This window comes from Homarus americanus, unplaced genomic scaffold (genome assembly GCF_018991925.1).
Source record: "Homarus americanus isolate GMGI-L3 unplaced genomic scaffold, GMGI_Hamer_2.0 scaffold2770, whole genome shotgun sequence".
Lineage (NCBI taxonomy): Eukaryota > Metazoa > Arthropoda > Malacostraca > Decapoda > Nephropidae > Homarus > Homarus americanus.
Genome location: NW_024729688.1, coordinates 1 through 57,098, shown reverse-complemented (window position 1 = coordinate 57,098; position 57,098 = coordinate 1). Strand labels below are relative to the sequence as shown.

The 57,098-nt window shown below is 41.3% G+C and overlaps 1 protein-coding gene across 1 annotated transcript; it reads left to right on the top strand.

Moving 5' to 3' along the window:
* Positions 1-12,760: 12,760 nt before the first annotated feature.
* On the top strand, positions 12,761-45,745 carry LOC121866790 (multivesicular body subunit 12B-like). The gene is made up of 6 exons (XM_042366521.1): positions 12,761-12,851; positions 18,598-18,714; positions 22,922-23,114; positions 34,474-34,702; positions 40,973-41,196; positions 45,556-45,745. Exons 2-6 carry the CDS (start codon positions 18,610-18,612, stop codon positions 45,717-45,719), a joined length of 915 nt encoding a protein of 304 aa, XP_042222455.1. The 5' UTR covers positions 12,761-12,851; positions 18,598-18,609; the 3' UTR covers positions 45,720-45,745.
* Positions 45,746-57,098: the final 11,353 nt, after the last annotated feature.

Genomic DNA, 57,098 nt, shown 5'->3' with positions numbered 1-57,098 from the left:
TTGTCAACACTGCTGCTGATCAGCCGCAGGTACGAAGCCGTTGTCAACACTGGGCTGCTGGTGAGCCGCGAGTGTACGAAGTCATTGTCAACACTGCTGCTGATGAGCCGCGAGTGTCCGGAAGCCGGTTGTCAACACTGCTGCTGATGAGCCACAGTGTAATGAAATGTTGTCAACACTGCTGCTGATGAGCCACAGTGTACGGAAATATGCCCAACACTGGCTGCTGATGAGCCGGCCAGTGTAATGCTATTACCACTGCTGCTAATGAGCCACAGTGTACGAAGCCGGTTGTCAACACTGCTGCTGATGAGCCGCAGTGTACGAACAGTTGTCAACACTGCTACTGGTATCGCAGTGTACGAAGCCGTTGTCAACACTGCTGGCTGATGAGCCACAGTGTAATGAAGCCGAAAGAACAACACTGCTGCTGATGAGCCGCAGTGTACGAAGTTGAAAGTTGTCAACACTGCTGCTGGTGAGCCGCAGGTACGAGTTTGTTGTCAACACTCGCTGCTGATGAGCCACAGTGCACGAACAGTTGTCAACACTGCTGCTGATGAGCCGCAGTGCACGAAAGAGCTGAATACTGCGCTGATGAGCCGCAGGCGTAACGAAGCCGAAGTTAATAACACTGCTGATGAGCCGCAGGCACGATTCATGCTGTCACACTGCCGCTGATGAGCCAGCAGGCACGGAAGTCGTTAAGGTCAACACTCGCTGCTGATGAGCCGCTGCACGAAAGCCGTTGTCAACACCGCTGCTGATGAGCCTTCGCTGCGTACGAAATAAGCTACAATAATACCGCTGCTGATGAGCCACAGTGCACGAGTCAAGTTGTCAACACCGCTGCTGATGAGCCACAGTGTACGAAGTCAGTGTTGTCAACACTGCTGCTGATGAGCCGCAGTAATGGTGAAAGTCAAGTTGTCAACACTGCTGCTGATGAGCCGTGAGGTAATGAAGTCGTTGTCAACACGCTGCTGGTGGTCGAGTACGAAGTCATGTTATTTCAACACCGCTGATGAGCCGCAGGTACGAGTCAAGTTGTCACCACCGCTGCTGATGGTTTGCGTACGAAGTCAGTTGTCAACACTGCTGCTGATGAGCCACAGCACGAGTTGTCAACACTGCCAGGAGCCGTGCGCGAAGGCTTGTTGTCAACACTGCTGCTGATGGAGCCATGGTAAAATGAAGCCGAGTTGTCAACACTGCTGCGGCGAGCCGCAGTGTACGAAGCCAGCACAACACTGCTGCTGGTATATCGCAGTGTACGAGCCAAGGTCAACACTCGCTACAGAGCCGCAGTATACGAAGCCGAAAAGCAGTCAACACTGCTGCCAGAGCCGCAGTGTACGAAGTTGAGCATAACACTGCTGCTGGTGAGCCGCAGGTACGCAGCTGGTTGTCGGGCTACTGCTGCTGATGAGCCGCAGTGCACGAGTCAAGTTGTCAACACTGCTGCTGATGAGCCACAGTGTACGAAGCCGTTGTCAACACCGCTGCCACGGAGCCGCGAGTATACGAAGTCAGTTGTCAACACTGCCGCCAGATGAGCCGCAGTAGTACGAAACAGCAGTCAACACTGCTGCTATGAGCCGCAGTGTACGAAAGTCAGGTTGTCACCAATGCTGCTTACGGTTTGCGGTATGAGCTGGTGTTGTCAACACTGCTGCTGATGGCGTCAGAGGTAATGAAGCCGAAAGCTGTCAACACTGCTGCTGATAGCCGCGAGTATTACCAGCCGGTCGTCAACACTGCTACTGATTAGCCGCAGTATACGAAGTCGAAAGTTGTCAACACTCGCTGCTGCACGCAGGTAACGCAGCCGCTGGAGCCAACACTGCTGCTGATGAGCCGCAGGTACGAAACAGTTGTCAACACTGCTGCTGATGAGCCGAAAGAGTCAAGTTGTCAACACGCCATGATGAGCCGCACAGTGTACGGTGCTCGTTGCTCATCACTGCCAAGCAGATTGCGTACGAAAGTTAATAACACTCGCTGCTGGTGAGCCGCAGTGTACGTAGCCGGTTGTCAACACTGCTGCTGGTGAGCCGCAGGTTTTAGTCAAGTTGTCAACACTGCTGCTGGTGAGCCGAGTGTACGAAGCCGAAAGTTGTCAACACTGCCAGCGATACGCAGCATACGAGTCGAAAGGTCAACACCGCTGCCACAGAGCCGCAGTGGGTACGAGTCGTTGTCAACACTGCTGCTTTCGATGGTTTCTGGCAGGTACGAAAGTCAGTTGTCAACACCGCTGCTGATGAGCCGCGAGGGTAATGAAACAGCACAACACTCGCTGCTGATGAGCCGCAGGTGTACGGTGGCCTTCTGAAGTCAACACTGCCGCTGATGGCCGCGAAAGTGCACGAAGCCTGCTGTCAACACCGCTGCTGATGAGCCATAAGTAACGAGTCATCAACACTGCTGCTGATGAGCCGCAGGCGAAGCCTGGCGCTGTCAACACTCGCTGCTGATGAGCCGCAGTGTACGGAAGTCAGGTTGTCACACGGTTTACTATTTTGGCAAACAGCCGGTTGTCAATACCGCTGCCAGAGCCGCAGTGTAATGCAGTCAAGGTCAACACTGCTGATGAGCCAGAGTGCACGCAGCGTCAAGTTGGTCACATCGCTGCTGCGGTCGGTGCAGTACGCGAGTCGTTGTCAACACTGCTGTTGATGGTTTCGCAGGCACGAAGTCAAGTTGTCAACACTGCTGCTGATGGTCGCAGCAATGGTGTCATTGTCAACACCGCTGCTGATGGCTGGTGCACGAAACAAAGTTGTTAACACTGCTGGTGGTTTGCGTACTGTTGCTGTCAATACTGCCGCTGATGAGCCACAGTGTACGAAATAAGTTGTCAACACTCGCTGGGCAGAGCCGAGTGTACGCTGCCGGTCAACACACTCGCCGCCAGACGCAGTGCACGAAGCCGGTTATCGTAACACCGCTGCCAGTGGTCGGCAGTGTACGAAATAAGTTATCACCGCCGCTGGTGAGCCGAGTATACGAAATATTGTCAACACTGCTGCTGGTGAGCCTAGCGTGGCCTGCTTCCGGTTGTCAACACTGCTGCTGATGAGCCGCAGCATACGAAACTGTTGTCGCTGATTGCCGCCGGCGAGCCGCAGAAAGTGTAATGAAGCGCCGAGCATCAACACTCGCTGATGAGCCACAGTGTACGAGCTGGTTGTCAACACTGCTGCTGATGAGCCGCAGTGTACCAGCCGGTTGTCAACGACTGTTGGCTGATGACGCGAGGCACGCAGCCGGGCTGTCAACACTGCCGCTGATGATCGCAGTGTACCAGCCGGGTTGTCAACACTGCTGTTGATGAGCCGCAGGTAATGAAACAAGTTGTCAACACTGCTGCTGATGAGCCGCGAGCAGGCGAAGCCAGTTATCAACACTGCTGCTGATGAGCCGCGAGTGCACGAGCTTCGAAGTTGTCAAATTACCGCTGCTGATGGTCGCAGTACGCAGCCGTTGTCAATACTGGGCTGCTGGTGGTCGCGAAAATGAAGTCGCTGGTCAACACTGCTGCTGATGAGCCAGAGGTAATGAAGCCGTTGTCAACACTGCTGCTGGTGAGCCGCAGGCACGAGCTTGTTATCAACACTGCTGCTGATGAGCCGCAGTGTACGAACAGTTGTCAACACTGGGCTGCTGATGAGCCGCAGTGTACGAAGTCAAGTTGGTTTCAACACTGCTGCTGATGGTTTTCGCGTACGTAAATTGGTTAACACTAAGCGTTGGTGAGCCGCAGTATACGAAGTCAAGGTCAACACTGCCGCTGATGGCGCCACAGTGCACGAAATAAGTTGTCAACACTCGCTGCTGGTGAGCCGCAGGCACGGCTGGTTGTCAACACTGCCGCTGCTGTGTCGCAGGCACGAAGCCGTTGTCAACACCGCTGCTGGTGAGCCGCAGTATACGAGTCAAGTTGTCAACACTGCTGCTGGTGGAGAGTCGCAGTGTACGAAACAGTTGTCAACACTGCTGATGAGCCGCAGTATACGAAGTCGTTATCAACACTGCCGCTTGATGATACCGCAGTGTACGAAGCCATAACACTGCTGCTGGTGGTCGCGAGTAATGAAGTCAAGCATCAACACTGCTGCTACGGTCGCAGTGTAATGAGTCAAGTTGTCAACACTGCTGCTGATGAGCCGAGATATCGAACATATCAACACTGCTGCTGATGACGCAGTGCACGAAGTCACGTTGTCAGCCCGCTGCTGGTGACGCAGTGTACGGTCAGTTGTCAACACTGCTGCTGATGGCGCCGCAGTGCACGAAAGCTCGTTGTCAACACTGCTGCTGATGAGCCGCAGTATACGAAGCCGTTGTCAACACTAGCTGCTGATGAGCCGCAGAGCACGAACAAAGAGCCAACACTGCTGCTGGTGAGCCGCAGTGTAATGAAATATGCTGTCAACACCGCTGCTGATGAGCCGCAGTGTACGAAAGCCTGGTTGTCAACACTGCCGCTGATGGTCGCAGTGTAATGAAGCCGAGTTGTCAACACTGCCGTTGATGGAGCCACAGCACGAAGCCAGTTATGTCAACACACCGCTGCTGGTGAGCCGCGAGGTAATGAAGCCGGTTATTAACACCTGCTGGTGAGCCGCAGGTACGTAGCGTCAAGTTGTCACGATTGCTGCTGGTGAGCCGCAGTATACGAAGCCAGCACAACACTGCTAAGCAGTGAGCCGCAGTGTACGAAATATTGGTCAAGACGCTGATGAGCCGCAGTATACGAGTCAAGTTGTCAACACTCGCTGCCGCATGGTCGCAGTGTAATGAAGCCGCTGTCAACACTGCTGCCGGCGAGCCATGCACGAAACAGCAGGTCAACACTGCTGCTGATGAGCCGCAGGCACGAGTCGTTGTCAACACTGCTGCTGATGAGCCGCAGCAATGAAGCCGTTGTCAACACCGCTGCTGATGAGCCGCGAGGCGTACGAAAGTCATGCTGACAACACTGCCGATATTTCAGTGTAATGGTCGTTGTCAAACACCGCTGCCGATGAGCCGCAGTGTACGAAGCCGTTGTCAAACACTGCTGCTGATGAGCCGCAGTGTACTAATCCAGTTGTCAACACTGCTGCTGATGAGCCGCAGTGTGCGGAACAGTTGTCAACACTGCTGCCAGATGAGCCGGTGAGTGTAATGCAGTCATGTTATCAACACTGCTGCTGATGAGCCAGTAGTGCACGAGTCATATCAACACTGCTGCTGATGAGCCGCAGTGTACGTAGCTTGTTGGTCAACACTACAAGGGCGAGCCGTGAGTGTACGAGTCAAGTTGTCAACACTGCTGATGAGCCGCAGTGTAATGAAGCTTGCTGTCAACACTGCTGCTGATGAGCCACAGTGCACGAGCTGTTGTCAACACCAAGCTGGATGAGCCGCAGTACGAAGCCAGCCAACACCTGCTGGACGAGCTGCAGGCCAGAAGCCTGCTGGTCACCACTGCTGATGAGCCGCAGTGTACGAGTCAAGTTGTCAACACTGCTGCTGGTGAGCCGCAGTGTACGAGTCAAGTTGTCAACACTGCTGCTGGTGAGCCGCAGTGTACGAGTCAAGTTGTCAACACTGCTGCTGGTGAGCCGCAGTATACGAGTCAAGTTGTCAACACTGCTGCTGGTGAGCCGCAGTGTACGAGTCAAGTTGTCAACACTGCTGCTGATGAGCCGCAGTATACGAGTCAAGTTGTCAACACTGCTGCCGATGAGCCGCAGTGTACGAGTCAAGTTGTCAACACCGTCAACACGTCCGAGATGGTCAGTCTGCCCATGGCCGCAGTGCGGAGTGGTTGACTTTTTTGTTCTTGCTTCAATTTGGTTTGCAAATGCTGTTTCAGCCAGAGTACATATGAATATTCAATTCTTTCAGTTCTTTATTTATAGTGTGTGAATGCATGTATGAAATATATACAGTGCATTCCAAAAAAATTAAATTTAAGAAAAATTACCACAAAATAGCATTCATCACATTCTACTGTAGTGATATTTGACAAATCAACAATTCTTCTAAGTATATTTTGTATATTTTATACAACTTTTTAAATATTTTCAACTCGTCATTAAACATGCTTAATTTAGGTTAAAATATAGGTGTCGCAAAAAAAAAATAGAAAAAATGTCCTCCTTTTGGGAAATGGCCACCCTAGTACTGGCCCTAACACGGAGCATCCTACAGTGCTAAGAGAGTTGAGCAATGAGCTTGCCGAGCCCCTCAAGATCCTCTTTTGTAAATGGCTTATGTGAGTCCTATCTTCAAGAAGGGCGATCGTCACTCCACGAACATCTATAGACCGGTGAGCCTGACCAGCATAATATGCAAAGTACTTGAGAGTATTATCAGAGAAGCCACAATGGAACATCTATTACGAAACAACCTTGTAAAGGATTGCCAACACGGTTTTATGCCGGGGCGCTCCTACTTAACACAACTGCTCAAGGTATTGGATATTTGGACCCATATTCTGGAACGGGGTGGTAATATCAACAATATTTACCTAGATTTTGCCAAGGCTTTCGACAGTGTAACCCACGAAAGGCTGAAAATCAAACTGGAGGGTACGGAATTCGGGGAAATGTCCTAGCATGGATATTAGACTTTCTACATGACCGCAAGCAGTGTGTGTGGTGATTAATGGCACAAAATCATCATCCGTACCTATCACAAGTGGGGTACCACAGGGCAGTATATTGGGCCCGCTGTTGTTTGTTTGTTTCATAAATGACATGCCTGACGTTGTACACTCCTCCATACAAATGTTTGCCGATTACGCCAAGTTATTTCGGGAAATCAAGAACCAAGCGGACTGTGAAGAGCTGCAGAAGGATCTCTGTGGGCTCCAGCAATGGTCGAAGAAATGGCTGCTGAGATTCAATGTCACGAAGTGTAAGAGGATGCACCTGGGGCGTACCAACGGTAAGGAAGGCGTATCATATGTCCCAACGGGATGAAGAAACTGCACTATTTCAGCCTGAATGTGAGAAGGACCTAGGGGTGTATGTTGACAATGAGCTGAAGTTCTCGGGCCATTGCGAGAAGAAGGTAAATCAGGCAAATAAATTATTGGGTCTTATAAGAAGGTCATTCAGATATCTAGACTGTCCGTCCCTCGTAACGATCTTCAAGAGTGAAATGCTTCCCCATCTGGAGTATTGTCACCCCGTCTGGTCCCCGAGATATGCTACGGACTGTCAGTTGGTTGAAAATGTTCAAAGGAGGGCCACCAGACTGGTGCCTGCACTTCGGCACCTTAGCTTCCCTGAGAGATTGGAGAGCCTGAACTTGCCTAGCTTATACTACAGACGGGCAAGGGGGAACCTAGTTGAGGTGTATAAGCATCTCAAGGGGCACTACTCAGTCGAGTGTCCTTACTTGGAGCTGGCGGACGCTCGCCCCACAAGGATCACAGCTCAAGATTGAAGAAGCCGCAGGTTGTAAACTCTTGGAACAATCTGCCAGAGTGTGTTGTGACGGCACCGAGTGTGAGCTGTTTCAAGACAAGACTTGACCAACACTGGAGCAGGTTCAGGTACATTCAGGTGCCGGTGCATGCCCAGTACTTGCCAACAGTGCGTGACAGAGACGTGACCGACCACCCAAGCGGCTAACGAGCCGATCAGTGGTGAAGAGGATAAAAGTAAAGTAAAAAAGAAGAGTTCGTGACTGTACATTGGCTGGCTGCTGCATTATTCAGCACATTTTGGACAATGAAGCAGCAGCCATCGACGTTTTTATGGCTCACTGTGTTCTTGTTTCATCTGTAAAGTGTCAGAGATGTAGTTCAGAGTGTCAGTGCCGTGTAGATCACCACGCACGGTACTGTGGTAAGTGACGGACACTTCCTCACATCTCTCCTGTATCTCTTACTTAAGGTAAGTTTCTTACACACTAGGGATTAGGTAGATTAGGTTAGGTGGGTTAAGTTAGGTAGATTAGGTTAGGTGGGTTAAGTTAGGTAGTTTAGGTTAGGTGGGTTAAGTTAGGTAGGTTAGGTTAGGTAGATTAGGTTAGGTGGGTTAAGTTAGGTAGGTTAGGTTAGGTGGGTTAAGTTAGGTAGGTTAGGTTAGGTAGGTTAGGTTAGGTAGATTAGGTTAGGTGGGTTAAGTTAGGTAGGTTAGGTTAGGTTTTTTATTTTTTTTTAGGTTTTTACATTGACCTTCCTTTTTTGTTGCAATATCTCAACTACTGCTCATTTCTGACGGCAATGGAGGTTATATAAAAAGTTTAAAACCCTTATTCAAAAGTCAATTAGGTGATGCCTAAACCTAACAGAAGACAGGTTGGGTTAGGTTTATTCATGGTCATATATGGTTTATGCTGTACCCACACCTCTTGGGTTTTTTATGGGGACAGCCCACCCAGGGACAGGTCATCAACCCATAATGGGGTCGGGGGGGGGAGGTGTAAGAGTAAAAAGAAATTAAAAATAGAAGTGAAAAAGACGAAAACAATATCCTGTATTGTCATAGACTGTACATTATAATTACCTCACCTTGTCCAGTACTGTATATTTCCATGGTACTGTGTAGGTACCGTATTTTGTTAGCATTGGAGCTCACAAAATAATAACGTGAATAAATTATTTTCCCACAACTAATAACAAGTCAAGAGTTACCATTACATTCCCATACACACTTATAAAAGTTTATTACAGAACTGTACTGGCTGTACTATACAGACGTCTGTAGCAAACAAGGAGTAATTCTCTCTGTAACAACACCAGAGCTGCTCTTAACTCACCTAATACTGTACAAAGTTTCCTTGTTTCACACTATCACCAAGACAGTTTACCTTAAGGAATACTCTGTTGACACACAGTCAACCTCGCCCCTCACACAACAACACTAACCACCAACATCAACTTTGGAAACAAAATAAAAGTTCCACTAAAACCTAACAAAAAAACATTGAAAAAATTATACTAATATGAATTACCAGAACAAATTATATTAACAGCTGCGTAGATGATATTTATAAGATATGTTATCACTTGACGGCCACTGGGGTCTCCTGTGTTCGAGTCCTGGTCGGTGACACTCGTGATCCACCACCTGTGTCATTCACTAATGTTTACAAGGGAACCACTTTGGCAAACACATTCATTGAGAAAGCCACTTCCACCGCAAATTAGCGTAATACAACTAAATCAAGTAGTTATGTCTGGTAATGCAATATAGTAAATAAAAAAACAAAGCAAATGATAATGTACTATCAAAGGAGGGCCACCAGACTGGTGCCTGCACTTCGGCACCTCAGCTACCCTGAGAGATTGGAGAGCCTGAACTTGCCTAGCTTATACTACAGACGGGCAAGGGGGGACCTAGTTGAGGTGTATAAGCATCTCAAGGGGCACTACTCAGTTGAGTGTCCTTACTTGGAGCTGGCGGACGCTCGCCCCACAAGGGGTCACAGCTCAAGATTAAAGAAGCCGCAAGTCCAGAAAACTGTGAGGGCAAACTTTTTCGGAGTGAGAGTTGTGAACTCTTGGAACAATCTGCCAGAGAGTGTTGTGACGGCACCGAGTGTGAGCTGCTTCAAGACCAGACTTGACCAACACTGGAGCGGGTTCAGGTACATTCAGGAGCCGGTACATGCCCAGTACTTGCCAACAGTGTGTGACAGAGACGTGACCGACCACCCGGGCAGCTAACGAGCCGATCAGTGGTGAAGAGGATAAAAGTAAAAAAAGTGACCCTGAATTTATTGATGAAGAACTGAAACACATTCAGTCCATTGCACAAAAATTTGGGTACCCTTCATTGTTTGTTGATCATTGTTTTAAAATCCCTAAAAAATCCTTTCATTCTACTCAAACCAGGCGACAAATTCCTACATTTAAGAATATTTTGATTTTCCTTTATCTCAATGAATTTATCCCGTTAGTTCAGTCCCTTAAATTATTAAACATTAATGTTGTTTTTAAGTATGATTCAACTATTACTAATATAATAATAAAGAATAGCCCAACTTTGAATGTAAATGGAAGTGTTTACTGCATTCCATGTAGCAATTGTAATGGAAATTATGTAGGACAGACCGGGAAAGCATTGCAACTCAGAATTAAAGAAGTACAAGTACAATATTAGAACAGCACCTGAAAGCAGTGCACTGTTCGTTCATGTTAGGAATAATAATCATCCCATAGATTGGGAAAACAGCTTAGAAGTGTATAAATCATCATATGTCACAGAAAGACTTATGGTTGAAGCGAGTTTGATCAGGGAATTGAATTCTATAAACCTTAGTGATGGTCAGTACAAAACTGATAATATGTTGCGCAAATTTATTTGTCAGTGGCCCAAGGTTAAAAATGTTTTGAAAGCATTCGAGTTCGATGCAGGATAATTGATTAGTGGGTCCCATATTTTTGACCTGACTTAACATGACAAGTTACGTTGCCATTTCTTTTAAGCTCCTTTGCGTGTGTTATGATGTTACTTTTTACTTTTATCCTCTTCACCACTGATCGGCTCGTTAGCCGCTTGGGCGATCGGTCATGTGTCTGATTACTTTTCCTTTTCTTTTATCCTCTTCACCAGAAGATCGGCTCGTTAGGCACTTGGGCTATCGGTCACATCTCTGTTACGCACTGTTGGCAAGTACTGTGCATTCACCGGCTCCTGAATGTACTTGAACCCGCTCCAGTGTTGGTCAAGTCGTGTCTTGAAAGAGCTCACACTCGGTGCCGTCACAACACTCTCTGGTAGATTGTTCCAAGAGTTCACAACTCTCACTGCAAAAAAGTTTGCCCTCACAGTCTTCTGGACTTGCGGCTTCTTCAATCTTGAGCTGTGACCCCTTGTGGGGCCAGCGTCCGCCAGCTCCAAGTAAGGACACTCGACTGAGTAGTGCCCCTTGAGATGCTTATACACCTAAATTAGGTTCCCCCTTGCCCGTCTGTAGTATAAGTTAGGCAAGTTCAGGCGCTCCAATCTCTCAGGGTAGCTGAGGTGCCGAAGGGAAGGCACCAGTCTGGTGGCCCTCTTTTGAACATTTTCAATCAACTTACAATACCTAGCATATCTTGGGGACCAGCCGGGGTGACAGTGCTCCAGATGGGGAAGCACTTCACTCTTGAAGATCGTTACGAGGGACGGACCGTCTAAATATCTGAACGGCCTTCTTATAAGACCCAATAATTTATTTGCCTGATTTACCTTCTTCTCGCAATGGTCCGAGAACTTCAGCTCATTGTCAACATACACACCTAGGTCCTTCTCACATTCAGTCTCAAATAGTGCAGTTACTTCATCCCGTTGGGACATATGATACGCTTTCCTTACCGTTGGTACGCCCCAGGTGCATCCTCTTACACTTCGTGACATTGAATCTCAGCAGCCATTTCTTCGACCATTCTTGGAGCCCACAGAGGTCCTTCTGCAGCTCTTCACAGTCCGCATGGTTCTCGATGTCCCCAAATAACTTGGCGTCATCGGCAAACATTTGTATGGAGGAGTGTACAACGTCAGGCATGTCATTTATGAAACAAACAAACAACAGTGGGCCCAATACACTGCCATGTGGTACCCCGCTTGTGATAGGTCCGGATGATGATTTCGTGCCATTAATCACCACACACACTGCTTGCGGTCATGTAGAAAGTCTAATATCCACGCTAGGACATTTCCCCGAATTCCGTACCCTTCCAGTTTGATATTCAGCCTTTCGTGGGGTACACTGTCGAAAGCCTTGGCGAAATCTAGGTAAATATTGTCGATATTACCACCGCATTCCAGAATATGGGTCCAAATATCCAATACCTTGAGCAATTGTTAATCAAGAGCGCCCCGGCATAAAACCGTATTGGCAATCCTTTACAAGGTTGTTTCGTAGATGTTCCATTGCGTCATCTCTGATAATACTCTCAAGTACTTTACATATTATGCTGGTCAGGCTCACCGGTCTATAGTTGTTCGTGGAGTGACGACCGCCCTTGTTGAAGATAGGACTCGCATAAGCCACTTTCCATTCACTGGGGACCATTTGTTCATCCAGGCATTTACAAAACCGGATCTTCAGGGGCTCTGCAAGCTCGTTGCACAGCTCTCTTAGCACTCTAGGATGCACCATGTCAGGTCCGGGACTCTTATGGACCTTTAGCATGGACAGTTTATTTCTAATTCCCTCTTCTGTGAACACAATGTGGGTCAGTGCTGTGTCGAACCGTCTGTCCTCAAATGCACTAAGGTTAATCGCATCCTCTCTTGTGAACACTGAGGAAAGAAGCTGTTCAATGCCTTAGTGTGCAGATTAGTGGATGTCATGTTTATCATAGTTTATGACCTGACCTTATGATTAGTAAGGTCACCCTGTGTACTTAAGCCTCTCTCGGTCCTTGTAATTCAGTTGCCCCTGAAGATGTCTTGAATAAAGACGAAAGCTAAGGTGCTCTATTGTTTCCCTTTTTCCTGTGTGATGTTATCAATATATATATATATATATATATATATATATATATATACACACAAATAGAGCGGCTCCTGACCTCAGGGTCAGGGCTGGTCAGTGTGTGAGTCCTGGTTGTTTTGCTCAGCCTCAGAGCACAAACTAAACAATGTTAAAAATAGTTACAAATATGGCACTTAAACTATTCATATATATTTTATGGAAATAAAATGGACTCATATTAAACTAAAATTGCTTATAATTATTAATATTTGGTAATATAATTTAACTCAGGATATGCATATTATTTTGAGTTACTTGTAAATTAGTATGGTTCAGAGGGCTCGTCCGTGGTTCATGTTTAACATCAAGTTACTTGCTCAGTTTACAGAGCCTTGTCCTTGGCTTCTCGCTCGCGTCAATCTTCCATAATTACTCAGGTATGAACCACTTTTGTAGCTTATTTACCACCAAACACGTTGTCTGTAAGCACCTTTGACACGTTCATGTGCATTAGTGACCATTATTAGGTTTTATTAAGGGAAAGAAGTGTATTTTGGTGGCGTAGAGGCAGACAAGGTGTCAATGTTTTTTTGATAATTTGTATTTTTTTCCATTATTTTCCTTCTGTTAGTCAGGTATTGTAGAGGTTATTGACTTTTGCTGTTGAGACAAAAAATATGACAGGTGTTAGTACATGTGGGGGGTTGAGTTTAGTGATGGAGAATGTGGTAATTTGTCACTAGTACTGTATAATGACAGGAAATTCCAAGACAGAGATGATGACTAAGATGATGATGATAATGATGAAACTGAGGCATAACTTAGCGCCACACTTAACAGTAATACCTGAAGCTCAGCCTATTTAACGAGAAGAGAATTTGTTCGTTCTTTTAACAATAACTGATAAAATAGCAGATTACAGCAACCAAAGAATCACCTAACCTAACCTTGCTGTATTCTGTGGCTGCTGTTTACTGTAATATTACTCAAAAGATCATTATATCTTCCCTGGGAAAATGTAATACAGTATTTGAGGATTTTGTCTTCATGGTTTTAATTTCTCAACCACTGGTGTCACGTTAATGTAATCTTATCTTCAGTGTTTATCATACTTAAAGAAAAAGGTTTATGTGTTAAGTTTTACCTGATAACTGACACACAGTAAAAGCTGTGAGGTTAACATGTTCAGCCAAATACTGAACCAACTTTATTTATTGGTAATATTGTAGGTCACACAAACAAAGAATCTGATAAAAAAACCTAACCTAACCTATTGTAATATAAGAAAATTATCATAGAAAAAATAGTTCTATTTATTGAGTGAAGTGAATTTGTGGTATTCTGTGGTAGTTGTTCACTGCTATATTACCATAGTTGGTAAACAGTCTTGTAGCATTTAATCCAACTACACCCGTTTGGGAGGGTGTATGCTCAACCACTGCCTCTTAACGACAGTACAGTACAGTACAGTACAGTATGGTACAGTACAGTACAGTACAGTATGGTACAGTACAGTATGGTACATTATAGTACAGTATGGTACAGTATAGTACAATACAGTATGGTTCAGTACAGTATGGTATAGTATAGTACAGTGCAATACAGTATAGTATAGAACAGTACATTATAGTACAGTACAGTATGGTACAGTATAGTACAGTACAGTGTGATACAGTATAGTACAGTACAGTATGGTACAGTATAGTACAGTACAGTATAGTACAGTATGGTACAGTACAGTATGGTACAGTAAAGTACAGTACAGTATAGTATAGTACAGTATACAGTAGTACAGTGCAGTATACAGGGTAGTGCAGGACAGTACAGTATGGTTCAGTACAGTATAGTACAGTACAGTATGGTGTCCGTTCACACTGTACTGGTAAACATGGTGTATTACAGGACCCAGGCTGATGACCTCTCTGTATGGTGTCTGCTCACACTGTACTGGTAAACATGGTGTATTACAGGACCCAGGCTGATGACCTCTCTGTATGGTGTCTGTTCACACTGTACTGGTAAACATGGTGTATTACAGGACCCAGGCTGATGACCTCTCTGTATGGTGTCTGCTCACACTGTACTGGTAAACATGGTGTATTACAGGACCCAGGCTGATGACCTCTCTGTATGGTGTCTGCTCACACTGTACTGGTAAACATGGTGTATTACAGGACCCAGGTTGATGACCTCTCTGTATGGTGTCTGCTCACACTGTACTGGTAAACATGGTGTATTACAGGACCCAGGCTGATGACCTCTCTGTATGGTGTCTGCTCACACTGTACTGGTAAACATGGTGTATTACAGGACCCAGGCTGATGACCTCTCTGTATGGTGTCTGCTCACACTGTACTGGTAAACATGGTGTATTACAGGACCCAGGTGCTGATGACCTCTCTGTATGGTGTCTGCTCACACTGTACTGGTAAACATGGTGTATTACAGGACCCAGGCTGATGACCTCTCTGTATGCAGGCCTGCTCACACTGCACTGGTAAACATATGTATTACAGGACCCAGGCTGGATGACTCTCTGTATGGTGGTCTGCTCACACTGTACTGGTAAACATGGTGTATTACAGGACCCAGGCTGATGACCTCTCTGTATGGTGTCTGTTCACACTGTACTGGTAAACATGGTGTATTACAGGACCCAGGCTGATGACCTCTCTGTATGGTGTCTGCTCACACTGTACTGGTAAACATGGTGTATTACAGGACCCAGGCTGATGACCTCTCTGTATGGTGTCTGCTCACACTGTACTGGTAAACATGGTGTATTACAGGACCCAGGTTGATGACCTCTCTGTATGGTGTCTGCTCACACTGTACTGGTAAACATGGTGTATTACAGGACCCAGGCTGATGACCTCTCTGTATGGTGTCTGCTCACACTGTACTGGTAAACATGGTGTATTACAGGACCCAGGCTGATGACCTCTCTGTATGGTGTCTGCTCACACTGTACTGGTAAACATGGTGTATTACAGGACCCAAGCTGATGACCTCTCTGTATGGTGTCTGCTCACACTGTACTGGTAAACATGGTGTATTACAGGACCCAGGCTGATGACCTCTCTGTATGGTGTCTGCTCACACTGTACTGGTAAACATGGTGTATTACAGGACCCAGGCTGATGACCTCTCTGTATGGTGTCTGCTCACACTGTACTGGTAAACATGGTGTATTACAGGACCCAGGCTGATGACCTCTCTGTATGGTGTCTGCTCACACTGTACTGGTAAACATGGTGTATTACAGGACCCAGGCTGATGACCCCTGTATGGTGTCTGCTCACACTGTACTGTAAATATGGTGTAATACAGACCCAGGCTGATGACCTCTGTATGGTGTCTGCTCACACTGTACTGGTAAACATGGTATTATAGGACCCAGGTTGATGACCTCTGTATGGTGTCTGCTCACACTGTACTGGGTGTAAAACATGGTACAGGACCCAGGGTTGATGACCTCTCTGTATGGTGTCCGTTCACACTGTACTGGTAAACATGGTGTATTACAGGACCCAGGCTGATGACCTCTCTGTATGGTGTCTGCTCACACTGTACTGGTAAACATGGTGTATTACAGGACCCAGGCTGATGACCTCTCTGTATGGTGTCTGTTCACACTGTACTGGTAAACATGGTGTATTACAGGACCCAGGCTGATGACCTCTCTGTATGGTGTCTGCTCACACTGTACTGGTAAACATGGTGTATTACAGGACCCAGGCTGATGACCTCTCTGTATGGTGTCTGCTCACACTGTACTGGTAAACATGGTGTATTACAGGACCCAGGTTGATGACCTCTCTGTATGGTGTCTGCTCACACTGTACTGGTAAACATGGTGTATTACAGGACCCAGGCTGATGACCTCTCTGTATGGTGTCTGCTCACACTGTACTGGTAAACATGGTGTATTACAGGACCCAGGCTGATGACCTCTCTGTATGGTGTCTGCTCACACTGTACTGGTAAACATGGTGTATTACAGGACCCAGGCTGATGACCTCTCTGTATGGTGTCTGCTCACACTGTACTGGTAAACATGGTGTATTACAGGACCCAGGTTGATGACCTCTCTGTATGGTGTCTGCTCACACTGTACTGGTAAACATGGTGTATTACAGGACCCAGGCTGATGACCTCTCTGTATGGTGTCTGCTCACACTGTACTGGTAAACATGGTGTATTACAGGACCCAGGCTGATGACCTCTCTGTATGGTGTCTGCTCACACTGTACTGGTAAACATGGTGTATTACAGGACCCAGGCTGATGACCTCTCTGTATGGTGTCTGCTCACACTGTACTGGTAAACATGGTGTATTACAGGACCCAGGCTGATGACCTCTCTGTATGGTGTCTGCTCACACTGTACTGGTAAACATGGTGTATTACAGGACCCAGGCTGATGACCTCTCTGTATGGTGTCTGCTCACACTGTACTGGTAAACATGGTGTATTACAGGACCCAGGCTGATGACCTCTCTGTATGGTGTCTGCTCACACTGTACTGGTAAACATGGTGTATTACAGGACCCAGGCTGATGACCTCTCTGTATGGTGTCTGCTCACACTGTACTGGTAAACATGGTGTATTACAGAGAGGTCATCAGCCTGGGTCCTGTAATACACCATGTTTACCAGTTCAGTGTGAACAATTCACCACACTCTCAGCTTTGGGACTCCTCCTCTGGCAGTCTTTGGTAGCCTGTACAGTACATACAGGTGTTCAATCCTGAATCATCATCATCGTCGTTTTACCGCCATTTCCCAGGTTCGTTTGAATTAGCCGTGATTATCTGATGGCACGGTGTCTCGATTGCCATAAGGCAAATTAGACGTAAATTTATGGCTGGTTGCCCTTCCTGTCACCAATCTACTTGTATTGAGTAGAAACTGAGGGCCTGGGGGGCGAAACAATATATGTATGTTGTGTTGTCAATGGTAAGAGAAACAATTGAGACCCTGCAATTGTGTGTAAATGAGGCAGAAAATCAGATTAGCAACCTGGGACTTGGTCACAATATTCGTGATGCCATATGGCAGCAGGGTCTACCATTAGACAACACATTATGCTTCCAATATCTTCCCAGGCAGTAGTACCTCCCTGTTTGGTAGCTGCTTACTACCTACTAATAGTTAACATCTGAGTCACAAGTTGACATTATCACCTTTAGTCTTCCGTACTGCACAAAATATCTCGAGCTTGTTACACTTACAAATTCACGCCTCCATCTAATGTAATAAAAGTACAGTGACCCCTCGTTTAACGAACACCTCGGTTAACGTAATTTCGATTAACGAACTGCCTCTCACAAGGATCTTCAATTCCGTTAACGAAAAAAATTCGATTAACGAAGTTCTTACGTAACCGACCTCAACATGTTTTCGCTTGCACTGACCAGGCAACCAGCTTTAGTATCAGTCCGCCAATACATTAATCGGATCTAGGGCTTAAATTCCTTACTATTTTAGTAAATATCAAGAAGTTTATACTATTCAATAATTTTAAAGTTTAATATTCAATTTTTAGTCATTTTAACAATTATTGAACATAATTGAAGGTAAAGTGACTAGTTTAATGTGCGGCATCCAGCCTCCTAACACAGCAAACAGGAGTTACTGTCTCTCTCTGTTTTCACTGGAGGTAACATCTTGCTTGAGACTCTTCAACTAAACGCTTTTTTCTGTGTTTCCAAGCAAATTATTGGTCATTTTGAAATATATTTTACATATTGACAATATATAATGCAGTGCAGTGTTGATTTAAAGAAAATAATCTTGAATTACACCAAGAGAGCTAAAATTTTATGGGTGAAATGGCGCCATGGGGTGACTTCTCTTCCACCCCAATGCCTTCTCTTCTTCCTTCTCCTCCACCCCCATTCTAAATCCCATCATCATCATCATCATCATCCAGGAGCCTTCTACATACACACCTCAAAGTAAGTGAACTTTTCTACCATTTTTGTTGAATTTAGGAAATTTTCGGTGAGCTGGAACCAATTACCCAACAACCCATTGAAACAATGGTTTCACTTAACGAACTTTTCGGTTAACGAACGACCTTCTGGAACGGATTGAGTTCGTTAACGGAGGGGTCACTGTATTGCTAGAAGCTTAACTTTATATCTTGTATTGTGTGTAACCCTCTGCTTTATATTTCTAGACTGGCGGTTGAATGATGCGGGACCTGTACAATGCTCTGCCCCTGCCAGACGACCGACCAATTACATCCGTGTGTGTGGTCGAGGAGTTGTCCGGATGTCCCCCCAACTACACACCTGTACGTTGACACTGTACAGTGCTTCCTTAATAACTCTACAAGTCTGGATAACACAGTCTATTTTGTTCTTATTCATTAGTCAGATAAGTTGTGGTGTCTTATGGTGCATGTACTCTACTGTACTCTACTGGTCTATAATAAGGACAGTTTTTTGTTGGGTGTACATAACTGTACTATACAGTTCCTACAACTACCGACACAAAATGTGTTATGAAAGGTACACACAGAGGCTGACCCACATCATGACCCACAACAGCACACTGGATGGGCAGGGAGACTGGCCACACAGCTTGGGGGAGGGGCCACGCAGGGGTGCTGGCCACACTTGGCAGGGAGGTGCTGGCCACACAGGGGGAGGAGGTACTGGCCACAGCTTGGGGCTATCAACACTGGCCACACAGCTTGGGAGGGTTGGCCACACAGCAGGGGAGGAGTGCTGGCCACAGCTTGGGGGGTACTGGCCACACTTGGGGAGCTTTAGGTACTGCCACACAGCTTGGGGGGACAGCTAGGGGGAGGAGTACTGGCCACACAGCTTGGGAGGTACTGGCCACACAGGCCACACAGCTTGGGGGGTACTGTACACAGCAGGGGGGAGGTACTGGCCACACAGCAGGGGTGCTGTACTGCACACACAGCCAGGGGAGTGAGCACACAGCTTGGGGAGCTGGCCACAGCTTGGGGGGCCAGGGGGTGCTGGCCAGCTGGCCACACAGCAGGGAGGAGTACTGGCCACACAGCTTGGGGGAGGAGTACTGGCCACACACACACAGCTTGGGGAGGTACTGCCACACAGCTTGACACACAGCAGGGGGAGGAGTACTGGCCACACAGCAGGGCCACACAGCAGGAGACTGGGCCACACAGCTTGGGAGGCTGGCCACACAGCTTGGGGGAGGAGTGCTTGGCCACACAGCTTGGGGACTGGCCACACAGGTACTGGCCACACAGCAGGTGCTGGCCACACAGCAGGAGTGGGGCCTGTACACAGCTTGGGGAGAGTGACACAGCTAGGGTACACACAGCTTGGGGGAGGGGCAGGGGAGGATGCTGGCTTACAACAATTTGCTTAGGAGTACTTAGGGAGGAACACAGCTTTTTTGCTGTCTGGCTTTCTGACACAATTTGGTACTTGTTGAGGAGTACTGGCCCACAGTACTGGCCACACAGCTCATTTTTATGTCAGTGTTTCAACAATTTTTGGTTTGTTTTTTCTTATTAATTTTTTAAAGGAAAGTCTAATTGTCACAGTGTTTAGGTTTGGTTGAGGTGGAGTAATCATGTCTATTGTGCATCTTTTCTCAGCTGAGGAAAAATCTCCGCCCCTCCTCAAGAGTTACAGCTGATTGGCTGTAGCAAACCTGTCTGATTTCGTCGTGAAGTAATGATGTATTTCTAGATAAGTTTATTCATAATCGTTGGGATGACCGTTTATGGCGAGAATGATATTATTTCAAACATGAGCACGTAGGAAGTTTATTAGAAGTATTAAGAACATAAGAATGGAGGAAACTGCAGCGGGCCTATTGGCCCATACTGGGCAGTCCCGTTTACACCCAACCCCTATTGCTCATATAAGCATCCAACCTATGTTTGAAGCTATCCGGCGTTATTATACGTGAGTTAACTGTTAAACTCTGGTAGCAAATTAACGTTTTCGGAGGATGCATTTAATATATACTTATTTTTACCAACAATAAGGCATACTAAGACAAATGACGTACGTATTACAGTGGAAAGTGGGATAAAATCGTGACGAAAGCAATGACTTTCGCTTTCTTTCGTTCAAAAGATGTTACCGTAATTGCTTTTCTAATGGTTTTCAGTTAAAAAACTGTTGTATTACAATAATATTCCCTCCTAATTGACTTGAATAAATACTTGAATGGAAATATACAATATATTTGTTGAAACTACCCACATTTCAGTGTAAAGTGTCGTAACAATAAATGGTAAACAATTTGCCTTCGGCACTCGGTGTTTCAGGCACGGTGAGCCTCTGTTTATAGGACGTAGAGTGTTTTTACTGAAGGTTTTGTTATTCCAATACTGTACCCTCAAAAACTTGGGTCGACCTATAAACAAGGAATATCATAAATTAAAGATTTTTTGGTAAAAAAATCAGGGTCGACCTACAATGCTGATGTCAACAGAAGCGTAGTTACAGCGAGACTGACTGGGTGAGGGAGCGCGGGGTGGCGTGACGCGCGATGCGTGTGTGGGGGGGGGAATTGGCTGGCTGGCAGTGTGCGGTGCCGCGCGCGATTTGAATGGCGCGCTATTTGAATGTACTTCAATGTACAGATTATTCCTCCGGCGGGGCAATCCACGTATTTGCAAACCCGCGTATGTTAAGGGCCGACTGTAAATCATGTTGTAAATCATGTACAGGAAGGATACGTAAATTGTAATATCAAGTGTATGGTTCGCTCAAAGCCACCCCAAGTCAGACAACGCGTCACACAAAGTTACACTGTGTGTGTGCGTGCGTGCGTGAAGTTCACATAATTTAAGATATGTACTATGTTTTTATAAGTAAGTGTTTAAGTAGAGTAAAGGCCCAAAGAGTCTGGGGATGAAGACGTCTGTTGACTTCCTTCTGGAAGTAACTACGGTAACAAAACTATCGGGACAGAACCATGTTTACAGTACAGTACTGTTCATGTTCTCAGAAAAAGACAGATAACACAACACTTATATGGGAGTCGTAATATATGAGATACAAGACTCAGTCATATATATGATGACCTTACTGATACAAGACTCAGTCATATATATGATGACCTTACTGATACAAGACTCAGTCATATATATGGTGACCTTACTGATACAAGACTCAGTCATATATATGGTGACCTTACTGATACAAGACTCAGTCATATATATGATGACCTTACTGATACAAGACTCAGTCATATATATGGTGACCTTACTGATACAAGACTCAGTCATATATATGATGACCTTACTGATACAAGACTCAGTCATATATATGGTGACCTTACTGATACAAGACTCAGTCATATATATGATGACCTTACTGATACAAGACTCAGTCATATATATGATGACCTTACTGATACAAGACTCAGTCATATATATGATGACCTTACTGATGCAAGACTCAATCGCCCATATATGATGACCTTACTGATGCAAACTCAGTCCATATATGAGTGACCTTACTGATACAAGACTCAGTCATATATATGATGACCTTACTGATACAAGACTCAGTCATATATATGGTGACCTTACTGATACAAGACTCAGTCATATATATGGTGACCTTACTGATACAAGACTCAGTCATATATATGATGACCTTACTGATACAAGACTCAGTCATATATATGGTGACCTTACTGATACAAGACTCAGTCATATATATGATGACCTTACTGATACAAGACTCAGTCATATATATGGTGACCTTACTGATACAAGACTCAGTCATATATATGATGACCTTACTGATACAAGACTCAGTCATATATATGGTGACCTTACTGATACAAGACTCAGTCATATATATGGTGACCTTACTGATACAAGACTCAGTCATATATATGATGACCTTACTGATGCAAGACTCAGTCATATATATGATGACCTTACTGATGCAAGACTCAGTCATATATATGATGACCTTACTGATACAAGACTCAGTCATATATATGATGACCTTACTGATACAAGACTCAGTCATATATATGGTGACCTTACTGATACAAGACTCAGTCATATATATGATGACCTTACTGATACAAGACTCAGTCATATATATGGTGACCTTACTGATACAAGACTCAGTCATATATATGGTGACCTTACTGATACAAGATTCATTCATATATATGATGACCTTACTGATACAAGACTCAGTCATATATATGGTGACCTTACTGATACAAGACTCAGTCATATATATGATGACCTTACTGATACAAGACTCAGTCATATATATGGTGACCTTACTGATACAAGACTCAGTCATATATATGATGACCTTACTGATGCAAGACTCAGTCATATATATGATGACCTTACTGATGCAAGACTCAGTCATATATATGATGACCTTACTGATGCAAGACTCAGTCATATATATGATGACCTTACTGATACAAGACTCAGTCATATATTTGATGACCTTACTGATGCAAGACTCAGTCATATGAAGTAATACAGTAATGTTATTTTTCAGGTATCTAAGACCCATGACCAGGACATAGATGCAGACCTTTATAAAGATGGCTTCTTCAGGAGGGTGACCCGCTACCTGTGTCACAGCAAAACTGAAGGTTACATGGGCTATGTGGTGGAGCATCTGGCTATTGTTAATGATCGAGACTCAAGACCTGCAGGATACACCATTGTTGAACAAACCTTTGACACAAGTGAGTTTATATATACTATACTGTACTGAAGAGCATTGTGTCACTGGCTACATAGTAAGCTCTATATGTTACTATAAATCTATATCAATCAAGCAATCAACTTTATTTTGCATTAATAATACAAAACCGAATGTATCCTCATATAATTAATCTCTCCTTCAGATCAGCTTATATTTATGACTTATCAATATTGTAGAAAGACTTTGATAACAGGTGCACTTAAAAACAGTACTTGAGCTGTAGAAATGTGACCAATATCAACAGGATAAGGACTACTACTAGATCATATATATATATATATATATATATATATATATATATATATATATATATATATATATATATATATATATATATATATATATATATATATATATATATATATATATATATATATATATATATTATATATACACACACACACACAGTTGTACCCCACTTAACGCGGTCAATTGAACCCAGAGGGTCCCGCGTTAAGTGAAATCCGCGTTAAGTGAACAACAGAACATATGGGATTAATTCCAATAGAAACCAGCCCGATCCCCAAACTCCACTTTTTGACGACACATAACTATGTTGTAGTAAAAATTCTATCTTAACTTTATGATGGTATGAAAAAACAAGTAATATAGAAGAGGTTAGGTTAGGAAAGATAAAGGTTAACATAGGAAAAATGAAGGTTAAGTTAGAGAAACTAAAAATTTTGTGTAACACTTACGGTTGTAGAAGAGATGGGTCGGCATACGGGGATGGAGGCTGGTTCCGAGGCAGAGGGCAGATTACTGGCCCTCAGGTGAATCACCATTACTAGGTGAATCACCATTACTAGGTGAATCACCATCACTGTCACTTACAGTTGTCAGGGCTTCCCTGACAAATCCCTCAAAGTCAACTTCACTTTCACTATCACTGGCTTGGGCTGGCTGTGGTGGGTTGCGGGCGAAGAACTCGGTTATGCTTTGCTGACGGCTGGCGTTGATGTTGTCATGATACACCGTGATGTACGGCTCCATAGCCTGCACCAGCCGGGTATGGAAGACTTCATAGCGTTCATCGTCATTGTCGCGGGAAAGGACGGACTTAATTTTTTCTGCAAACTCTATGGCACACTTAATATCACTATGACTTAAACTAGGTTCTTCGGAGCATGACGCACCTTCTTCCTCCTCTTCACTGGCGTGTTCTTCTTCCAACATCTCGTCGGCAGTCACTTCAGGATCTTTGATCACCTCCAGGATGTCTTCGTTGGTGGTCTCGGAGAAGCCTTCAGCTGTAATATTGAGCGCAGCTTCTCTGGCAAGGTCCACTGCTACTGCAACAGTCTGAACCTCACCAGTCACAGGTTCACTCCTCCTCTCACCTGGTATGCCATGCAACACATGTCTCCAAGCGTGACGAATCGTAGCAATAGTCAGCAGATCCCATGCCTCCACCAAGAAGTCTACAGCTTGTTTAACGTTAAACTTCTTCCAAAATTGTTTGACGAGAAGTTCTTGAGTCACCGCCTCTTGTTCCTTGTCCTCGTCGCTTTTGCTCTCGCTGTCGGTGTCACCCAGCTTACGCAACTCATCCTTGGTGTTGGTAGAGTCGTTCAGCAGCTTGAACTTCTTTGCAGAGTACGCAGCTTTAACATTGCAGATCAACTCCTGGTCCATGGGCTGGATTAATGACGTGGTGTTGGGAGGAAGGAAGACCACTTTTACGTTGGGGTGACGATCCATAAGTAGGGGCGAGTGTCCAGGTGCGTTGTCAAGGAGCAACAAAATATTGAATGAAACATTCTGTTGCTCGCACAATTTCTTCACGTCGGGAACAAAACAGTCGTCAAACCAGAAGAGGGACAGAGAAGAGGACATCCACGCCTTACGTGCGGTTAGCCAGTGGACATTAAGCTTGTTCATGTCCATATTCTTGTAGGCGTGCGGCTTGCGGGCTGTGTGAATCACCGATAACTTTGGTTTACAGGTACAGGAGGCATTGGTGGTAAACAGGACGGTGATGCGTTCCTTCTGCAACTTCCGACCCCTTACCTTGCTCGCAGACTGGACAACGAAGGTCTTGGAAGGTAACTTTTTCCAGAAAAGACCAGATTCGTCCATGTTAAACACCTGGTCGTCGGTGTACTGTCCTTCCTCCATAATCTCACGTAAGAACGGAGGAAAATCTCTAGCCGCCACACGGTCAGCACTCGCTTTCTCACCACCAATGTTGATGTTGGTGATCTTGTTCCTCTTCTTAAACCTATGCAGCCAACCAGAGGAAGCATTGAAGGGTTTGGGCTCTGCAATTCCCAGCTTACGTGACACTGCTGCGTATAGCTCACGTGCATACTCCTGCACTGAGCGCGTGTCCACCGCCATGTTGCGTCGCGCCTGATGAATCAAATAACTCACCAGCAAATTTTCCACTTTTGCCAGCACCCTGTTCTGGCAATACCTGATAGATGAAGCACCTGCAGACTTTGTGATTTTCATGTGCTCTTTGATCTTGGCTGCATCCTTCTTGATCGTACTAATCGTAGATTCGTTGACGCCATGCTGGCGCGCGAGATCAACTTGCCGTCTTCCTTTCTCCAAATCTTGAACAATTTGGTACTTCACCTCGTAGCTTAATGAACGTCGTGTCTTCTTTGGCTTAGTGCCGCTGGGTCCAGGTAAGGAAAGGTCTCTCTCTGGGGGCGATGGTGGTCCGGCGGAAGCCATTTTACGGAACAATGGATGCGCGTTAACACGGGGTGGCCTTGAGGGATGAAACTGCCGCGGCTAGGTCAAGTGTCGTCTCTCCTCCCTCCCTCCCTCCCCGGGGTGGTCACGTCATAATACTTTAAGCCAATTACAGCTAGCAGCAGAGGGGGGTAGGGATGCAGGGCCAATCACAGTCCGATACGTCATATGACGTCAGTGATAACGCAACAAAGACACACTGCGCAACCTTACCGCGCGGCTTGCCCAAGCGGAGGGAGAGGCGAGGAGCACAGGCAGGCAGGCGGGCGGGCAAAATCTAAAAATAGCATCTCGAGCCGGACACTCACCGCGTATATGTGGAAAAAATCCGTGTTAAGTGAAAGTTCAGCTCTGGCAAGGCACCGCGTATATGATAAAACGCGTTAAGTGAAACCGCGTTAGGCGGGGTAATACTGTGTGTGTGTATATATATATATATATATATATATATATATATATATATATATATATATATATATATATATATATATATATATATATATATATATATATATATATATACACACACAGTATTACCCCGCCTAACGCGGTTTCACTTAACGCGTTTTATCATATACGCGGTGCCTTGCTAGAGCTGAACTTTCACTTAACACGGATTTTTTCCACATATACGCGGTGAGTGTCCGGCTCGAGATGCTATTTTTAGATTTGCCCCACCCTGCCTGACTGCCTGTTTTAGCTCATAAAATTCATACAAATTACCCGGCCAGAATATAATTTACATTGCTGGAATTCTTATAATTTGATGATCATTTTGAATATAAACATCATATTTTTGCATTAGACATACAAATTTTAGATAAAAATTTTTCTCAAATTAACTATGTTATCTTTTGTGCAAAATATATGACATTTATATTCAAAATATTCCTGGTCTTACAAGGAATCCAGCAATGTCAATTATATTATCCTAACTTTAGTTTGAGGTATTATTTATTAAAATTTAGTGGTTATCCCACACATCTCCTTGGGACGGTTGGTGGGGGGTGGGGGGGAGGGAGGGACCGACCGACCATCTGTTACCCTGTGAAGAATTATTTTTTTTTTTATTAACTGAAGATATTTGTTTTAGCTCATAAAATTCATACAAATTACCCGGTCTGAATATAATTTACATTGCTGGAATTCTTATAATTTGATGATCATTTTGAATATAAACATCATATTTTTGCATTAGACATACAAATTTTAGATAAAATTTTTTATCAAATTAACTATGTTATCTTTTGTGCAAAATATATGACATTTATATTCAAAATATTCCTGGTCTTACAAGGAATCCAGCAATGTCAATTATATTATCCTAACTTTAATCTGAGGTATTATTTAATACTAAATGTTAAAAACCCTGGAAGGGAGGATTGGTGGGGGGTGGGGGGGAGGGTTGGGACTGACCACGCGGTTGGAAGAGGGGGGGAGGCAAGGTTGAGTCCATTATTTGAATGGACATTAACTTGGCGACTGTATTTCTCTATTTCTCTTAAGTATTAATTGTGTGCATGTACCATCATAAAATTAAGATGTTATTTTTACTACAACATAGGTATGTGCCTTCAAAAAGTGGAGTTTGGGGGTCGGGCCGGTTTCTATTGGAATTAATCCCATATGTTCTGTTGTTCACTTAACGCGGATTTCACTTAACGCGGGACCCTCTGGGTTCAATTGACCGCGTTAAGTGGATTTTCTATATATATATATATATATATATATATATATATATATATATATATATATATATATATATATATATATATATATATATATATATATATATATATATATATATATATATATACAGCGACCCCTCGTTTAACGAACGCCTCTGTTAACGAAATTTCGGTTAACAAACTGCCTTCCATAAGGATCTTCAATTCGGTTAACGAACAAAAATTCGGTTAACGAATTTCTTACGAATCGACCTCAACATGTTTTCGCTTGCACTGGCCGGGCAACCAGCTTTAGTATCAGTCCGCCAATACATTAATCGGTTCTAGGGCTTAAATTCCTAACTATTTTAGTAAACATCAAGAAGTTTATACTATTCAATAATTTTAAAAGTTTAATATTCAATTTTTTAGTCATTTTAACAATTATTGAACATAATTGAAGGTAAAGTGACTAGTTTAAAGCGCAGCATCCAGCCTCTTAACACAGCAAACAGGCGTTAGTCTCTCTCTGTTTTCACTGGAGGTAACATCTTGCTTGAGACTCTCTTCAACTAAACACTTTTTTCTGTGTTTCCAAGCAAATTATTGGTCATTTTGAAATATATTTTACATATTGACAATATTTAATGCAGTGCAGTGTTGATTTAAAGAAAATAATCTTGAAATACACCAAGAGAACAAAAATTTTATGGTTGAAATGGCACCATGGGGTGACTTCTCTTCCACCCCAATGCCTTCTCTTCTCCCTTCTCCTCCACCCCCATTCTAATTCCCATCATCATCATCATCATCCAGGAGCCTTCTACATACACACCTCAAAGTAAGTGAACTTTTCTACCATTTTTGTTGAATTTAGGAAATTTTCGGTGAGCTGGAACCAATTACCCAAAAACCCATTGAAACAATGGTTTCGGTTAACGAACTTTTCGGTTAACGAACGACCTTCTGGAACGGATTAAGTTCGTTAACCGAGGGGTCACTGTATATATATACTGTACATCAATAGATGTGGTTTAGGAAACATAAATTATTTTGACAGCTCCAGCACCGTAAGAATTGGCACTGCAACACTGAGTACAGTACAGTAGTACCCCGATTTACTCGGTCAATTGAACCCACGGGGTAACGCGGAAAGTGAAAACCGCGTAAAGTGAACAACAGAACATATGGGATTATTTCCAATAGAGACTGGCCCGACCCCCAAACTCCACTTTTTCCGACACAATACCTCGTTGTTGTAAAAATAACATCTTAATTTTATGATGGTATGCTCACACAATTAATATTTAAGAGAAATACAGTCGCCAGGTTAATGTCCATTCAAATAATGGACTCAAATCCCTCCCCCCCTCTCTTTCCAGCTCACTAGCTCCTACCTCTCTGAGAAATGTTTGGGTGAAAACACTAGATTTTAACGTTTAGTAATAAATAATACCTCAGACTAAAGTTTGGATAATATAATTGACATTTCTGGATTCCTTGCAGGTCAGGGAATATTTTGAATGTTAACTTCATATATTTTGCACAAACAATAAAATATTTGCTTTGCGTAAACCAAATTATTACATTAGATCTAAAATTTGTACGTCTAATGCAAAATCCATGATGTTTATATTCAAAATGATCATCATATTGTAAGAATTCCAGCAATGTAAATTATATTCTGGCCGGGTAATTTGTATGAATTTTATGAGCTAAATAAAAAATTATACTTCACTTGCATATATGAGTAGATGCACCGCGGAAAGTGAAAGTCCGGTTCTGGCAAGGTACCGCGTAAATGAGTAAATGAGAAATCACGCAAAGTGAAACCGTGTAAAGCGGGGTAATACTGTACAGTAAAATACAGTACAATATAATACAGTACAGTATAATACAGTACAGTACAATACAGTAAAATTACAGTACAATAGGGTCGGGATATATAGCAACTTTATATAAAATCAAATTATATCATGACTACCAAAATTATCGACATTTTCCTATATATAGCGATATATTCATTGAAAGTAGACTCACAACTTATGTGGGGTTATGTTCCTGGGACCTCACATAGAGCCCAAAACCCATAAAGTCAGAAACACTCCTAATAATACCATAAATTGACCCCAAAAATAAGAGTTGAATTTTCTATCTCTTGAACAAAATATATGATGTATATATTCAAATTATTCTCTGTCTTGCAAGGATTCCACCAATGTAATTTATATTCTGCTAACTTTAGACTGTGTCATTTATGTCAAATTTAGTCACGTTTATTGGCCTCCAGAACCTAACCCTATTTTCCCCATTGATTACATGTAATTATATACAGTACAGTATAGCGATTTAGTATAGCGAACATCCTTGGACCCTATCTGGTGATATATCCCGACCCTACTGTATAGTACAGTATAGTACAGTACACTACAATACAATACTGTACTGTACTATACTGTACTGTATTATACTGTACAGTATTGTACTGTACTGTACAGTACAGTACAATACTGTACAGTACAGTACAATACTGTACAGCACAGTACAATACTATACAGTACAGTACAATATAGTACAGTACAGTACAGTGCAATATAGTACAGTACAGTACAATATAGTATAGTACAATATAGTACAGTACAATATAGTATAGTACAATATAGTACAGTACAGCACAATACTGTACAGTACAGTACAATACTTACCTACTGTACAGTACAGTACAATATAGTACAGTACAATACTGTACAGTACAATATAGTACAGTACAGTACAATACTGTACAGTACAGTACAATATAGTACAGTACAGTACAATATAGTACAGTACAGTACAATATAGTATAGTACAATATAGCACAGTACAGTAGAATACTGTACAGTACAGTACAATACTGTACAGTACAGTACAATATAGTACAGTACAGTACAATATAGTATAGTACAATATAATACAGTACAGTACAATACTGTACAGTACAGTACAATACTGTACAGTACAGTACAATATAGTACAGTACATTACTGTACAGTACAATATAGTACAGTACAGTACAATACTGTACAGTACAGTACAATATAGTACAGTACAGTACAATATAGTACAGTACAGTACAATATAGTACAGTACAGTACAATATAGTATAGTACAATATAGCACAGTACAGTACAATACTGTACAGTACAGTACAATACTGTACAGTACAGTACAATACTGTACAGTACAGTACAATATAGTACAGTACAGTACAATATAGTACAGTACAGTACAATATAGTATAGTACAATATAGTACAGTACAATATAGTACAGTACAGTACAATATAGTACAGTACCGTACAGTACAGTACAATAATGTATAGTACAATATAGAACAGTACAGTACAATATAGTATAGTACAATATATTACAGTACAGTACAATATAGTACAGTACAGTACAATATAGTACAATACAGTACAGTACAATATAGTACAGTACAATATAGTACAGTACAATATAGTACAATACAGTGCAGTACAATATAGTACAGTACAATATAGTATAGTACAATATAGTACAGTACAGTACAATATAGTACAGTTCAGTACAATATAGTGCAGTACAGACCAATATAGTATAGTACAATATAGTACAGTACAATATTGTACAGTACAATAAACTACAGTACAATATAGTATATTACAGTACAGTACAATATAGTACAGTACAATACAGTACAATATAGTATAGTACAGTACAATATAGTACAGTACAGTACAATATAGTACAGTACAGTACAATATAGTATAGTACAATATAGTACACTGCAGTACAATATAGTACATACAGACCAATATAGTACAGTACAATAAAGTACAGTACAATATAGTATATTACAGTACAGTACAATATAGTACAGTACAATATAGTACAGTACAGTACACTATAGTACAGTACAGTACAATATAGTACAGTACAATATAGTACAGTACAGTACAATGCAGTACAGTACAATATAGTACAGTACAATATAGTACAGTACAATATAGTACAGTGCAATACAGTACAGTACAATATAGTACAGTGCAATATAGTACACTACAATATAGTACAGTACAATACAATACAGTACAATATAGTACAGTACAATACAGTACAGTACAATATAGTACAGTACAGTACAATATAGTACAGTACAATATAGTACAGTGCAGTACAGTACAATATAGTACAGTACAGTACAATACAGTACAGTACAATATAGTACAGTACAGTACAATATAGTACAGTACAGTACAATATAGTACAGTGCAGTACAATACAATATAGTACAGTGCAGTTCAATACAGTACAGTACAATATAGTACAGTACAGTACAATATAGTACAGTACAATATAGTATATTACAGTACAAATAGTACAGTACAGTTCAATACAGTACAGTACAATATAGTACAGTACAGTACAGTACAATGCAGTACAGTACAATATAGTACAGTACAATATAGTACAGTGCAATACAGTACAGTACAATATAGTACAGTGCAATATAGTACACTACAATACAGTACAATACAATACAGTACAATATAGTACAGTACAATACAGTACAGTACAATATAGTACAGTACAGTACAATATTGTAGCAGTACAATATAATTACAGTGCAGTACAGTACAATATAGTACAGTACAGTACAATATAGCAGTACAATATAGTACAGTACAGTACAATATAGTACAGTGCAGTACAATACAATATAGTACAGTGCAGTTCAATACAGTACAGTACAATATAGTACAGTACAATATAGTATATTACAGTACAAATAGTACAGTACAGTTCAATACAGTACAGTACAATATAGTACAGTACAGTACAGTACAATGCAGTACAGTACAATATAGTACAGTACAATATAGTACAGTACAATATAGTACAGTGCAATACAGTACAGTACAATATAGTACAGTACAATATAGTACACTACAATACAGTACAGTACAATACAATACAGTACAATATAGTACAGTACAATACAGTACAGTACAATATAGTACAGTACAGTACAATATAGTACAGTACAATATAGTACAGTGCAGTACAGTACAATATAGTACAGTACAATACAGTACACTACAATACAGTACAGTACAATACAGTACAGTACAATATAGTACAGTACAATATAGTACAGTGCAGTACAATACAATATAGTACAGTGCAGTTCAATACAGTACAGTACAATATAGTACAGTACAATACAGTACAGTACAATATAGTACAGTACAATATAGTACAATACAGTGCAGTACAGTATAGTACAGCACAGTACAATACAGTACAATATAGTACTGTACAATATAGAAATGTACAATACAGTACAGTACAATATAGTACTGTACAATATAGTACAGTACTGTACAATACAGTACAGTACAATATAGTATGGTACAATACAGTACAATATAGTACAGTACAATACAGTACTGTACAGTACAATATTGTACAGTGCAGTACAGTACACTACAGTGCAGTACAGTACAATTCAGTGCAGTACAATATAGTACAGTGCAGTACAGTACAATACAGTACAGTACAATATAGTACAGTGTAGTACAGTACAATACAATACAGTACAGTACAATACAGTACAATACAGTACAGTACAGTACAATACAGTACAGTACAATATAGTACAGTACAGTACAGTACAATACAATACAGTACAATACAATACAGTACAATACAGTACAGTACAATACAGTACAGTACAATATAGTACAGTGCAGTACAGTACAATACAGTACAGTACAATACAGTACAGTACAGTACAATACAGTACAATACAGTACAGTGCAGTACAGTACAATACTGTACAATATAGTACAGTACAGTACAATACAGTTCAGTATAATACAGTACAGTACAGTACAGTACAGTACAGTACAATATAGTACAGTATAATACAGTACAATACAGTACAGTACAATACAGCACAATACACATACAGTGTAGTATAATACAGTACAATACACATACTGTACATTGGTTCCTCGGTTAAGCAGCTCAATTCGTTCCACAGAGTCGTTCGTTACCCGAAAATTTTGTTAACCGAATCCATTGTTTCAATGGGATATTGGGTCATGGGTTCCGGCTCACCGAAAAGTACATATAAAGTAAAAAAAAAAAATATGTAGTAAAGTACATTTACTTTGAGATGGGTATGTAGAAGGTTCCTGGTTTATGATGATGATGATGGGAATTAGAAATGGGGGTGGAGGAGAAGGGAGAAGAGAAGGAAGTGGGGGTGGAGGAGAAATCACCTTTCAGGGGACCCATGCTTGATGCAGTAATTTCACCAATAAAATTTTTAGTTCACTTGGTGTAATTCAAGATTATTTTATTTAAATCAACACTGCACTACACTGTATATTATCAATATGTTAACTAAATTTCAGAGTGACAAATAATTTTAATGTAAAAATGCAAAAATATTCAAGACACCAACAAAATCGATGTTCACTCCACTGTCAACAAAGCCAAACTGACGCCTTGTGGGTGAGTTAAGTGGCTGATGGGCTCACAAAAAACTAGTTCCCTGTGCTGCATATATTATCAATATGTTAACTAACTTTTAAATGACTCATAATTTTAATATAAAAATGCAAAAATATTAAAGAGCACAACTTTCTTGATATTTACTCCACTGGAAACGAATGTAAACATAGAACAGATTACTAAATTGGCAGACTACCCCGTCAGCCGATCAGCTGATGCTCACAACAAAACTTGTTTGTCGTAAGGATTTCGTTAATCAAAGTTTTGTTCGTTAACCGAATTGAAGATCCATATGGGAGCTAATTCGTTAACCATATTTCGTCAATCGAACCGTTCGTTAACCGAGGGACCACTGTGCAGTGTAGTACAATACACATACTGTACAGTGTAGTACAGTACAATACAGTACAGTAGTATTGTTCCACAGGTCAGAAAGCATTTAAGAAGAAGCAGCTGTGTTACAAACAAGTTCCTCGCACTATGGCAACACAGACTATCACAGACATCATCATCTTGAGTCGCTCCAAGGTGGCCCCAGAAGGGTTCTCTCTGGTGGGGGAGATGAACGGCCTGTGTGTGTGTATCAAGCCTGGCCCAGCACCCACACCTCAACACAACAAGCCTTCTGCTCAGGCTTCATCCCCACATCTCTATAGGTGAGTACAGTACAGACTATTCTGTACCATATACAGTACAGTACAGACTATTCTGTACCATATACAGTACAGACTATTCTGTACCATATACAGTACAGACTATTCTGTACCATATACAGTACAGACTATTCTGTATCATATACAGTACAGTACAGACTATTCTGTACCATATACAGTACAGTACAGACTATTCTGTACCATATACAGTACAGTACAGACTATTCTGTACCATATACAGTACAGTACAGACTATTCTGTACCATATACAATGCAGTACAGTACAGACTATTGTGTACCATATACAGTACAGTACAGACTATTGTGTACCATATACAGTACAGTACAGACTATTCTGTACCATATACAGTACAGACTATTCTGTACCATATACAGTACAGACTATTCTGTACCATAAACAGTACAGACTGTTCTGTATCATATACAGTACAGTACAGACTATTCTGTACCATATACAGTACAGTACGAACTATTCTGTACCACTGCAGTACAGTACAGACTATTCTGTACCATATACAGTACAGTACTGAACTATTCGGTACCTGCTACAGTACAGTACAGACTTTGTTCTGTACCATATACAGTACAGTACAGTACAGACTATTCTGTACCATATACAGTACAGTACAGTACAGACTATTCTGTACCATATACAGTACAGTACAGTACAGACTATTCTGTACCATATACAGTACAGTACAGTACAGACTATTCTGTACCATATACAGTACAGTACAGTACAGACTATTCTGTACCATATACAGTACAGACTATTCTGTACCATATACAGTACAGACTATTCTGTACCATATACAGTACAGACTATTCTGTACCATATACAGGACAGTACAGTACAGACTATTCTGTACCATATACAGTGCAGTTCAGTACAGACTATTCTGTACCATATACAGTACAGACTATTCTGTACCATATACAGTACAGACTATTCTGTACCATATACAGTACAGACTATTCTGTACCATATACAGTGCAGTACAGACTATTCTGTACCATATACAGTACAGTACAGACTATTCCGTACCATATACAGTACAGACTATTCTGTACCATATACAGTACAGTACAGACTATTCTGTACCATACACAGTACAGTACAGACTATTCTGTACCATATACAGTACACTACAGACTATTCCGTACCATATACAGTACAGACTATTCTGTACCATATACAGTACAGTACAGACTATTCTGTACCATATACAGTACAGTACAGACTATTCTGTACCATACACAGTACAGACTATTCTGTACCATATACAGTACAGACTATTCTGTACCATACACAGTACAGTACAGACTATTCTGTACCTTATACAGTACAGTACAGACTATTCTGTACCATATACAGTACAGTACAGACTATTCTGTACCATACACAATACAGTACAGACTATTCTGTACCATATACAGTACAGTACAGACTATTCTGTACCATATACAGTACAGTACAGAGTATTCTGTACCATATACAGTACAGTACAGACTATTCTGTACCATCTACAGTACAGACTATTCTGTACCATATACAGTACAGACTATTCTGTACCATATACAGTACAACAACTGTACAGCATCTTCCTGTACATTACAGCATTAATACATTATTCCTGTACTGTACAGTCAGTTTGTTCTGCTTACAACAACTGTACAGCATCTTCCTGTACATTACAGCATTAATACTTTATTACTGTACTGTACAGTCAGTTTGTTCTGCTTACAACAACTGTACAGCATCTTCCTGTACATTACACCATTAATACATTATTACTGTACTGTACAGTCAGTTTGTTCTGCTTACAGCAACTGTACAGCATCTTCCTGTACATTACAGCATTAATACATTATTACTGTACTGTACAGTCAGTTTGTTCTGCTTACAACAACTGTACAGCATCTTCCTGTACATTACAGCATTAATACATTATTACTGTACTGTACAGTCAGTTTGTTCTGCTTACAACAACTGTACAGCATCTTCCTGTACATTACAGCATTAATACATTATTACTGTACTGTACAGTCAGTTTGTTCTGCTTACAGCAACTGTACAGCATCTTCCTGTACATTACAGCATTAATACATTATTACTGTACTGTACAGTCAGTTTGTTCTGCTTACAACAACTGTACAGCATCTTCCTGTACATTACAGCATTAATACATTATTACTGTACTGTACAGTCAGTTTGTTCTGCTTACAACAACTGTACAGCATCTTCCTGTACATTACAGCATTAATACATTATTACTGTACTGTACAGTCAGTTTGTTCTGCTTACAACAACTGTACAGCATCTTCCTGTACATTACAGCATTAATACATTATTACTGTACTGTACAGTCAGTTTGTTCTGCTTACAGCAACTGTACAGCATCTTCCTGTACATTACACCATCTTCCTGTACATTACAGCATTAATACATTATTACTGTACTGTACAGTCAGTTTGTTCTGCTTACAGCAACTGTACAGCATCTTCCTGTACATTACAGCATTAATACATTATTACTGTACTGTACAGTCAGTTTGTTCTGCTTACAACAACTGTACAGCATCTTCCTGTACATTACACCATTAATACATTATTACTGTACTGTACAGTCAGTTTGTTCTGCTTACAGCAACTGTACAGCATCTTCCTGTACATTACAGCATTAATACATTATTACTGTACTGTACAGTCAGTTTGTTCTGCTTACAACAACTGTACAGCATCTTCCTGTACATTACAGCATTAATACATTATTACTGTACTGTACAGTCAGTTTGTTCTGCTTACAGCAACTGTACAGCATCTTCCTGTACATTACAGCATTAATACATTATTACTGTACTGTACAGTCAGTTTGTTCTGCTTACAACAACTGTACAGCATCTTCCTGTACATTACAGCCTTAATACATTATTACTGTACTGTACAGTCAGTTTGTTCTGCTTACAACAACTGTACAGCATCTTCCTGTACATTACAGCATTAATACATTATTACTGTACTGTGCAGTCAGTTTCATTCTTCTTACAACAACTGTGCAGCATCTTCACTGTGCATTACAGCATTGTACATTATTGCTGTACTGTACAGTCAGTTTGTTCTGCTTACAACAACTGTACGGCATCTTCCTGTACATTACAGCATTAATACATTACTGTACTGTACAGTCAGTTTATTCTGCTTACAGCAACTGTACAGCATCTTCCTGTACATTGCAGCATTAATACATTATTACTGTACTGTACAGTCAGTTTGTTCTGCTTACAACAACTGTACAGCATCTTCCTGTACATTACACCATTAATACATTCTTCCTGTACATTACAGCATTAATACATTATTCCTGTACTGTACAGTCAGTTTGTTCTGCTTACAACAACTGTACAGCATCTTCCTGTACATTACAGCATTAATACATTATTACTGTACTGTACAGTCAGTTTGTTCTGCTTACAACAACTGTACAGCATCTTCCTGTACATTACACCATTAATACATTATTACTGTACTGTACAGTCAGTTTGTTCTGCTTACAGCAACTGTACAGCATCTTCCTGTACATTACAGCATTAATACATTATTACTGTACTGTACAGTCAGTTTGTTCTGCTTACAACAACTGTACAGCATCTTCCTGTACATTACAGCATTAATACATTATTACTGTACTGTACAGTCAGTTTGTTCTGCTTACAACAACTGTACAGCATCTTCCTGTACATTACAGCATTAATACATTATTACTGTACTGTACAGTCAGTTTGTTCTGCTTACAGCAACTGTACAGCATCTTCCTGTACATTACAGCATTAATAGATATTCTGTACTCACAGTCAGTTTGTTCTGCTTTTACAAATAACTGTACAGTATCTTCCTGTACATACACTATTAATACATTATTACTGTACTGTACAGTCATTTGTTCTATGCTTATAACAATTGTATAGGGCATCTTCCTGTACATTACAGCATTAATACATTATTATTGTATTGTACAGTCAGTTTGTTGTAGTTACAACAACTGTAAAGATCTTCTCTGTACATTACAGCATTAATACATTATTACTGTACTGTACAGTCAGTTTGTTCTGCTTACAGCAATCACAGCATCTTCCTGTACATTACAGCATTAATACATTATTACTGTACTGTACAGTCAGTTTGTTCTGCTTACAGCAACTGTACAGCATCTTCCTGTACATTACAGCATTAATACATTATTACTGTACTGTACAGTCAGTTTGTTCTGCTTACAACAACTGTACAGCATCTTCCTGTACATTACAGCATTAATACATTATTACTGTACTGTACAGTCAGTTTGTTCTGCTTACAAGAACTGTACAGCATCTTCCTGTACATTACAGCATTAATACATTATTACTGTACTGTACAGTCAGTTTGTTCTGCTTACAACAACTGTACAGCATCTTCCTGTACATTACAGCATTAATACATTATTACTGTACTGTACAGTCAGTTTGTTCTGCTTACAGCAACTGTACAGCATCTTCCTGTACATTACACCATTAATACATTATTACTGTACTGTACAGTCAGTTTGTTCTGCTTACAGCAACTGTACAGCATCTTCCTGTACATTACAGCATTAATACATTATTACTGTACTGTACAGTCAGTACTTACAGTCAGTTTGTTCTGCTTACAACAACTGTACAGCATCTTCCTGTACATTACAGCATTAATACATTATTACTGTACTGTACAGTCAGTTTGTTCTGCTTACAACAACTGTACAGCATCTTCCTGTACATTACAGCATTAATACATTATTACTGTACTGTACAGTCAGTTTGTTCTGCTTACAGCAACTGTACAGCATCTTCCTGTACATTACAGCATTAATACATTATTACTGTACTGTACAGTCAGTTTGTTCTGCTTACAACAACTGTACAGCATCTTCCTGTACATTACAGCATTAATACATTATTACTGTACTGTACAGTCAGTTTGTTCTGCTTACAACAACTGTACAGCATCTTCCTGTACATTACAGCATTAATACATTATTACTGTACTGTACAGTCAGTTTGTTCTGCTTACAGCAACTGTACAGCATCTTCCTGTACATTACACCATTAATACATTATTACTGTACTGTACAGTCAGTTTGTTCTGCTTACAACAACTGTACAGCATCTTCCTGTACATTACAGCATTAATACATTATTACTGTACTGTACAGTCAGTTTGTTCTGCTTACAACAACTGTACAGCATCTTCCTGTACATTACAGCATTAATACATTATTACTGTACTGTACAGTCAGTTTGTTCTGCTTACAACAACTGTACAGCATCTTCCTGTACATTACAGCATTAATACATTATTACTGTACTGTACAGTCAGTTTGTTCTGCTTACAACAACTGTACAGCATCTTCCTGTACATTACAGCATTAATACATTATTACTGTACTGTACAGTCAGTTTGTTCTGCTTACAACAACTGTACAGCATCTTCCTGTACATTACAGCATTAATACATTATTACTGTACTGTACAGTCAGTTTGTTCTGCTTACAACAACTGTACAGCATCTTCCTGTACATTACAGCATTAATACATTATTACTGTACTGTACAGTCAGTTTGTTCTGCTTACAACAACTGTACAGCATCTTCCTGTACATTACAGCATTAATACATTATTACTGTACTGTACAGTCAGTTTGTTCTGCTTACAACAACTGTACAGCATCTTCCTGTACATTACAGCATTAATACATTATTACTGTACTGTACAGTCAGTTTGTTCTGCTTCATCCCTCTATTTATTCCTTTATTTATCTCTCATCAAACTTTTCCTCTTTATTTCTTGTGGTTATGTTTTGACAATTGCCATATTTGTTGTGTGGGGAAGATCACTTAGTGTGCTGTGGTTCACAAGTGTCTAGTTATATGAGGGTCTCACTTAACTAGACTGGCCACTCACCAGTTAATGTATTTATAATATAATTTACTGGGTATTATAAGCACAATGGCAGGAGCTATTATATCATGCAAGAATTAAGCATGTCTCAACTTTCTCCCATTCTCCTGATAGGCATCTTTAATTACGTACATATTTAAGATTGCTTCTAGAATAGTTTGTCAACTATAAAAATTTCAAGAAGAAATATGCCATGAGAAAAGAATATCTGTTACAGTATGTTGTATTTGTTGTCTGCATGGGAAGAATCTCTCATAATACACATCTTCTTTGTTGGCAGTGTGGAGCCCAGCAGCAGGGGAAGTACTGGAGGTGGTGGTGGGGGAGGGGGAGGTCTGTACCCTGGTTTAGGCCCAGCCAGACCTGCTCCAGCCCCACCTGTTGCTGGGTCCGGTCAGCCCCAGGGTCCTGCTCCCCCACTACCCCCTCGTAACCCACCCTCCTATGCTTCCCCGACCCATGCTAGTCAAAACAGTAATACACTCTATGGTCCAGGACACTCTGGTAAGTAACTACTGTATGAGGTGAGTCTAGGGATACACAAACCTCCATTAAAGGGGAAATATTGGAGTAAGTGTAGACAGTGGCAGAAAAAGCTGTGGTAATACAAGTAGCTTCGGCCACTCTACAACTTCACACAAATTTATTAAGTGAATGCCTGCACCTCATATTAACCCAGTAATTAAGTATATCATACCATTCTTTATATTTAGTCTTGATTGAATATTGATATTAGTGTGATACAGTTTGTTTGTGAAGTATGTACTGTACTGTACTGTATACAAAGTAGCAGTACGGTAGTCATATTTTCCTTGGGGCTATGCATATTGTTATGTGTTATTCAGAGTAGCTATATAATATAAATAATCAGTAGAGTTGTATACAATATACAGCAGTCTTACCATTAGCCAGAATCATTGATCCACAGAATCTTCCATTACCTGGACATTTTTTTAGCAGTCCGAGAAATTCCAAGAAAAATCTCTCCTTTTGAATGAATTTCCAAGAGATTGGATCATGTAGAGACACACGCTGAGCACTTGAGTGAGGAGGCTCATAATGCTCATTAGCTATGATTGGCTACTACTGTAAAGTGACTGCATGGGATGCCTATGATTGGTTGATGTATCTGGCAGCGTAGCTCCTCAAACTCTATCATCATGACAGAACACGAGCGCATCATCCATGTCATACACACACACACACACACCTGCCTCACGCCATCTCAGGCTTCATTATTTTTACGTCACATTACAGTTATATACAGCTACTCCACGACTTACCACGGGGTTAGGGACCCAAATCCAGGCCGTAAGTCGAAAATGCAAAAAAATATTACATATAAAATCTAAAATGAAATACAGTACAGTAATAGTAATCAATAATGAAGAATGGATACAGTGTGACTGTGCACTTACCCTTACTGTAGTCAGCTGAATGCACACGGGATCCCTAGAATTTTCTAATTATACATGGAGACTACATTAACTGGAAGAAGCAGAGGAGGAGACAGAGCTGGGTGGGCCATCAATGTCACTTTCCTCAGACAGGTTTATGTACTGTGGAAACCTGCTGTTTGAAGGTATTGGATCATCTTTATGGAGTGAAGAGGCAGCACTGGTGGGGCGTGAGGAGACAGCACTGGGGTCCTTTTCTTAAAATAGATGTCCAATTTAGACTGCACAGTTTGCTTTTTCTTTTCATTATAAATCTCCCTGTAGCAAGCAAGTGCATCTTGGGCCATTCTGTCAACTTTGGCAAAACGCTCAAAATTTGGATCCATTCCGTCAAACATTTGCATCCCCTTATTAATTGTAGCAAATGCCTCTGCCATTTGCTTCACTGAAAACTTTTTGGGGGATGCAGGTTCTTCTTCTACAGTTAGACTCTCTTCTTCCTCTGCATTTTTCTGTCCTTCCAGTTCAATAAGATCCTCGTTACTGAGCTCTTCTGCTACACTTTCAACCAACTGTTCAACATCTTCATTATCAATTTCTAACTCCAGCTGTTAACCCAACTCCACTATATTGTTACTTATCTCAGAAATTACTTCATCTTCATTAAATCCTGTGAAACTGTTCACATATCTTTTCAGGACTTTCTTCCATATTCCATTCATGCACTGACCTGTAACCTCATCCCATGCTCCACTAATGTTCTTTATACATGACAAAATGTTGTAGTCCTTCCAAAACTCTCTGAGCGTTTTCTCACCTTCAGTAACAGCAACAGCCTGAGCGAAGGTTGTACGTAAATAATTTGCTTTAAAAGCTGCAATAGCACCTTGATCCATGGGTTGGATGACAGAGGTAGTGTTAGGTGGAATGTACACTACCTTAACATCAGGGTGCAGGTGTGGTGGGTGTCCCGGAGCATTATCCAAAATTGACAAAATCTTGAATGCAATCCCTTATTGCAGACAATATTCCTTGGCTAGTGGAATGAAACAATTCATGAACCATTCCTCAAACAGTGCTAGGGTCATCCAGGCTTCTTGTTACTGCGATAAAACAGTGGCAGTGTGTGCTTGTTGACATGTTTAAAAGCCCTTGGGTTCTCTGAGTGATAGATCATGAAGGGCTTTATCTTGACACCAGCTACATTCCCCCCCAACAGAAGTGTAATTCGGTCCTTGAATGCCTTGAATCCCGGCATGGTTTTCGCCTCTTTGTGGATGTATGCCCGTTCAGGCATGCGCTTCCATAATAAGCCAGGTTCATCCACATTAAATGTTTGCTCAGGCAAATAATTTCCCTCCACGATGACACGATCTAACTCCTCCTTAAAAGCTTCAGCAGCACCAACATCAGCACTTGCTGCCTCTCCACTCACCTTTATACTGTACAAACTGTAACATTTCTTAAACCTTTGGAACCACCCATGACTGGCTGTGAAGGTTTGGTTGCACTCATCTCCTGCTCCTTCTGGCTTTGGAAAAGGCTTCTTGCCTTAGCCTGTATGGTTAGAAGGCTTAAGGGTATTTTATCCATATCACAAGTAATTTTTCCATCTCATGAATGGGACCTTGAACAGTCTCCAAAACTGGGCCACCAACAACCATGTCACCATCAACCATACCAAGACCATGGTTATGCACATCAACCTCTCCTCCGACATTGTCCCACCTCCTTCCATTACTTTAGGTCCGAACACACTCCAGGTTGTAGATTCCACGAAGCTCCTCGGCGTCACCATAGACAACAAACTAAATTGGAAACCACACGTCAGTGAAGTTGTCAAATCCTCCAGTTTCCGTCTCCACCTCCTCCGCCGACTCAAGTCCCTCAGAGTTCCTGCACCCGAGCTCCTCAGTGTTTACACAACATTCATACTTCCCAAGCTCACCTATGCCTCCCCTACCTGGTCTTCCTTCCTAAATGCCACACAACATAAACACCTAGAAAAAGTGCAAAAGAGGGCATGCAAGATTATTCTTTCCCCTTCCTACTCCACATATCAAGAAGCGCTCAACACACTGACCCTTTCGACTCTCACTGACCATCACCATGACCTCATCTGCAAATTTGGTAAGAAGTTTCTACACCATCCTCGACACCCGCTCCTACTGCCACCTGAGATCCCTAGCCCGAGAATTGCTGTTCGACACCACAACCACATCCAGCCCATACGTGCACAAACTGATCGCTATAAGAACAGCCCAGCCCCAACCATTGTAAAAATTATCAATAACTTGTAATAAACCAGTGTATTCACTCCCAGTAAATACTACTTCTTGCACTGTCACTATGTTGAAATGCCCTGTAGTTTGAGCTTCTCCCCACCTAGTTATTATATATCATATTTATATCACTTATGTTACTTGTCTATTATTTGTAATTCGAAACCCATTCCCCAAATATGTAACTGTATATTTTCAGCCTTCTGGCTGCCAAGCTCTTTCAATAAACCGTTAATTATTATTATTATTATTGTCTTTTCTTCGTTATTATGGTCCCCTTTATAGGTGCTGATCCTTTCACTACCTCACGAATACGTTCCTTGTCCTTCAAAATAGTAGATATCGTCGAGTGCGAGAAGCCTAGGTCGCGTGAAATGGATGCTACAGTTTTTCCATTTTCATACTGCATTATTATCTTCATTTTCGTCTCAAAAGTAATTGACTGTCTCATTTTCTTCTGAGCACCACCAGCACTCTCACTTGTACGCTTTCCAGTCATTATAAAGTGAATTACATACGAAAATAATGTCAGTACACAGCGCGATCAGTTGCGGATACAACGACAGCCAAACACCAACTAAGCGCTCTACGGCGTGGGTGCTGTAGCCACGATGCGACCTAAGCCACGCGACGCTCTCATACGGGACGGAAACGTTACAGTCTAGAAAATACGCCGTCATTTGAAAAATTTTTGGTACCGACTGTGGCGGTCGTAGTGCAGGTGGTCGTACGGACTGAGGCAGGTCATAAGTGCGGGCGGGAGTAGGTCGAGGAGGAGCTGTATTGTACTTTTCTATTACTTTATATTTTGTATTATTTTTTATGACACAAAGACCATAAGAGGCTTATCACACTCACTCACTCAGACACTCACTCAGACACTCACTCACTCACTCACTGCCACCTGATGATATATGAGAAGACAAACTTTCTATTTGATGGATAACTTTTAACAGATAAATGATGGTTTTATTTGCACATGCTTCCCCAGAACTGATGTAACAGTACAGGTACTTGTCCCCTTCAATACTGTACTGCATACACTTATACCCTGCTCTTATCGTTGTCTTTCTCCACTGTCTGTCTGACATTGCTCCAATGCCCTGCCCTACCGAGTATTGACCATAACATACCCACAACTCAGGACCAGTTGTCATTAACCTTTGTCATTATTTCCCCCACAGCTCTGTTTGGCGTGCCATTCATCCTCAATAAGAAATATGTGAAGTCATCTGATAGTGGATCACAAACTCTGCCAGTAATAACTAAGAAGAGTAAACAACAGATTGAGGATGAGGTGAGACCACGGTGGACGGAAATAAAGTCCACAGGAAAAAAAGTCACATGACTTGTAAACATTGACAACAAAATATATATATGATGGCATTGCACGTAGGTTTGGTTAGGTTAGGTTAGGTTGTTAGCTTAGCTTAATTGAATTGAATTGAAACAGTTTCTTTAGCCAGAAAAATACAGATACAGAGTGGATAATAATAAAAATATTAACATGGCTGAGCCAGTTGACAACCTGAGCTCTCTTTGAGGCACCTGATATATACTATACATTTATCTCAAAGAAGTATTATGTAACATTTAGTATCATCTGGAATAGTACAATAGCATGGTAGTAATAAGTACATCTCATAGTGTTACCACGGTTATCACTTCAATATTTATTTTTTTTTATTATTTATTATTTATTAATATTTTTATTATTATTATTTTGTTTATATATATATATATATATATATATATATACACCTAAACCCCGACTTACGACGGGGTTAGGGACCCAAATCCAGGTCGTAAGTCCGATATAGATAAAAATTTTTTTTTTTTTTTTAATAAAAAATCTACAATGAAATACAGTACAGTAAAAGTAATGAATAATGATGAATGGATACAGTACAGTGAAAGTAATAAATAATAAGGAATGGATACAGTGTGACTGAGCACTTAACCTTTAATGTAGTCAGCTGAATGCACATGGGGCCCCCATAATTTTCTAATTATACATGGAGACTACATTAACTGGAAACGTTTCGGTATAGAAAATGCGTGTGTCATTTAAAAAAAAAAAAATAATTTTTTCTTTTTTATCTATATCTGAGGCGGTCGTAAGTCCCGACGGTCGTAAGTCCACGTAGTCGTAAGTCGGGGTCTAGGTGTGTATATATATATATATATATATATATATATATATATATATATATATATATATATATATATATATATATATATATATATATATATATATATATATTATATATATATATATATATATATATATATATATATATATATATAGTATATATATATATATATATATACAGGTATATATATATATATATATATATATATATATATATATATATATATATATATATATATATATATATATATATATATATATATATATATATATATATATATATATATATATATATATATATATATATATATATATATATATATATATATATATATTGATAAAATCACACGGGAAAATGGAAACAACGGAGCACCTTAGCTTAGCCTCTGAAGATGTCTTGAATAAAGACGAAAGCTAAGGTGCTCCGTTGTTTCCATTTTCCCGTGTGATTTTATCAAGATTTATCTTATCCACGTTTTCATTGTGGATTTACATGATATATATATATTTATATATATTTATATATATATATACAGTGGCCCCTCCGTTAATGAACTCAATCCGTTCCAGAAGGTCGTTCGTTAACCGAAACCATTGTTTCAATGGGTTTTTGGGTAATTGGTTCCAGCTCACCGAAAATTTCCTAAATTCAACAAAAATGGTAGAAAAGTTCACTAACTTTGAGGTGTGTATGTAGAAGGCTCCTGGATGATGTGATGATGATGATGGGATTTAGAATGGGGGTGGAGGAGAAGGAAGAAGAGAAGGCATTGGGGTGGAAGAGAAGTCACCCCATGGCGCCATTTCACCCATAAAATTTTAGCTCTCTTGGTGTAATTCAAGATTATTTTCTTTAAATCAACACTGCACTGCATTATATATTGTCAATATGTAAAATATATTTCAAAATGACAAATAATTTGCTTGGAAACACAGAAAAAAGTGTTTAGTTGAAGAGTCTCAAGCAAGATGTTACCTCCAGTGAAAACAGAGAGAGACTAACTCCTGTTTGCTGTGTTAAGAGGCTGGATGCCGCGCATTAAACTAGTCACTTTACCTTCAATTATGTTCAATAATTGTTAAAATGACTAAAAAATTGAATATTAAACTTTTAAAATTATTGAATAGTATAAACTTCTTGATATTTACTAAAATAGTAAGGAATTTAAGCCCTAGAACCGATTAATGTATTGGCGGACTGATACTAAAGCTGGTTGCCCGGTCAGTGCAAGCGAAAACATGTTGAGGTCGTTTCGTAAGAACTTCGTTAACTGAATTGAAGATCCTTATGGAAGGCAGTATGAGTGGAATTTAAAAACATAAGTATAATGGGGGAGCAGTACAACCTGGGTTGTACAGTAATAAGGTTGGACAAGAGGACAGAGCTGTCAGGATTATGTCTAGTTGGCAATGATGTTCATTGCAATGGTAATTACTTATTTATTTACATGATAATTTCCGATAAAACGGTTTTGATGGCACAATAAAAGCAGGTACTGTAAATATCGTAAGTGTTACAAGAAATATTAATACTTCGACAATAGATATTTTTTTAGAGATGATTTAAAGGAAGGGAGCATAGTCTTTGCTCTGATGGGTGGGGGTAAGTTGTTCCACACCTTCACACCGTGATATTTTATGGAAGTCTGGGACTGAGAGGAGCGCATGGGGGGTGGTCTTAGTAGCTCTGGGTGCCTAAAGTTGTATCTCTGATTATTCCGGAACTGGAAGTAATTATTGTCAAGCAAGTGATTGATAGATTTGTAAACAAAGAGGGCACAGCAGTAAGTGTTAATAGCCTCGAATTTTAAAAATTTCAATATAGCAAATTTTTCGTTTGTGTGATCTGTTTTTTTCAAGTAGGTCATTGTCCGTACAACTCTCTTTTGTGCAGTGTATCAGGTGTTGGTAAACAAGATCATGATAGATTTCTTTCATTGCTGTGAGAGTGAGTGACTGTCAAGTGTGATACATGATACCGCACTGTTTATTGATTTTATTGGGAATGGCTTGTACTGTATGTGGTTTCTCCAGTTAAGTTTCTCATCAACAATAACTCCGAGGAATTTAGTATTTTGTTCGCGTTTGAGGACTTTTTTACCATGGTATAGGGGGTCCAAGTCTGGGGTTAAGTTTTTCTTCTGTGAAAGATCGTGTAGTGGGTTTTCTCAAGGTTTAAGGTCAGTTTATTAGTATTACCCTGGTCCAGACTTTAGTTAATTCAGTGTTCATAGTTCTCATCAAGGAATGGAGGTCTGAGTTGCTGGCATAGAGATTACTATCGTCTGCAAATAAGTTGTATTTTATGAGTGGGCTGGCATGGACTATGTCGTTTATGTACAACAAAAACAGTACTGGACCGAGAATTGAACCTTGGGGGGACTCCATACAAGATTGGCAAGGAGTCAGATTGGTGGTTATTATAACAGACATACTGCATCCTGTTGGACAGATATGAGGCGAACCAATTGTGGAACAGGCCCCTAACGCCATAATGTTCAAGCTTTGAAAGGAGGACGATATGGTCGACAGTATCGAAGGCTTTAGAGAGGTCCAAGAATATACCGACTGTGAACTGACTGTCATCAAAGGAATTTAAGATGTCATTAATAAAGGATAGCAGAGCACTCTCAGTCGACCTTCTAGCTCTAAATCCAAACTGGGAGTCTGTAAAGATGTTATTGACATTACAGAAGGAATTTAGTCTATTACATGCTAGCTTTTCCAGTATCTTACTCAAGGCTGGGAGGACTGATGGGGCGGTAGTTCTTGAAGAGACCTTTGTCCCCAGATTTTTTAGATGCCGGGTGGACTTTAGCAATTTTCAGTTTATCCGGAAAGACACAACTAGTGAAGGAGGAGTTACAAATGTGTAGGAGAACAGGTAGTAATAAGTGGGCTACTTTCTTAATGATGCTCATTGGTATATTGTCTTCGCCTGCTGCTGCAACTTAGGTTAGGTTTTTTCCGTGTCATTTTTTCTTGTGACTTTTTTCCTGGATTCGAGACCACAACTATGTAACCTTTCAACACTAAGGGTAGTCAGGTGTACTGTGTACTGCTCAGGTTTACTGTATACTGGTCAGGGTTACTGTATACTGGTCAGGTGTACTGTATGCTGTGGTCAGATTTACTGTATACTGGTCAGGTTTACTGTATACTATTCACGTTTACTGTATACTGGTCAGGTTTACTGTATACTGTTCAGGTGTACTGTGCTGTGGTCAGGTTTACTGTATACTGGTCAGGTTTACTGTATACTGTCAGGTGTACTGTGTACTGCTCAGGTTTACTGTATACTGGTCAGGTTTACTGTATACTGGTCAGGGTTACTGTATACTGTTCAGGTGTACTGTATGCTGTGGTCAGGTTTACTGTATACTGGTCAGGTTTACTGTATACTGGTCAGGTTTACTGTATACTGCTCAGGTTTACTGTATGCTGTGGTTAGGTTTACTGTATACTGGTCAGGTTTACTGTATACTGGTCAGGTTTACTGTATACTGGTCAGGTTTACTGTATACTGGTCAGGTTTACTAGGTTTACTGTATACTGGTCAGGTTTACTGTATACTGTCAGGTTTACTGTACTGTGTACTGTATACTGGTCAGGTTTACTGTATACTGGTCAGGTTTACTGTATACTGGTCAGGTTTACTGTGTACTGCTCACTGTTCAGGTTACTGTATACTGCTGCTGGTGGTACTGTATACTGTATACTGTCAGGTTTACTGTATACTGGTCTGGTCAGGTTTACTGTATACTGTTCAGGTGTACTGTGCTGTGGTCAGGTTTACTGTATACTGGTCAGGTTTACTGTATACTGTAGTCAGGTTGGGACGGTTGGGACGGCGTGCGGTCCAGGTTTGCAATACTGGTCAGGATTTACTGTATACTGGTCAGGTTTACTGTATACTGGTCAGGTTACTGTATACTGCTCCAGGTTTACTGTATGCTGGTCAGGTGTGCACTGGCTATACTGGTCAGGTTGCACAATGTACTGCTCCAGGTTTACTGTATACTGGTCAGGTTTACTGTGTATTACTGCTCAGGTTTACTGTATACTGGTCAGGTGTACTGGCATGCTGTGGTCAGGTTTACTGTATATGCTGTGGTAAGTTTACTGTATACTGGTCAGGTTTACTGTATACTGGTCAGGTTTACTGTATACTGGTCAGGTTTACTGTATTCTGTGGTCAAGGTTTACTGTATACTGCTCCAGGTTTTGTATACTGGTCCAGGGTGTACTGGCCATACTGGTCAGGTTACTGTACTGCTCAGGTTTACTGTATACTGCTCCAGGTTTACTGTATACTGCTCAGGTTTTACTGTATACTGGTCAGGTGTACTGCATACTGGTCAGGTTTACTGTATACTGGTCAGGTTGCACAACTATACTGGTCAGGTTTACTGTATGCTGTGGTCAGGTTTACTGTATATACTGCTCAGGTTTACTGTATACTGGTCAGGTTTACTTTGTATACTGGTCAGGAGTTTACTGTGTACTGCTCAGGTTTACTGTATACTGGTCAGGTTTACGTATACTGCTCAGGTTTACACTGTATACTGGTCAGGTTTACTGTGCCACTGGTCAGGTTTACTGTGTACTGCTCAGGTTTACTGTATGCTGGTCAGGTTTACCGTATACTGCTCAGGTTTACTGTATACTGGTCAGGTGTACTGTGTACTGCTCAGGTTTACTGTATACTGCTCAGATTGTACTGTATACTGTCAGGTTTACTGTATACTGGTCAGGTTTACTGTATACTGGTCAGGTTTACTGTATACTGGTCAGGTACTGTGTATACTAGTCAGGTTTACTATACTGGTCAGGTTTACTGTATACTGGTCAGGTTTACACTGTATACTGGTCAGGTTTACTGTGTACTGCTCAGGTGTACTGGCAATGCTGTGGTCAGGTTTACTGTATGCTGTAGTCCAGGTTTACTGTATACTGGTCAGGTTTACTGTGTACTGCTCAGGTGTACTGTATGCTGTGGTCAGGTGTACTGTATGCTGTAGTCCAGGTTTACTGTATGCTGTGGTCAGGTTTACTGTATACTGGTCAGGTTTACTGTGTGCACTGCTCAGGTGTACTGTATGCGCGTTAAGTTTTTGCTGTAGTCAGGTTTACTGTATACTGGTCAGGTTTACTGTGTACTGCTCAGGTGTACTGTATGCTTTTGTGGTCGGAGTTTTACTGTATGCTGTGGTCAGGTTTACTGTATACTGGTCAGGTTTACTGTATGCTGTGGTCAGGTTTACTGTATACTGGTCAGGTTTACTGTATATACTGGTCAGGTTTACTGTATATAGTCAGGTTTACTGTATACTGGTCAGGTTTTACTGTATACTGGTCAGGTTTACTGTATGCTGTGGTCAGGTTTACTGTATACTGGTCAGGTTTACTGTCAGCAATGGTCAGGTTACTGTATGCTGTGGTCAGGTTTACTGTATACTGGTCAGGTTTACTGTATGCTGTGGTCAGGTTTACTGTATACTGGTCAGGTTTACTGTATGCTGTGGTCAGGTTGCACAGCCCATACTGGGTGGGGTTTCCTGTGTATACTAGTCAGGTTTACTGTATACTGGTCAGGTTTACTGTATATACAGTCCAGGTTTACTGTGCCACTGGTCAGGTTTACTGTGTACTGGTCAGGTGTGTACTGTGCGTGAGGTCAGGTTTACTGTATACTGAGGTCAGGTTTACTGTATACTGAGTCAGGTTTACTGTGTGTACTGGTGGGTGTACTGTATACTGAGGTCAGGTTTACTTTCAATGTACTGCTCCAGGTTTACTGTATACTGGTCAGGTTTACCGTATACTGCTCAGGTTACTGTATACTGGTCAGGTGTACTGTGTACTGCTCAGGTTTACTGTATACTGCTCAGGTGTACTGTATACTGAGTCAGGTTTACTGTATACTGAACCAGGTTTACTGTATACTGGTCCAGGTTTACTGTATACTGGTCAGGTTTACTGTATACTGGTCAGGTTTACTGTATACTGGTCAGGTTTGCACAGCATACTGGTCAGGTTTACTGTATGCTAGTCAGGTTTACCAATATTACTGCTCAGGTGTACTGTATGCTGTAGTCCAGGTTTACTGTATGCTGTGGTCAGGTTACTGTATACTGGTCAGGTTTGCTGTGTACTGCTCCAGGTGTGCTGTATGCTGTGGTCAGGTGTACTCTATGCTGTGGTCAGGTTTACTGTATGCTGTGGTTAGGTTTACTGTATACTGGTCAGGTTTACTGTGTACTGCTCAGGTGTGTACTGTATGCTGTGGTCCAGGTTTACTGTATGCTGTGGATTTAGGTTTACTGTATACTGGTCCAGGTTTACTTCAATGTACTGCTCAGGTGTACTGTATGCTGTGGTCAGGTTTACTGTATGCTGTAGTCCAGGTTGCACTGTATACTGGTCAGGTTTACTTGCTGTATGCTGTGGTCAGGTTACTGTATACTGGTCAGGTTTACTGTATACTGTGGTCAGGTTGCTGTATACTGGTCAGGTTTACTGTACTGGTCAGGTTTACTGTATGCTGGTCGGAGTTTTACTTTCCAGCCAATGCTGTAGTCAGGTTTACTGTATACTGTGGTCAGGTTTACTGTGCTGTGGTCAGGTTTACTGTATGCTGTGGTCAGGTTTGCACTGTATACTGGTCAGGTTTACTGTATGCTGTGGTCAGGTTTACTGTATACTGGTCAGGTTTACTGGCATGCTGTGGTCAGGTTTACTGTATACTGGTCAGGTTTCCTGTATACTGGTCAGGTTTACTGTATACTGGTCAGGTTGCACAATACATACTGGTCAGGTTTACTGTATACTGGTCAGGTTTACTGTGTACTGGTCCAGGTGTACTGTGCTGTGGTCAGGTTTACTGTTATACTGGTGGGGTTTTACTGTATACTGGTCAGGTTTACTGTGTACTGGTCCAGGTGTACTGTATACTGGTCAGGTTTACAATGTACTGCTCAGGTTTACTGTATACTGGTCAGGTTTTTCTGTATACTGGTCAGGTTTACTGTGTACTGCTCAGGTGTGCACTGTATGCTGTGGTCAGGTTTACTGTATGCTGTGGTCAGGTTTTGCACCATACTGGTCAGGTTTACTGTGTGTGCTGCTCAGGTGTGCACAGCCATGCTGTGGTCAGGTGTACTGTATGCTGTGAGGTCAGGTTTACTGTATGCTGTGGTCAGGTTTACTGTATACTGGTCAGGTTTACTGTGTGCTGCTCCAGGTGTACTGTATGCTGTGAATGGGAGTTTACTGTATGCTGTGGTCAGGTTTACTGTATACTGGTCAGGTTTACTGTACTGCTCAGGTGTACTTTGTAGCAATGCTGTAGTCCAGGTTTACTGTATGCTGTGGTCAGGTTTACTGTATACTGGTCAGGTTTACTGTATGCTGTGGTCAGGTTTACTGTATACTGGTCAGGTTTGCACCAGCCATACTGGTCAGGTTTACTGTATACTGGTCAGGTTTACTGCTTAATACTGGTCAGGTTGCACTGTATATACTGGTCAGGTTTACTGTATACTGGTCAGGTTTACTGTATGCTGTGGTCAGGTTTACTGTATACTGGTCAGGTTTACTGTGCTGTAGTCAGGTTTACTGGCAGCCTGTGGTCAAGGTTTACTGTATACTGTGGTCAGGTTTACTGTATCTTTGTGGTCAAGGTTTACTGTATACTGGTCAGGTTTACTGTATGCTGTGGTCAGGTTTACTGTATACTGGTCAGGTTTCTGTATACTGGTCAGGTTTTACTGTATACTGGTCAGGTTGCTGTAGCATACTAGTCAGGTTTACTGTATACTGGTCAGGTTTACTGTGTACTGGTCAGGTGTACTGTGCTGTAGTCAGGTTTACTGTATACTGGTCAGGTTTACTGTATACTGGTCAGGTTTACTGTACTGGTCCAGGTGTACTGTATACTGGTCAGGTTTACTGTGCTACTGCTCAGGTTTACTGTATACTGGTCAGGTTTACTGTATACTGGTCAGGTTTGCACAGCAATGGTCAGGTTTACTGTATACCTGGTCAGGTTTACTGTATACTGGTCAGGTTTACTGTGTACTGCTCAGGTTTACTGTATACTGGTCAGGTTTACTGTATACTGGTCAGGTTTACTGTACTGGTCAGGTTTACTGTACTGTATGCTGTAGTCAGGTTTACTGTATACTGGTCAGGTTTACTGTAGCCATACTGGTCAGGTGTACTGTATGCTGTGGTCAGGTTTACTGTGTGCTGCTCAGGTTTACTGTATACTGTGGTCAGGTTTACTGTGTACTGCTCAGGTTTACTGTATATGGTCAGGTTTACTGTATATACTCCAGGTGTACTGTATACTGGTCAGGTTTACTGTATACTGGTCAGGTTTACTGTATACTGGTCAGGTGTACTGTATGCTGTGGTCAGGTTTACTGTGTATACTGGTCAGGTTTACTGTTTACTGCTCCAGGTTTACTGTATGTATACTGGTCAGGTTTGCACAATGTACTGCTCAGGTTTACTGTATACTGGTCAGGTTTACTGTATACTGGTCAGGTTTACTGTATACTGTGGTCAGGTTTACTGTATACTGGTCAGGTTTACTGTACATACTGGTCAGGTGTACTGTATACTGGTCAGGTGTACTGTATGCTGTGCTCCAGGTTTACTGTATACTGGTCAGGTTTACTGTTTACTGCTCAAGGTTTACTGTATACTGGTCAGGTTTGCTGTGTACTGCTCAGGTTTACTGTATACTGGTCAGGTTTACTGTATACTGGTCAGGTTTACTGTATACTAGTCAGGTTTACTGTATACTGGTCAGGTTTACTGTATACTGGTCAGGTGTACTGTATACTGCTCAGGTTTACTATTATACTGGTCAGGTGTACTGTATACTGGTCAGGTTTACTGTGTACTGCTCAGGTTTACTGTATACTGGTCAGGTTTACTGTATACTGCTCAGAGTTTACTGTATACTGGTCAGGTTTACTGTATACTGGTCAAGGTTTACTGTATACTGGTCAGGTGTACTGTATACTGGTCAGGTTTACTGTATACTGCTCAGGTTTGCACTGTATACTGGTCAGGTTTGCCACAGCATACTGGCGGAGTTTACTGTATACTATTGGTCCAGTTTACTGTATACTGGTCAGGTTTACTGTATATACTGCTCAGGTGTACTGTATACTGGTCAGGTGTACTGTATGCTGTGGTCAGGTTTACTGTATACTGGTCAGGTTTACTGTATACTAGTCAGGTGTACTGTATATGCTGCTCGGAGTTTACTGTATACTGGTCAGGTTTACTGTATACTGGTCAGGTGTACTGGCCATACTGCTCAGGTTTACTGTATACTGGTCAGGTTTACTGTATACTGCCAGTCAGGTGTACTGTATGCTGTGGTCAGGTTTACTGTATACTGAGTCCAGGTTTACTGTATACTGGTCCAGGTCTACTGTATGCTGTGGTCAGGTTTGTATACTGAGGTCAGGTTTACTGTATACTAGTCAGGTTTACTGTATACTGGTCAGGTTTACTGTATACTGGTCAGGACACTGTATACTGGTCAGGTTTGCACGTGCTGTGGTCAGGTTTACTGTATACTGGTCAGGTTTACTGTATACTGCTCAGGTTTACATTATACTGCTCAGGTTTTACTGTATATTGGTCAGGTTTACTGTGTACTGCTCCAGGTTTACTGTATACTGGTCAGGTTTACTGTATACTGCTCAGGTTTCCTGTATACTGGTCAGGTTTACTGTATACTGGTCAGGTTTACTGTATCTGGTCAGGTTTACTGTATACTGGTCAGGTTTACTGTATACTGGTCAGGTTACTGTATACTGGTCCGGGTTTACTGTATACTGGTCAGGTGTACTGTATGCTGTGGTCAGGTTTACTGTATACTGGTCAGGTTTACTGTATACTGGTCAGGTTTACTGTATACTGCTCAGGTTGCACAATACTGCTCAAGTTTACTGTATACTGGTCAGGTTTACTGTATACTGGTCAGGTTTACTGTATACTGCTCAGGTTTACTGTATACTGCTCAAGTTTACTGCCAGCCATGCTGGTCAGGTTTACTGTATACTGGTCAGGTTTACTGTATACTGGTCAGGTGTACTGTATGCTGTGGTCAGGTTTACTGTATACTGGTCCAGGTTTACTGTATACTGGTCAGGTTTACTGTATACTGCTCAGGAGTTTACCAGCCATGCTGTGGTTAGGTTTACTGTATACTGGTCAGGTTTACTGTATACTGGTCAGGTTTACTGTATACTGGTCAGTTTACTGTATACTGGTCAGTTTACTGTATACTGAGGTCAGGTTTACTGTATGCTGTGGTTAGGTTTACTGTATACTGGTCAGGTTTACTGTATACTGGTCAGGTTTGCTAATATACTGCTCCAGTTTACTGTATGCTGTGAAGTTAGGTTTACTGTATACTGGTCAGGTTTACTGTATACTGGTCAGGTTGCACAATATACTGGTCAGGTTTACTGTATACTGGTCAGGTTTACTGTATACTGGCCAGGTTTATATACTGGGTCAGGTTTGCACTGTATGCTGTGGTTAGGT

Bases quoted from the DNA above. Each gene is read 5' to 3' on its own strand.
- LOC121866790 (XM_042366521.1), top strand. From the start codon at position 18,610: ATGATGCGGGACCTGTACAATGCTCTGCCCCTGCCAGACGACCGACCA. The intron at 18,715-22,921 runs GTACGTTGACAC...GTTATTTTTCAG, and splicing joins GTCCCCCCAACTACACACCT to GTATCTAAGACCCATGACCA. The intron at 41,197-45,555 runs GTAAGTAACTAC...TTTCCCCCACAG, and splicing joins CTATGGTCCAGGACACTCTG to CTCTGTTTGGCGTGCCATTC.